The 72,089-nt window shown below is 40.9% G+C and overlaps 2 protein-coding genes across 2 annotated transcripts; both read right to left on the minus strand.

Moving 5' to 3' along the window:
* Positions 1-10,662: 10,662 nt before the first annotated feature.
* LOC106648272 lies at positions 10,663-25,191 on the minus strand. Its single transcript, XM_014365025.2, has 5 exons — positions 23,771-25,191; positions 13,943-14,302; positions 11,928-12,048; positions 11,674-11,846; positions 10,663-11,106 (listed from the first exon to the last, which is right to left on the minus strand). Exons 1-5 carry the CDS (start codon positions 23,871-23,873, stop codon positions 11,039-11,041), a joined length of 825 nt encoding a protein of 274 aa, XP_014220511.1. The 5' UTR covers positions 23,874-25,191; the 3' UTR covers positions 10,663-11,038.
* Positions 25,192-26,018: 827 nt separating this feature from the next.
* LOC106648122 lies at positions 26,019-43,464 on the minus strand. Its single transcript, XM_023458324.1, has 7 exons — positions 43,458-43,464; positions 42,478-42,837; positions 39,372-39,498; positions 39,077-39,264; positions 37,744-37,857; positions 27,158-27,264; positions 26,019-27,060 (listed from the first exon to the last, which is right to left on the minus strand). Exons 1-6 carry the CDS (start codon positions 43,462-43,464, stop codon positions 27,188-27,190), a joined length of 873 nt encoding a protein of 290 aa, XP_023314092.1. The 3' UTR covers positions 26,019-27,060; positions 27,158-27,187.
* Between the last annotated feature and the right edge of the window lie 28,625 nt (positions 43,465-72,089).

Below are 72,089 nucleotides of genomic sequence, written 5' to 3' on the forward strand. Positions count from 1 at the left end.
TAAGTTCGAACGAAGCACTTTGCTGGACTAGGAACGCGCGCACACATGCAAAAGGGCATTCTTTACCGTAGAATAACTTGGTTGAGATAAAAAAAGTTGGTAAACTTGTTCATAAAATGCTATCATATCAATGCTTTATTCCAGCGCCAAGGGTGATAAGTCGACGCTGAGGTTAAGAATATTACGTTACGTTTGCGGCTTACGATATTGTTCTCGACTATTCGTTTACGGTGTAATTAAAACACAAAAGTTATAATTTTTTTTTGAATTTTAATTTTACACAGAGCGCATAGATTCGTTACGTATAAATTACAATGATTTGCTGAAACACCTACTCGAAAGAAAGTGCAAATATAATCGATTGACAAAAGTCACCACGAGTAGTAAGCAGCGTCGGAACGGTAAAGCAAGAAAAGCTCGAGCAATGGCGATCGGAGCAACAGATATTATGCAGCCGTCTAATTTAATTGAGATTTGCGAGCGAGGATATTTAATACGGTCGTATTATCGTATCAGATGTAGCTACCGTATAATGCGCCGCTACGTACGCGCGTGCACCTGTGCTGTATGTGTGCGTTGTGTGTTGTTGTGTCTGTGCCCAACTTGCCGGTGAAAGTGTACAACGCACACAGACGCGGAATATACAGCATTACTGCGCGCTGCAGGTTCTTTAGCAGATGCCTCGGGGGCTTGCTTTATGATAGACGTATATTTATATACAGAGGCGCTCGCTCGCGGACGAATACGACGAAAAGCTGCTGTTGCGCCGCGCCTCCCGGCTGGGAAGAAACAAAATCGAAAGTGTGCGTCGGCTCCGAGCCGTATACGCTTGCAATGATAATCGCTCGATCTGCCGGTATACGCGCTCCGACTATTTTTCCTTTGACACCTTTTAACGTTTTGCTCAAAAAGTCGACAAAACTTGGGGTAACTTTCCACGCTGCCTCGGGGCCCAGCACACGTACCTATATGTACGTAAACATTAAAAGTCCTGCGTGACGAATATCATTGCATGATAAGCGGGCTACGGGGGAAAAACTGTTTTTTGCCCGATGCGGGCGAAAGGCGTTGCCCGAGACTGCACGAGTTTCGAGATATGTACGTGTCCACAGGTGCACTCGAGAATTGGATAAGCGGCAAGAGGTGAGCGATAATATTTCGAAAGAATTCAGATCTATTACGTCGCTAATTTCAGGGAATTAGCCAGCCTTCGAGCAATAACCATTGATAATTCCGATCTAATTATTACTTAGCCTTAAGAGTGCAATTTCCTTCATTCCTAAGTATATTTATTTAGTTAAGAATAGATTATTTTAAATGACACATTCACAATGGTAGTGTTCTAATGATTCATAAAAATCAAATTTCTGGTCAACATGTAGCAAGAAAGCCGACTTGGAAAAGAATAATTCAAACGAGGAAAAGCTCAGCAACGAGCCGTGCGTAGTTTAAATATTGCATAATAATATACATCTTGAATTACTTGGTTGTAGCTCCGAGCTTACGATAAACGAATCTTTTGGTTTCATGTTTCGGGGAACTATAGGTATTTCCTCGACGAATACTTTACGTATTTCCTGAATATACAGATTCTTTATCTATGCTTCTGATACGTTCACCCAAGTAGGTCGTTTTGGCTGCGTCCACGGGCCCGAGGTGTTGAAAAAAGTTTTCAGTGCGCAAAACTTGTCGTCGTCGGCATTGTCGTCACTGCGCTGAAGTCACTTTCTCGACGAACAGCGACTACGACTACGACGACAGATTTTGCCTTTTACTCGTTCGCACCGCTGCTCGCACACGCGTGCATACATATATACAATATACACACATGTGGGGATGACGCGTTGAACGTCCTACATGCACACGTGTCCTTGTGCAAGCTATTAAGAAGTTAGAAACGTATCCAGGCTTACTGCCGTACGTAATTTAATTGTAAAGTGTCAGTGTGTACGCGCAACTTGCTCCTGTCGAATTTCCATTGTAATACTGACCTCAACTGCGCGGCACGAGTGTATGTAAGTGCGGATGTATAGTCCTGTGTGGCTAGCTTCCAGATGGGAATTTTCCTGATTCCATGTGCAAATTCCACTTTTCCACAGCTGCCGCTGTACTGCTGCTCCACTCTCGCGACGGCTAAAGCAGTTTGCGATACTTTTATATTCAGCAGCCAAAAACGAAACTTTTGCGCGTGTATTTTCGCGAAAGTTTTCGAAGCGATCCGATCCACTGATATACGGAAAACAATAAAGCGCGCCGAGCGATACGCGATAAATAGATCGACTTTAAACTGTAAACATATCGGACAGATGGGTGCAAGTTGGGGGGAAAAAAACTGCACGGAAACGACAGTGTATTTACAACGTATAGACATCCAATTAACGATTTATATATCGCCATTCGAACGACGTCGCCTCACAAGTATCTCATTCTGACCCGGAGATGTGTGTGCGGCGCGTATCACTCTCCATTGGTCGAGTTATCTGAAAAAGGACACGTAATAATGTGTATATTGGCAACGACAGTGGTAAACAACATCGTATGTGTCCAGTGCATACAACTGCATAGATCGAAGAGAGGGAAAAAGACGAAAAAAAATAGAAAAAAAGCTGCGGGGAAAACGTCAAACGCCCGATGTAGGATTGAGTTGTTCTTCGAGGAGAGCATCACCTATGGGCAACCGTCTCGTTTTCTAGCTCTCTCTCTCTCTCTCTCTCTCTTGCTAGGCGCTTCTGCTAAAACAGCTACAGTTGTACTTCTCGAGCAAGTCGCGAGGCGAGCACGCCGGTACACTACAGCAGCAGCTAGCTCGCATAAGTGGAGCGGTGAAAAGATAAATTCCGGAGTTTCTAAGAAATCAAACGAGAGAGCAGCTCGCTCCGAAGCCAGCCTGCCTACAGCACAACACAGGCGAGTTTGCAACTATATTGCCTCGGGCAACTCGTCGTTGTTTGTCGTTGCTTTGGTCTCGGCGCGCGCAAGCGTTTGGCACGGCCCGCTTGTCGCCAGATATTATTTTTACGTGAACTTGTGGGCTCGGAAATTGATAACAAGGATCGATCTGTTAAACAATGACTCGACGACATTTCTCAAATATTCCCGTCGAGTTGTTCATCGTGCTCGAGTCGTCGTACCGCAGATTCGTTTTTAAGAATGCAGAACATTTTCAGGAATTTTCGCTGCGCTGCGTGTAGCGGTACTTATATCCAGCTAAATTCATATTAAATGTAGCGTAAAATATTTGCTGTCGTTAAAACTGCGCGCGAAGATAGACCGAGATATAATAATATATACTCAGAAATAATGAGTATCAGCACGAGGTATTTATATACGTGTATATATATATAGATGTATAATACACGAGCATAAAAGTAAAACTAAGAGACTCGAAGCTCTTAAACTATATATTCTTGATATTAGAGAAGTTCATTTGTATAACGTTCACGGGCGAACTTTCTCTCTTGTAACTTCGAAAATGAAGTGCACTGTTATTATTATACATTACCAGCGAAGTCTTGGAAATATCTTTCAAGTGTATATATTTCCTTGAATTAGTACTGCAACAGAAACCGCGATGCACAAGGAATTGTAGGCGCGTATTACGTCACGGCGACTCGGTCTCGTTTTGCAATTAATCACGTGCAAACGTTTCGACTTTTCTACTTTGTGATCGCGGCTTGGAAAAGAGAAAAACGAATGAAAAGGGCGTATACAGAGGCGCGGCACAAGCGAATTATCGATAATTCGCAAGTTTTCTTGAGTCTCTCGCTGCACGCGCGCGCGCGTCCCAAGCTCTTTTGATCAACGATATAAGCGGAAATTAAATTTTTCAAGTTTTCCGATAAACAACTTACGCTAACCTTAGCTTCAAGTTCAAAACTCGAAAATGAACTCTCGTTTTCTCTCTCTCAGGCACAGACTGTGCGAGGGGGTGTATATAATGTGAGCATATTAGCGAGCGTAGCCTGCATCGTAGCAAGCAGCCAAAGTTTATCAGCCCGCACACCCACACACATACACGCTTGCACGCATGCACGCACGCACACAACCACACGCAAGCGCATAATATAGTAACAACGGCAGTGGTGAATTTAATAAACCAAAATATATGTACATGTATACAGGAGAGAATATATATGTAAAGTGAAGGGAGCGAGCGATTATTTCCGAAGCAGCTCGGCGTGTTTCTAATAAAACGTCTCGGAGGCATGTACGCACTTAGCTGCAGCAGCGCCAGCTCGAGCTTTCAAAAGCTCGGATAAAAGTGCTGTAGGCGTGAAAAGTTATTCTCTTTCTGTCGCGCCCGTTGTAGTTTAGTTTGTCGCCTTGATGACGCGGCCACCACCACACTCGAATAAAGCCAAGTTTTAGCCAGGCGGACGCTCGCGAATACCACTCTTATTCTCACTTTTAGCCAAGTCCACCTGGGCGTGCTAGAGCCACGGGGCGTGTTTGTGTACACACGTACACACATACACTGTCGCGAACGCAAGACACAACAAACGGCATAGTACTACTTTCTCACACCCCATTGCCATGCAACGTCGTATTTTCTCATCATTTTCTTATTCTTCCTGTTCTTCTTTTCTTTTTTCTTTTAGCCCGGCTCTTTGTTTTTCTCTTGGCCTGTTAGCAAAGTGCACCCGTTGCCTTTTTTGCCTTCTTCTGTTTCTTCCTACGCTTTCGCGCTTCATTTTTTCTTCTTTCTCTCTCTCTTTCTCTGTACACTTTTGCAGGGCAAGAAAGGCGTTAAATTCGACAGAAAATTACGTGGAACTGCGAGCGTAAGTCAAATTGAAGTGGTAAGATCAACTAGTATAGCGAGCTTTTGTTTACTTTTTTTCCAACTCTCTCGTTGCAGCGTACTACTTTGCTCTTCTATGCATATCTGCTTTTAAGATTAAAATTTTTATTATAACTTTTTTACGTTTATGTGTATTTTCGTACGTGACAATTTGTTTTATTGAGCGTGAAAATTGGTCGAAAAAAGTACGCGCTCACGCACGATGAAAGGCCAGAGATAGGAATCGCCTTGACTGCTGTGATAATGTCACAGCTAAGGGGTGTGCATCAATAGTTCACAGTATCACGCGCTTACAGCAAGGAGTCGCCTAAAATCTGTATCGGCGACCATAAATCTTAAAGACGTACTTTGCAACACGGTGTCACGTCTATGCGCAAGGATGAATCGTTACTTTAGGGAGTTAGTAGCAGGTTCACTAACAGCCTGCCTCGCACACACAGGCGTGGAAGGCGGCATCGCAAGTTCGTGAGTTGCACGAAGCAGCTGTGCTTTCTCGCGTCTTCGCAGCTCGTAACATCCATAATCTTACGTGCGAAACATTTTCATCTTTACAAACGCAGTCACATACACACATACACGCGCAGATTCTATAAATGCCGTATACGTATATACGTATACACGTAGTAGTCACGCGGAGCTTTTGTCGAGTCTGCTTAAGCGCGAGAGATGCGAAGGATGAGAAAAGGAAGCGTCAGGGGCGTCTGCTCGGGGAGTCAGGGGTGCAAGCCAATAGTCGCTGAAAGCTGTTTCGTGTTAGAGCAAAGCCGTACGCTAGCTGCTTCTGATACTGCTGTTGCTGCTATTCGCTATCTTATACACCTACAGCTTATAGTTTTGAACTGAAAACTTTTTTGCTGCAGTACGCGAGCGAACGTACACCGGTTAGCTGTTTCTCTCTTTTTCTCGCTCAATCTTTCTCTCCCTCTCTCTCTCTCTCTCTCTCTTTCTCTCTTTCTTTGAAGCGGAAAATTAAATAAAGCAACTTTCGATTTTCCTATACATCCATACTCGCAAATACTCGTTTGTGTCTTGTGTTTATACATACATACAAAATACACGTTCGCATCAAGACGTAAACGCGTGACCTAGTTTTGGGATGCTCTCCGCGGAATGAGTATATGTGCATGCGAGCATTCACGATACATATTGTACTCGTCGGCAACTCGTGTTTTTCATACACGTGCGCGCAAATACATACTAACCTTGCCTTTTCTTTTCAATCGGCGTTTTATATGCACGTTTAACTTGAAGCATTGCTCCTGCTTCTTTCCTTTCAATATCGCATATACATTTGCGAGTCTGCGCTTCTATTAAAAATACCTCGGCTAAGAATTCAATTTTCCTATATCATTCGAAATTGCACTTTTAAACGCATCGCACGAAAATAAGTTTCAATTTATGGTATACAGTCGATCGCAAGATCTTAATTAGCAGGCTTTGCATCTAGATTGCTTTTCTTCGCTCGATACAATTCATTAGAAACTTTAACCATTAATAAAGCGAGTCTGTAAGCGTGATTGGAGTAAACATAAACATATTGGAGTAAAGTAAAAGCCACAAGTGTCAATAAGTGATGGCCAGGTCTCTGGTCTATTTACACAGTCAGCCCTCCCCCATCTTGAGCAATTTTACGTTCGATTCGCTGGCAGTAGGATGAAAATCAATTTCCTGCTCAGGCTGTAGTCACGGCCTGTTTTTCGTCGACTGATAAGCATTCGCGGGCCACGCCTCCAGTGCGCTATAGAGTTTCACCTCATCGCATTAACGCAATGCATCAAAAGGATCAAAGCCGCGATGTGCGTGTGTATAGATGCGCGTATGTGTGCGGGGGCCGATGTATGTATATGCGCTACACATGCATCATCGAACGGGTTAAGGGACACATATACAGTTCTATATGCACATGCAGGTACGATGGAAGGGAAAGGCAGAGAGAGAGAGAGAGAGAGAGAGAGAGAGAGAAAAGCAGATAAAGCGAGGCGCGCAGTTTATATAGTCGAAGCGACGGTAGTGGTGCAGTGTCGCGATGTCTATCGCGCCGTATAGCATTAATTCCGTCGCGCTCCCGTTTCGCTATCTCGCGCCTTTGGCAAGCACCCCTCGAACTGCGCCACACACACACACACACACACATACATGCACACGGGTCGCACGTACACCGTTGCACGGCCACACATGCACGTACGCGGGTTAAACATTGACTGTTCCAGCTCTGCGCAGCTTATACCGCACGCGGACGTAAATTAATTTGCGCTCGACGACTATGTGTACGCACGCGGGCACACATACACGCGTCGCAGCTTCATACGTGTATATAAAATATGTGCGGCCGTGAGTGCAGCCTCGGGTATCGAGCTCGAAGACCAAGTCGCCACGAGCGCGTCAGCGTCACCGCGTGTATACGCAGCCCTGCAGGGACGATGCAAAGAGCACACACACACACGCGCACGAGTGCTATACACATTATAACGCGCAAACGGAATCGAAACAAGCTCGCAGCAGCGCACGTACATACCTATACGCTTTGCCAAGCTCGTATTATGTATGGCAATGCACCGACCGATGCACAATTCCGCGTTGTACATATCGTATACGCGGAGAGACTACGTATGCGACGTCGGCCGGCGGAATCGTTTGCTCGTCGCGTGAGCGGAAAGTTTGCCGTTTGTTGTTGCTGTTGTTGTTGCATCGTCCGGGTCTAAGAGATGTATGTCGCTTCGCAGCTCGAGTACACGTATCTCTGACACTGTTATATATATTATATTAATGCTTCACTTCCTCGGATAATCATTTTAAAATGCTATTGTCGAGTACAGCTCCAACTCCTTTCAGCAATGACTAACTCGTTATTCGTTTCACGATGCACCTCTGGTACTTTTCAACTTTATGCTCGTACTTGTTACATTTCAATTCATTCGCAACTTTTTTAAACATTCCGATAAATATGAATTTTTGGAATATTTAAGCCGAAAAGTACTGACTTTGCGCAGAACTGTAGCAATCATTTATAAATTATTTGCCCAATTTTTAAACGTACATCTGCGAAAGTTACTTTCAGTTCAGACCTGCTCGCATGATAATTCTCAAGCCAGAAAGCCGTCCCTCGATAGTAAAAAAACTTGGCTATATTAATCTCGAATCTGTGCGTTGCTGCACAAGGGAAAGTAGTTCTCATCATAAAGGTCATTATAAAATCATCGAGCTTTTTAAAAAGAAAATTGTGTATACGTGTCTTTTCTCCTGTTCGATAGACAAGCCAGTTGTATTTCGCGTAGTAATTGATTCTAATGTGACCGAGCACGCTTGCACCGAGCCGCAATTATATTCGCGATCGAACGCACTGAAATAGCGATCGAGTAAAATACGTACTTCGAAATTAAATTGTATTTTCAATCAGAGGGCAAAAAAGAAACTAAAATAATTAAGTCAAGTTTTGTTCATCAATTCTGTACAATTGAGTATTAAAAGACAGTTATATTCCACACCTCGCAATTATATAGGTGTGCGCGCATTTGTTCGTAATCAACGGGAGGTATACGCCTTGGAGCATTACTTTCAAACCCTCCGGGCTTGCGTAAGCGATGGCAAAAGCCATGAGCGCGAGAAGTATTGTGACAAGGAGAATTTTCGAGACTTACATTCGAGCTTAGATTCGCAAGTAACTTATGTTAGGAATAAAAATTCAAGTGGCTGATTTACCACTAAATTCGTATGTGAATTTCAACTAATGCATTCTTTGGTGAAAAATAATTTTTTCTATAATTAATACCTTGCTTGAACTGTAATATACGTTTCTCAAAGGCATTTTTATTTATTGAGCCTTTAGATAGCTGACGCAATAAAATTGATTTTAAGAGTAAACGTCAAGGTGTCATTTGTCACAAATCGAAGACACATTTTGTCATCATCTGAATAAAGCAACGAAAAAAATTCTGGCATGCACTACGAACGAGTTTTATTACTTTTAGAAAGTGATTGATTTATTGTTATAAAATACGAGAATATTGCATAGCAGCGAGAGCTGGGATTAAAATCAAAATCGTTCATTGAATAATTTATCATAACTTGCAGTAGAATAGAGTCTCAGTAATAAAATTAGATTCGAGCCACATAAGCATATTATTTGCTCAGCTGAAATACGAATTTTTTGAGAGCGAATATTTTGCGCTTCAAAGCTTTTTCCTCTCGTATTAATCTTTGTTTAATAACATTACGAAATCAAATATAAAAAATAAATTAAATTTTGAATTTTAGATATATTAAAACTACTATGTTATTTTCATAAAAGTATCATTGAGTCCCATTAAACTAACATTTTTGAGCTAAAGGCCTAATGATATTTTTACTTTCTTTTAAGGATTCACAAATCAGTTCATTTATTATATTTTATCTACTGTGTTTAATGCGATCCCTCTAAAAATATGATGGTATGATATTACAAAATCTTCAAGTGCCAAAACTAAGCAACAGTTGAGATAAAAAATAAGTAACAAATATTTTTTTTGCATATCGTACCATCCTGATCCATTTTTAGGCGTGGAACCTTGATTTGATTTAATTTCTAGTGCCAAAAAGCCGATCAAGATTTGTAAAATTATAAAAATTAGTGGAAAACCTTATAATTATATGAAATAAGTGATTTCGACTTATAAAAAACATCATTTTTGCTCTACAATCACTCGAGGAAAATGAACCATTTAGACTTCATAAATGATGCATTAAATTATAAACTACAGTTGAAGTAGAGTAAACAATAGTTTTGATTACTTCGCCCAAATTAGAGACTTAACTTTTGATGACAGAAAGAATTGTGTAAAAACTGAGTACTTTTTCTGTATTGACTCGCCGTGAATCTTACGACGAATGGAAATGTTGTGGAACAACATGAATCTCCAAAAAACGTAACAGAAAAAAACCATGAAACTTCAAAATATACAGAAAAACTTAACAAACAGTTGAATCACAGTGAAAAATCAAAGTTTTTGAGTATTGAAAATTGTAATGGAGAAATGGAGAAAGAATTTTAAAAAAAAATTGAATAATGTTTCAAAAAACTTTAACCAAAGAGTATGTTTTGTACCTATAAGATATAAGAATTAAACATCATAGAAGTCTATATTAATAAATATAGTGTTTTAAAATAAATTACGCAGAATTTAAAAAAAGGTTTGAAAATAATCCAAGTAATAATGAAAACAGCAAAATATTTTGTAAGAAATGAATATGTACTTGTAGTTCAATAAACAATTTTTAAATTTCAAATAAACAAAATAAATCTAAAAGGAAACAAATTTTCTTGAGAATGAAATTAAAATTGATTCCATGCTATTTTTTATTTTAAAAAATAAAGAAATTAAAAATTGTATATATTCTCACCAAAACTTTGTGTTGTTTCCCCTGAAGACATGATGTATCTCTTTACAGAGCTGCATGATTGTTGCATACAATCAGACTCATGCTTCTTCCATCTCGAAATAAATAGACTTCTCTGGGCAAATGATTATTATTATACGTCAGAATTGATAAGGGACAGTAATAAAAAAAAAATTTATAAGACATTTATATTTGAAATGGATTTTTCAATAAAAAAAGGATTTCATGTTACGTGATAAATTTATTTTAACTCTGATAAAATGATTTTTTGTAAATATACATACATCTTTTTTTAATAAAAATTCATTAAGTTATTTTCAATTATTTTTTTAATAACAAAATTATTATTTTAAATTATAAAAGAATTAGTATCATCATCAAACAACAACTAATGTCATACTCAAACAAAAAACTTTATATTTACAGTAGTTTACAATAAAAATGTATGACTGTTGAATCAACTTTTCAACTCATATTAAAGTTGCTTGTTCGACGTTTGTAAATTAAATAACGTAATGTCATATACTGGTTTTAAAACAATCACTTATATACAACGTATTATACACAGACTCGTATCGCGAGTATTAATTACCTAAACTTTTTTTATAAAACATTTACACACATATTATACGTTCTCCATTTAGACCTTAATTAACATTTATTAAAAACACAAGTTGGCAACAGCTTGAACTTGTATAACTCGTATTTTTTTTAATCGATTTATTTTACCTGTCCTTATGAACAATAATAAAAGTTCTGTTTCATTTCTGTATCATTTTTAGGTTTCGTCCACATACACATATATATTTATATTCTCCTCGGTTAGGCACTTGGACATATTGTTGTAAAGTATTCTTGTCCCCACTAGTACTTTTTGAATGCGAGGAAATTCATAGCAAGAATTAGTAATGAAAATTGGGGAACGTTGCTGCCTGTAATAATTAAGTAAATTATTATTTTCTTTTTCAAAAATTTAATTCTTGAAATATATATATATTTCAATTATGTACACAGTTAAAAATGTGCAACGTTAACTCTCAAAATTAGGGTATGAAAACTTTTGGCTTTCTCGACTTTTGTCTTCGGCAGGGATAGAACACACGGAGAATCCTAATTTCCCCAGGGCTACTGTATCGTCATTGTGGTTAATGGTGTGTTGGATGGGCTTACATTTTGAAGGTAAGCCTGGTGGTATAACATGCCATTTCGCGCAAAATGTGAAACTTTTTTCAAAGGCTACTCTAATTAATTAGTGCGTGTTATATGACGCAAAAACTTCAAAACTTTCCTTCGAGCTCACTCGTAAAGCTTAATTTTTTACGTTTATACCGAACAACTTTTGGGCGTTTTCAAAGTCGGTAGAAAAAAAGAGATGATAAAAAAATTTAACTAGACCAGAGTTGGCACAACAAAATTTTTTACGAAAGCAAAACAAATATTGGGTAGATGACAACCTCTTCCCGCGATGTGTTTCAAAATAATATTGATTTTTTAATTACCGTTATAAACGTATTCTTGAAAAGACGTATAATTAGCCTCGGGTATTGATACTTCACATCGAAAAAGGGCCGGTAGCTTGACTTTGTCAGCTTCCAGAACGCCGACAGCTTCTGCACTGTACCGACCATCTGTTTTATTTTTATATCTTTGCTCTTGGTACTTTATTGGTTTCCTACGGTTGTAAAAAATACGTTCATTTAGTTTACACCACGTCGCGTATAATAAAAGTGGACGAAAAAAAATAAAAGCTTACCTGTTCCAATAAATAATGATTCTGGGTTTTGGGAACAGATCTTCGGCGCTACAACTAACTATGAGTCGATTTGTCGTCTCGTTCATCATAGGTTGATGTATCCTCAAAACTTTTTCAGGTGCTGGAAAAAAATTAAACATTTCAATTTTCTTAATCTCTTTCTGGCTTCTCTCTTGCAGAAGTTTAGTTCATAATGAATTTTGCAAAATTAGGCGCAATGAGTCAGAAAAACGTGTATCAACAGAGCTATTCTTTGTGAGCTGCACTGCTCACGAAGCTTTTCGTCGTAGCGGCACAGCAATATTCATGTGATACTTAAGATTCGCAGCCTATACACAAATTGAAAATCTCGTGTTCGCGTTTCGGAGATTTTCCCCCCGAAAGCTAGGCGCATAAACGTGAGTCTCGCTGCTTTTATACAGTTGTTAAGTACACTATATTTCTCCGTGTACGTATACTTTCAAGTGATTTATTCATGAGCATGCGCGCGTATTTTCTCGTGCTTTGCCTTATATACGTACGTGTATTTCATACGTTTACGTGAGCTTTATGGAATTATTTCTGCAAGTTTCGTATTTTCATTCATCGTGAAACGCGACATTTTTTTCTTTTCCGATGAACAAAAAAGGCAAGTTATTCAAGCCTGACAATGCTTAGGCACTATATCATTGTGTGTTTTATATATTTGTTTGGTATTGCGCGGTCTGAAAGCGATGGATGAGTTAATTTTTTGTTGTCTTTGCAGCTCGGACTCGACCACACAATCTGTCAGCTGCGGTCGGAGCTATTATACACGTTGTATTCGCGCTTGCATCGCACGAACGCGGTCGGTTCGCAAAAGGAGCGGCCATACATACAAGCCGCGCGCAGCCACGCACGCATTCGATCCTATAATAGAATTTGAGTTCCATTATTATGACCAATGTGTGAATAGAATTCGCTAACAAGAAAATGCTCCCATATACTCTCCTGTGCGATGTACACAGGAGTGTGTATAGCTAGAGGAGCGCAAGCTCAGATTGATCGATACACTATTAAAACGCGTAAAAGGGATTCGGAATAGCATTTTTATCTCCGCTTTGTTTCGCTTTTTTCCATGATAATAGGCATTTTAAATTTCTACTCAACTTGCAAATTAACTTCATTTTTAGAAAGCTCGTACTACGTCTCGGCTCCATACATAATGGCTACTCGCTCGGGCATATTTTTTTTTGTTCGGTGATGCAAATTTTTTTTTTTAATTAACTTGTCACCCGTCTTATTTAATGGGGAATATCGAGCTAGTTTTTTCATCTTGATTGTCACTCTCGAGCCTCTGGCTGACAAAAAAAACTCAATTACATTTATAGAAGCTTTGCAACTGACTTTGCGTCACGTAAACTACGCGCTACAGTGTTTCGAATTTAATTAGTTCACCGCGTTTTTATACAATGTAAACATGAATAAAAATCATTAGCTCTAGCAGTATAATGAGCATCACGTATCGATTTTAAGCAAATAGCAGAGTTTGAAGTCGAGTCAGTCCAGCACGAGCAGCTAAAACGTTGATGAAATTAGTGCTGCGGACCTCCACCACTTGTATATTCGTACATGCGGGCAAACTTCTCGGAGCTTCGCGCGTAAGACGATATTCCGTATATATGCGAAGGTGTAGACATAAACACGCACGGGTCGCACGAAGACTCGCACGACTCTATACGCGCTGCGTCGAGCCAACGATCGATACGACAAATAATCCAATCAAGATTGTTCAAGTATATATAACGCCGGCATAGCACACGTGTACGTTGTATATACACCACTGCAGTGCATATATGCAGTGCGCGTGTATCGGAGCTAAGCGCATTAATTCGAGGTAAACGCTCGCGAAACACAACAAGCGGCTACGCGCCAAAGAAGTTAATTTGCATACAAGAGAGAATTCGACGTTGCATAATGCGCAGAAAACGTTTCGAATTGTTAAATCGGACACAGCTTGCAACACAACGAGTAGAATACGTATGCATATGACTTACAATAAACGAGCATCTTCCTGACGGCTTCGACCTCGTCGAAAATCGTTGATATGATGCACTTGATGTTGCCGCTGAGCTCGTGGCCGGGTCTGACCAGCTTCACGGCACGGTACTCGCTGCGCGTGTCGTTGCTCGCCCGGTACGAGGCGTCGATGTACTTCTGAAACTCGTCCGAGCCCGCAGGATTTTTGCCGTGTATCCACTGGTAGAGAACGTCTTGATTGACGAACCACTTGATCACGAGGCCCTGAGTCTTGGAATTGCCCAAATCGTAATTGCAGTCGAGCACGACCGGATCGGGGCTGCCCGCCCTCACCACGTACGGTATGTCCACCTTTGTTATACTGATGGATATGACTTCTGCAATACAAAACAGTCAACAACGGACGGCATGAGCAAAGCATCGAGTTAAGCGAAACTATACTTGCTGCGAGCATATATTGCCAGTATGCATGTATGTATAAGTGAGTGTGGAAGTTGTACGTACTCAGGGAGTATTATATATTATGAAAGTTTTAGATCCGGACTATACACGCCAAGGGAAACGCTTCGATGAGGGATGAGTTGCGCAGCAAGGAGCTAAGGACTTTGTTGTCGTCTGTACGTGTGTATGCGCGCGCTCGCATGAATAAGGGGATATGTATGTAAATATAGGGCACGGCCACCGTGAGAACGCTCGAGTCGTGCTAGGTCGATTAATCCTGCAGTGCGGTGCGTGGCCCGAACCACTGCTGCAGGCCTCATTTGATTTGCAGATGCGAGAAATCCATTTGAATGCATTATTTGTAGCATATTGCACCCGATGGACTTTGCCCTATCGTATAATCGATGTATTAGCTGCGTACGAATGCATAGAATCTACGTGCTTAACGGCGGAATTCGAAGGAATAATGTAATTTTTTCAATTCACGTTAGCGTGAGTTTTTCGGAAACTCGGCTGCCATCTGTAATTACCAAAGCTTTTATCGATGCGGATCAGGCGTAAGGAGAAGCTGTGTAGGGGAAGAGCGATGCAGCCGTATAATGTATTTAAACTACTCGGTGATGGATGAACACGATAATGAATCTCATTTTCCATTCAGTTATCGAGCAATCGATCATCGTACGTACACACTCGCGCATACGCGTAGGCACACAAACACGTAGAATCGAGAATTTCCAATTCAGCACCTTCGCCGTAGTCGTCGTTGGAGACGTCGCGTAGCGAGTTATAACTCAAGCTCGCGCCATAAAGTAATTCGACGGAGCAGCGAGAAACGATCGATTATCAGAATATACAGTCTTTTATATACTTTTCTACGCCATGCAAATCAAGCCTTACAACTAGCTCCATCGCTGCTGCCGGGAGCTTTTCTTGCAGAAAAAAAAGAAGTATGTATGCAGTATGCAGAGCACCTATACTAGCACGTGGCCAGTTTAGCGATATAATAATGAAGTCGAAGTGAGTATGTGTGTGTGTATGTGTGTATGTGTAGTTTCATACAATATAGCGACAAATAAAAGACTCACGCTAGACACGCGAAACGTTTATATTCATATAAGACTGAGAAAAAGGGAGGGAGAAAGAGAGGAGAGACGAATATATATAGTTGTGTTGGATGCAAGTCGACCTTAATAAGCGTGGTGAACGCTGAAGGCAGCTTTACGATCGCGCGATGGCGTGTGCGTCAGAGCCTGTACACTTAAAAACCCCGCACACACGCTAGACGCACCGGTGAGCGTAGTCGAAGGGATAAGGTATATACGAGTCCATTGCACTGCCAGTGCTAAGCTGTGAGAGGAAAGAGAAAGAGGCAAGAGAGGGCGAGGTGACGATCAATAATCCTCCAAATGAAGCTATTAAAAAGCTTCCCTATACATCGAGCTGGGCTGCCACTGCTGCTGCTACTGCTGCCACTGCCGCCTGTAGTGGTCTCGTACGTGAATCAGCATTACGGTTAAGCTTCTCGCGTTCTTGTTTTTTACCTTTTGTCCAAGTTGCACACGCCTCTTTTCCAGAGCTTTTTTCATTTTGCGTCCCTCTTCCTCACTTTTTCTTTTTTTCAACACAATTGCACATCGAGGACCTCCATATACTATCGCTCGTGGCATGCACCACTTAAATAATTTTATTTTTTGAAATTATCAAGAGCAACAGTAGTGATCAGTAGAGTTTCACTACATGAATGCCGATGGGTTTAAGCAATACACCTTTATTTTTTCGACTTTTGTGCAGAGTTTCACTATATGAATGCCGATGGGTTTGAGTAATACACCTTCATACTTCTGACCCTTATGCATTGAACTTGTTTGTTCTGATTATGGTGTGAGTATGGGATTTTAACATATTCCAGAGCAAATGAGAGATGGAAAAAAACAAATGCAAATGCGTGGGCAAATAAACAATTTTGTTTTTGTATACTCCTGTGGCAAATATGCCGAATCACAGTCAAGCAGTTAGCATAGGGGTAAAAGAAAAATGTGTAAACTACTACGTGAATGAATTTATGTAGCACATTTTTGTATATCAACAACTAAGACTATTTGCCCGCTGCTATCACCATATCATATTTCACTCGATAAATTATAATGGAAAAAAACTATTGATAGGAAAAAGTTTCAAGTTAGGAAAAAAGCATCATAACGAGTATGTACCGGGCCAGTGGCTGATGCATAAGCTTTTTCACTACTCAAGAGGCTCGGTTGTCGGTGCGTGCTCGGACTTGAAGGAAGGTAAGAGAGCTAAACGCACTTACAAGAGACTCTACAATGAACTTAATGATGCGCTCCGTGCGCACGTCTTGGTTTCATCATGCAACGATTCTACTCTCTCATTCTCTCTTTCCCTTTGCTGGAGCAACGCCGCCCGCTCGCGTGCGTGTGTGTATATGATGTGCCAAGTACCTTCCCCAACTCCGACGCTTTTGAGTCTCTCGCTCTCTTTCATTGTCGGTAAAACTTCAAGGCCCAGACCGAGAGAGAGAGAGAGAGAGAGAAAGAGAGAGAGAGAGAGAGAGGGGAAGAAAGAAAAAGAGAAAAGAAGGGTGCAAAAATTTCAGAGGTAAAAGATAGGAGCACGAGAGTTTTGCCTGGAATACACCTACGAGATCCTTGAAAAGTCGCCGCCGTCACCGTCATCGTATACACTAAACTTATACGTGCCCACCTCCTGCCCGCAGCCTCTTCATCGCTCGTAGCTGTGCATGTAGTGCACGTAGCTCCCGAACGCGTTGATACGGCTGCAGACATACGTACACACTGCATGCATACACACACGGTATACAGAGAAACTCACGAGTCTCGCGCGCTGCAAGCTCGCGCGCGGCTGCTGCACAGCGTGCAAAGGTAGAAAAGCTCGCTGTAGAAAAAGAAAATGTGTATAAGAGGGTGAGAGACGCAAATGCACGAAGTCTCTCTACTGCTACGGCTGTACTACTGAACCCTTAGAATAAAATATATACAGCAAAAGAGAACTTTTGTTACACCTCGAGGGCGTGTGAAAAATGTCACGAATGCGCTCTCGCGCTCTTTTTCGCTCTCTTTCTCTCTCTCTCTCTCTCTCTTTCTGTATAGGCCGACGCCTGCTCGTCTTTGAACTCGTATGCAATAGAGGCTTGTAGCGCCTTTTTTTCTAACACTATATACACCGTCTGTATTATAAGAAGAGTGCACAAGTTCTATAAGGCAGAGCAAGACGAGAGAGCGAACTGGAATGTACGTAACGGAAATTTTAACAAACTGCATGGAATATACGTTTTTTATGATACACAAACTCAAGGCTGCGTGACTGAACAGTTTCAACGAGTAGCAAATAACCGAACGTTATATTCTGGCAGCTATCGTTGCGCTACAATCACGTGCTGCAAGTGCTCGAATACTTTGGTAATTTTTCGTTTTTTTTCGGAAACGAAGATATCGTTCCAGTAAATTCGTCCAATTGTATAGTGTTCGTGTTTTATTCCCCGGAAAAATGCGTTCCTTGCGATGATTGTACTGCATAACCAAAATGATGTTCAAGGCAAAAAATGATATTTTACATTTAATAGATTTTCTACAAAAAATTGCACGGGGAAAAATGTGTAAATAAATTCGTAGCTTCTCGAATGAAACTTCATTTCATTTTTTTTCAGAAAATTTCGCTTTATTTTGAAGAACTTTTCGAAGAACATTTTATCATTTTTTGACACAAGGTGACAAATAAAATTTTAATCCATTGTACTGTTACAAATCTTGGACTTGTTTAACTTGGCAAAAAATAAAAGAGTAATGCTAGAGGCGCTAAAGAGTATTTTTCAAGGTATTTTCATGAAGGTGTTCAAAGTGACCCGATGCTATGGAATAATGGAAAGTCTCACTGGTAAACGCGCATTTCTGAGCGCTCGAAGCGCGCAAGAAAACGATTCAAGTCACTGTGTAAAGCGCGATGTCCGAAGAAAAAGCGACAGAAAGAGAGAGAAGCATTTTACACAGCCCCCATGGCAAGTGGTATTCATGTAACTGGCAAGCCTCTCTCTTTCAAGCCTTGTCACGTTGTCGTTTTTTCAACCCTCTGTAGTCTCATTCCTCCTTTCGTTTTCTTCGCTTCTTTCTCTGTCACTCTCATACTTTCTTTGTCTTTCTATACTAAGGTGCATGGGTGGTGTTGGCGGTAAGACTTTGTATGCCGTTCTCAGTGTCGAGAGGCTGTTTGATTACTAAATGCTTACAGGATCAAAGACATTTCACGTGTACCTATTCTCCCTCTCTCTCTATATACATATGTATAATATCTTTTTCCCGATTCCTCTGTACTAATGTCGGCAAATGCCTTGTTATGCGTTCTATTTGACGTAGCCTGGCACATGAGTATACTTGAGTATATTAAAACATAAACCAAGAACAGTAATAAAGTTTGCAAAAGTGAATATTTTTGAATTTAAAAAAGGAAATACGATTCAGAGAGATTAATGAAGTTAAGTCAACGTAATTGACGAACTAAACCATGCACAAATCTCAGTTCATAAACCTTAATCAAATGAAAATAAATATGAACGCAAGCTGGAAAAGTTTGAAATTGGAAGCCTCTCGAGCGAAATAGTAGCACCTTTCGTTCTTTTAAATCCATTCTTAGTGGGCGCGACCTATTGCTCTCTCTCTCTCTCTCTCTCTCTCTTTCTTCTTATACATACAACACAAGTATATAAAAAGTCGATCCACTTTGGGTTATAAGGCGCAATTTGTAACCGCGTATAAGATTTGCTACTCGAAACCGCAAAAACTTTTCTTTTCTCCCTTTACCTCTCTCTTCTCTCTCTGTCCCTCTCTTCCTTTCTCTCTCTCTCTCTCTCTCTCTCTCTCTCTCGTGATCTATCTCGCTTTATCTCGAAAGAGGACTTAGTAAGCCGAGAGAGGGTAGGAGAGCCCAGTACATTAAAAGCAGATATATAGTGGAATGCGAGCGTGTACCGAGGCACCTCTATATATGGAGAGAATCACGATAGATGCTTCAGGGCGTAGAGTGGTTGTAACACGAGAGCACGCATTTTTCAAAACGTTATACGTATCTCATATTAGTCTCAAAATGAAAATGATCTATCGAAAAAGACTCATTTTCCTCAGCTTTTTGGCGACGAGGTCAGAATGACAAAAATTTGCCTTCATAACCTTGGAATTCCAAGTTTGAGATATAACACGCTATATATTGTATGATTCTAGAGCTTTTCTAAAATTTGGCCTAAATCGAAAGATCTGGTGTTTTTACACAAAAAATAATACGAAAATATGGAAATTTTTTCGATATGGCTAGTGGTAAAGAGAAAAAGAGAGCGCGGTCGACTGTTTTCGAGCGTTGCACAGGAATATCCATCGTGATTCTCCCCATATACAGGTATACGGCGGCAGCAGCAGCATGTATATGCGAAGAATGAGGCGCGCCAGCAATGGCGGCATCAGGGCGGGTGTGTACGGCAATAAGATTGGGCTGCTTATCTAGATTAACTCGGATATTCCAGTGCTGCTTTTGCTGCCATCGAGCGGGTATAAAGTATATGTATATATCTACATAGATGTATACATGAAAATCTGCGTGCGGCGATGTTGCTGGGTTAATGCTTTTGTAGCGAGGAAAATTTCTCTCCAACAGTCTTACATCATTGTATACACATACATACACACCCGTACAGGCGAAGAAGCTCTCTTTGTTTACCTATTGCTTTTTCTTATTCGTATCCCTCAACTCACCCCATCCACGCGGATTCGATCTAAATATATACGTATATGCGTTGTAATGTGCACGAAGGCACGCGCACACGAAGCTCGTCGGATCGGAGCGCAAAAGCTCTTTCACACTCGTGTAATGGAAAAGCTATACATGTATAAAACGCGCACTCATACACTTACGCACTCGCACACATTGCTAATGAAGATTCGTGGCTATGGCGAACATTCGCCAAACAAAGATCTACGACGTAGGCACTAAGTTTCACTCAGTTTCAGCGGCAGCACCTCAGCTGAATATACACGCGTGAGAAAACAAATGAAAATTACATAGCGCACTCTTATTCCCCGGATTATCATCATTATTATCTTTGCTATTGTATATTTTCCACATACGAGAGAGCTTGCGGTTTTTTTGACCTCGTATGTTTTTATGTTTATTTTCTGTCCGTGAAAAGACTCGAGTCTACACGAGGGCAGCGGCGCAGCGTGTCCCTTCCATGTTCTTGACGCTCATTTATCAACGTCAATTTACAAGCGTGCGTTATACCCACATACGTGTGTGCTCGCTCCCTGCGAGTGAAGGCTGAAAAAACACGTGTTCGAAGATACAATAGGTCTATAGGTGTAGGCGTTAGTGTCACATGACATCGTAAATTCAAAAATTAATGTAGAGTTCATTTTCTACATTATTTTTCCTCGCCAGTCAATCTAGCATTCGTACGTGGCTTATTTTTAATTAACTCGGATACCGCCGGCATTTATCATTCAAGAGCCGCTGCTTTGCGTTTCATTTGAAGCTTATTTGTATGAAAACACAGCTCGGTATATTTTTTCAGGAGCTTTCTACGTGCCACGAGCGTTACCTCAAACTTCCGATGATACGAGCGCCGGTCCGTGGCTGTGCTACATGCGTCGCCGGGGAATCCCGTGTGACACGAGACTATCAGTTTAAACGCGCGTGACCATAGAAATTTATAATTCTCCCGTGTGCCAGCTGCGGGAGCATGTATAGCTATTCATGTATTCATGGCTTCTCGGTTGTTCCCGGCTACCTATATGTATATGTGCGTGTATGAATTTATAAGGGACGTGCGCGACTGTCAAAAGCGAGATGGCAATATGTAGTAGCAAAGCCGCTTTCGACACAACGTTTCCTTCGAATATAATATGCAGCAGCATAGAGTGGAAGGAGGTTTATGAGAACTTTACCTGAGTGATGAATACGCCTTATATCTGTGCCACGCGTATATTACAGTATGAACGATATGCACATCCATGTGTACCGATGTAACTTACTACATATACATATATTTATATCTATGCTCGGAAAGATATTTTTCCATTGATACTCTGACGAGTTTATGGCAAAAATTAAGTTACCTATAAAGAATTTGACGATTTTGTTCGTTTTATATAGCTTATGGAAATATCTAATTATCAAATTTGTACTACTATAAAACATCTATTGATTAAAACCGAAACGAGAAACGGTACTCCTAAACGGGAGCTTGTGCGAAGTAATTTAATATTTGACAAATCTTCGCAATATACGTGAAAAATGTTTCCATTATTTCATTAAAACAATCCTAAAAAAACAGGAGAATATTTTATTGACCTAAATCAATGGACGATTAAAACATAATTTGGAAACCTTATAAAACTAAATGAAACATTAAAATTATACGAACGAACTTAGTTGCAGTAATGCACAAACAAGTTTTATTTTTCAACCCCATTGAATGAAAATATTAGGGGAATTACTTGTAATCAGAGCTGTAACATATATAATGGTGCACGAACCAGCAGCGTCGTAATTATATTTTGACGGGAGCTTACAGCTCGAATCTCTTTAGGCAAAACGTCTATTCACTAAGTAAGTGTTGTACTCTTGGTATGTATGTATATAGAGAGAGAAAGCTGATGGGCTGGTAGAAGAGTCTAGCAGCGTAACGGAGTGAACCGTTGGGGTCGGGGGTTTCACGATCATCAGTGCACGACTATAACGCATGTATACATGCACAACAGTGTATACGTAGCCTATATACATAAATACAAGCCATTTTGTGCACAAGTTGCAAGCACACACAGGCGAAGGAGGCGGCGGTGGTAGCAATATGCGATACAAGCTAGTACACCACATCGCTAGAGACTTGGCGAAGCAGCTCTCAGGTAAACGCGATTACTTGCTGCGATGCTCGATGCGCTCACCAATGCATACTCCCTCTCTCTCTATATATTATATGACCTACATAAGTATGCGTGCAGAGCTTTGTTACCGGCGTTGTTGTTGTTGCTGCTGCTGCTACTGCTACTGCACCGAGCTTCGGATTTGCACAGCGCCTACAGCAGCGAGACTTTAATAGTTCAAACTGATGCCCAAGTGGCTCCGATACATTTGATTATAGCCGAGTGTGTGTGCACAACAACAACATTTCTCAAGACTTTGATCCCTCAGGAGAAGAAGAAGAAGACACGACCTGACAGAGCAGATCAGTGAGAATGGTACGTTCGGATCGGCGTGCAAATGGCTCCTCGCTGCTCCGAGCTGCCGAGCAAGGAGACAGAGTAGACTCATCGCCTCGTGCAAGCTTGTGTCTTTAAGTACACGTCCCCTCGGGATCTTTAAGCTTTTGCCTCTCTCTTCCACCCTTTGCTTCTCTCTCTTCTCTATTTCTTTCTCGCGCTAGCTCGTTCTCTCTCGATCTTTAAGTATAACAGTGCGATGCTTATTGTCATGGGAGTACTTGCAATTGTACATGTGATAAGTGCCATAGCTTCAAAAGCTGCCTTTTTTCGTATGTAACACGTGCAAAGTCTTTCGATCGAACGTCACTTGTACACGAAGACAACTTTATGTCTTTTAACGAAATCGGCCTATCGTTGCCAATTCCTCAATTATTTTTGGAGTCTACAGATTTGATTCGTTCAGTTCTTCCTGACAATGCGATGGCAAACTTGATCGCAAGTATTTAGCCCTCATTACTTTATGATAATTACAGCGACGATAACGATGCTCTCTGAACTACTACTGTAGCATGTGCATAAGTACATTAATATTCAAGGGAGCGATCGAGTGAACGCGGCAAGGAAAATCACGAAAAGTTATTTTGCACGCATAGCTTTGCAGCTTAAACGAAAGAGAATTATACATCAAAAGGAATAGCTAAAGGCGATTATATGACTAAAACTCTGTTAGAAAACTTATTTCTCAAAGTCTAGCTGTCCATTCATCGTTGCACCATGTGGCAAAGCATCGTGTGTGGACACGCAATATTTAATGATTGTTGGATCGGTATTACTTGATGGAACGCAAAATTCATTCGAATCATCCAGAGTGGTTGACCCGCTTTGGCTGACCTATAGATTCGAATCAAATCTCGACGCGGATCGATACCAACATTTTCCTTCTTACTGAATTTTTTAAACCTCGAGTCCAGTGATCATTTATTACACGCTGTTGTGCGCGTGCACATAATCTCGATCGAGCTTGTGAGGTCAACATAACATAAACGCCGCCAAGACATTATATTGCGGCAGTAGCGGCAAAGGCGCTGATAGCGAGGGAAGGAAGGGGGAAGTATTCTTGGGGGCCGCGCGTGTGTGTATGTGTTGATTTTGACAGAAAATATGTATACCGCTTGGGTCACTTACCCGAGATGAGAAGCAGCGTAAGCAGGAACACTCTGCATAATAGCGCTGAATCATTGAAAAGTCTATGCATATTGACTGTTCGATGCGGGGCTGTCCTTTTCATGGCCTGGATGCTCGTTCCTCTGTCTCTCGCGCACAGCACTGCGAGCAAGCTTAGAGGTATATAAAGACTTTTTCGCTCAAACAAACAACAACACCACTAGCGACTGCTGCGGATGCCGATGGCTTTCGACCTCGCAATCGTCATCGTAGCGCACAGTTATTTTATATTCATCTCGTTCCACTTTTTTTTACGCGGGTAGCTCGGCTTTTTGTGTGCTTTTTATTTTTATGGCTCAACGCCGCACGTGCTCTCTCGCTCAATCTCTCCCTCTCTCTCTCTCTCTCCTTTCTCTTGCTCTTGACTAAAAACAAAATTCTTATTATCTCGACTCGTTGCGTCAGCGAATATTTATTTTCACTATATTCCGTGATCAAACGATAGTTATTTTTATTCGATACGAATGTTATTTAACATCCAAGTGTGCACGTGAAATGCTAAAACAGCATCCCAAAAAGAAAATATTAAAACAGTTTTTTATTTATTTATCGGATACTATGCCGGATAGCTCGGATATTTTAAGGGACACGCCGTGCATCTGATTTCAGTTGATTTATGCTGCTTTCGAACAATCAGTCGAAACGAGTAAGCAGAGAGTGTAAACACGCATTGATAGAAATAAGCCTTTCAAGAACGGAAACTATATATCTGCCAAGCGTATAACGGCCCGGCTGAATGGCCGCAATGAAAGACTGCTCAATTAATTGATTGATTTGGTAAAAGAAGCGTTTTATATCTAATTCAGATCTTTTACATGCAGTTCTATGCACATGACACCGCTCGAATAATTCACTTTTGATCACTCTTAATTTTGATGAGAATAGTTTTGTCGATAAATTTTTGCCGGCTTTACATTTCACAAACACTGAATAATTTCGGAAAAATTACTTGTCAAAATTGTAGTATCGACCGATGGCTCTCACACAAAAGTGAATTGTTGCACTGAAAAATTATTCACCCAGCTATCGCGTTAATTTTACATCGTACGCGATCATCAAGTAGGTTGCGGTTTGTGAACTAAGTCAATTAACTCGTCCGAATACTGCACATTCCATGGCACGAGCTTACTTGACGAATGACTTTGTAATGACCTTTTTTTCTCGTGACAAGCTCCCTCGTTATTTGGGGTTTGAAGAAACTCGAAGATTCGTGTAGTCGAATATGGCACCCGCGCTAAATGTACTATACTATAATGTCAACTATCCCGATTACGCTTGTGCTACAAGAACGCAACAGCTTGATAATGCGACATATCACACGTAGCGCACAGACAGGAAGCGGTGCTTCAACGACGAATGTTCGGAGTCGGCCGAGCAGTGCCGCGCGCGCCTCCTCGGCGAGCACTGAGGCCAAAAGCTCGCCACGATCTCTACGGCGGCTGCTAAAGCGCCACCGCTTTCAGCCCTCTCCACTCGCGCTTGCAACCCCGTGCGCCTCATTTCCGAGCTTGCGCAAAGCGACGGCGCGGCTCACTCTCACCTGGACCGCCGCGGCTCGTACACCGTTCACTCTGCTCTCTGCGTCGAGGCTAGCGAACTATGCTTATGATGCTTGTGCTTCTCGTGGCTAAGAGAAAACAAACCGATTTTATTTTGAGTACTCGTACGAGGTTGTATTAATGGGCTCGCGCTTCATGTAAGCTACTCATAATTCATGTAATACGGTGCCGTTTGTTTAATTAGTAGCTGCAATTCAAAGTATAAAAAATTGATATGTTTGTTTTTTTTAGCAAAATTTACTTGGTCAAGTATAGAAAGAGGAATAGTTCTTACAGGGATATAACAAAAAAAAATAATTCAAGCGTTATTGTAGTTTTAATAATATTTTATAAGTTTAGTTCACGTTTGACCGACTCTCAAGGCGAACAATGCGTACACGACCAAGTGCTGCGAATCTTTTTTCAATTCGGATAAATTATATGTAATACGCATGAATTCGAAGTAAAGCTAGTCATGTTGCACACAATAGGTAATTGCTCATAAATCTTTAGACGGATGGCAATTTAATTTATAATGAAACTAAAAATCATTAACGTTTAACTAATAATGGAAACATAAAATTTATATTATAAAACGTTTCAAATTATATGATAGAATAAAATAAGTGTAAAATTAGCTGAAACAAATTAATTTGTGATCATGAGGCTTTTTTAATTTTACGCTTATTATACATCGAAGTTTGTATGATGATTTACAGACAATAACATTCATTAAAAATTATTTTACATAAATCTTCATTTTTTATATTATGATTTTTCCAACTTTCATTTATCTAAATGGTAATTCTATTCATTATCTTTACTCAATTAAATATTTTCTATACAAATGTCAGTATTTACAAATATAATAAAATGTTTCTAATTATTACAATTCATACAATTTATACAGTGATTGACTTACACGATCTCGTGCTTTTGATAAAATTTCGACCTGTATCATTTACTTATAACTAGTTCATTTGGTTTATAAAAATCGGTTATTAAATGTGAAAAATCACTTAAATTATTTTCTGATAAATAGTTTGGAACATTATTTGGTTTAGTATACTGAATTTTAGGATATAAGACTAGGCTTTAATACAAGCTAGCGATTAAATAAAAACGTGATTTCTTAAGAGTAAACTTCAAGTGTTTTTGATAAAATCCACACTTTATCGAATTTCACTAATTATTAATTTAATAGTATTATAAAGCAGTATTTCAAAATTCTATCGGTCGAAAATTTTGATTTAGTTTACTGTACAAAACTGTAAAAACTACGTTATATACAATAACTAGGTATTTTTCTAAATAAATTTAGAAGGTCGAGGAGTTTCGATACATTGTGCAACAATTATGAAACGAGAGTCTAATTTTAGTGATTTCATCAATTTGCATGGACTAGTTTTTCCCAACCATTCAATAGTCTGAATTACTATTGAATTTAATTAACTGAAATATTACATTGTCTACACAAAAATAAGTATATGCTTGACGTGTGCACTAATTTTTTAAAGGTACAGAATGCTCTTTATCCAGTTGAGATTTCATCATTTAAATTATTGCCAATCTATTTTTACTCATTTTATTACATATTCACAAGCGCCTTTGACTTTATTTACAAACTACTCGACTTGGTTTGGATTTGTACTAGATACTTCGATTATCTTTGAATTCGTACTGTTCATCGCTTTGTTTCTCTTGTTGGATACTCTGAAACAGTGTATGAAAAATACTTATAGATATGAAGTAAACAGACATAATAGTTTATTAAAAATAATTTGGACTAAACATTTTGAAAGGTACTTACAGGTACAAAAATGCTTACATATCTGCGAGCTTAAATTCCAAACAGCATAAGACCAGTTGTCATCAAAATTGTTAGAAATGCATCTTTTACATGGTTCGCCGAATTGCCTGAGAAAAAAGTTCAAAAATGTAGAGTTTAGCGTTGCATAAATATAAAAAATTTAACTTAAATTTAAACTAAAAATGTCTACTAAAATTGCTATAAGCTTTCCCATAAAAATCACTAAATTAAGGTTTACATCTAAACAAGAAAAAATATAAATCATCCGAGTTTCATAAGCAGGTCAGAATCGATATATTTGCAAAAGAAAGAGAGAGAGAGAGAGAGAGAGAGAGAGAGAGAGAGGTTGAGTTCAAACATTGGGAGTGAGGAAGCAATTTCAGTTTTGCAGAAGAAGCAATAACGAAGTGCATTCCAATATTGGCTCGGAGAGCATATGTGCTAGAATAAAGAGTAAAGCAGTAGCTAAAAAAATTGCTACGAAATTTTCGTTTCAGAGCCAATATTATGCTGCTTGATAAAATTTAGAACTTCATATGTTATTGTGAAAATACTTGTTCATGGAACTCTTCATCTTTTTTATGATATTTCACGATTAATACAAGTTTTACTTTAGACATCTGTAACTCTTATTCGTACGCTATCTTTCAATCACGTATATTTTGGTACGTCTAAGCTAAAATAATCAATCAGCAATAGGTTGCATTATTCGATTTATTTGCAGTAAATTTTTATGTGATAGAAGCTGGCGCATTCTCTTTTACCAGAGCAAATCAAACGTCACATTCGAGCTTCTCTATCAAGTACTGGAAATGTTTCGCATCAAAAATGCATTACTCGACGGTGACTCGTGCTTCCTTATAATGGTCAGATGCAAGATGGACTGCTTCAATATTTTATTTTACGCTTGACTTTATACATCAAGCGGCGAAGCGTCTAGACTCGATCTTTTTATTTTTTTATGTCGTGTAAAAATTCCGAAATATGTTTAAAATTCCAAAAAATGAAATTATTCAGCAGTCAGTATGAAAGCTTAAAAGGTAATCGCACGTACATATCTTTGCTAATGGTATAGGTTGAGTCGAGGTGCAAGATTCGAAGCGCTCAAAACGCCAGGCTTGCATCGCACAGTGGCGCTGTAGCGATGGAGCGAGTGGCAGCTTACCATTTCACTTCCTTATTCCATGAATTTTCAAGGTTTCCGCTTCTTCGGAAGCGGGAATGCGCATTAGAATCGGCAACGGGCGTGTGTACGTGTACATATATATATATATGAGAGAAAAAGTGCAGCTCTATTCACGTGCGAAAAGCTCGCGCCGGAGTACAAAAACGTCTTGCGTGCCTGGCACTACTCCGCCCCTATCTCTCTCTCTCTCTTTCTCTCTCTACCACCCTCCTCCCTCCCCCATATACAAAAAAGTTGAGTGATTGAGAGACGGGAAAAAAGGCAAAAAATACGCTTGGGTGGGAAATACGACGAGCATAAAAAAGCGAGTAGTCCATGAAAGTGCAGTGATGGCAGGCTACACAGTGTATATGCCATCAGAGTGGTGAGATGCACTTAAGACGACATTTAAATTTTCAGTGGTCTAAGATGCAGATGGCAATGTCTTAGGTGTCATTTTTTATTTTTATCGCTAACATCAGCTCGTGTTTTCTACTATTACAAGTGCTGTTTACAACCACTGAAAAATATGTTGAGATACCAAGTACTCGTCAAGAGATCCTGCTAGTAAGAGGTAGAGAGCAAAAGAGAGAATGAGTACGAGTAATATATAGTGTGGGCGCAAGCATCTCTACATATACAGAGCAGATAAGAAATTCCTCATCATAGTTGTTGCGAGGACGATAGCTCGTATAGTCAACGACATTTTTTTCATCTATCTAGAAGCAAGAGGCGCTCCTACTTTTCGACTCTGAGAAAACTGCAATCTTACAAGAAGTTTCTTTGAATTTTCAGTCTAATAACGACGCATCAGCTTTGCACCAGGCGATGGGTTTTAACATTTTTCATGTTAATAAAGTGACGCAGCTCCTGAAGCCATGCATTTTCAAAGATTGCATTACTTTGTAGTAAAAAAAGAGATCCTCGAAGCTTTTATTTTTTTGTTCCACCCTCGCAAAAAGTCAGCTCAAATAAGAACAATGAAAATTGAAAATTTCAGAGCAACTATTACTAAAGGTTTACACTCCTACTCGCCGGCGTCCACATATATACACATTTACAGACATACGATTGAGACGAATGTCGTCGGTGTTTTCCAATTTTACTCTATACCCTCGTGTACTCGTCTACACATGCTGCGGAGGATCTCGATGTAAATGGATAAATCTCGTTTTCTTAAACCAACATTAATCCCGACGGTCCCACATTCATTCGCTACAAGCGCGCACACGTATTCGCAGGGCATCTGGAGAATGGCTTACGGTTCGCCCAGCTTTATGCCGTCGCATTTTTTATATTATTCTTTAGAAAGAAAAAAAGTAACAAACAGCTAAAGAAATCTTTTTTCTCCATACGTTTTTGTTTATTTACCAACCCTTGCTTCACATGCATGTGTATAATTTATTACTCATATGTTATTCATTCTTTGTTTGTGGGTCAATTTCTTAGCTTCTCCTCTTTTCAAGTATGTTAGACATTTTATTATCATGAAGTTTATTTAATTCGTTTCTATGCTCACAAACTCAATTTTGGTTTCCTGAATTATTTAAAGTTGACGTTAATTGTAAAGACGTTTGAGTGAAATGCAGCTTGAAAAAGGATACAATAGAGTCGATTTTCCATTTGCGTTCGGATAATATATGACAAATCAGTTAAAGAACGTGATAGCGCATTATAAGTAAGGGCCGTATAACAAATCTGCCTCGACATTTTTCAAAAAAAAACGTTCCAGTCTTTTCTACCTTTTTTTGTCGAGCATCTCTCTCACTCTCTTTTCTCGCGTGTCCTTGCGGAATCTTGAGAGAAACTCCTAAATTTATAACCGCCTTTCTCGCGAATATAATACTCCAAAGCGAAAGGCGCGGGTCGACGTCTTTTTCCTTTGCAGCTCTTTCGCTCGCTCGCGCGACCACAGTAGCAGCAGTGGCAGCACAATGTGTGCTCAATGGGAAAAGCAGTCCCAGTGGTATCTTGTTTAAATGTGTGATATGAAAACCAAATTTCCCAGTTCGGTTTATTTTCAAGAGTGTGTTTTTCTTCTCAAAATAGCGATACGCAGTCCATCTTATGTACAGCTTCTCTTCTCTCCCTCTCTCGCGCGTCTGTCTGCCTCTCTCTCTCTCTTCTCTCTATCTTCTTTTCTGCACCGTCCTTGTATTATTACTATCTTTCTCTCTCCCTGGTGTACTTTTTCCAAGTCATCCTTTCTCATAGAATGCACGAAGTATATATAAAAGCAATACTTGTATATGTGCGTCTGTGTAAGAACGTGTATGTATGTATGTGGAAAAAAGTAAAAGAGAGGCTCTCGTTGCTATCAACAACGTGAGATAGAGCTGGTATTGCGCGTGTTGTCCCTCAAGAGGGAAGTAAAGAACGCCATGTACCGCGAGCTATACCCGGCTTCGGGTCCCTTTCCATATACTCCTATGGTACACCTCCTCCCTTCGCGCCCACCGCCAGTCGTATACTCTATTATCGCTATCTTCTAACTTCTGCTTTATTTTTCCCAGACACATACCGAAGCGATGGATATCGTCTATATAGCAGCAGAACCCGAATAATGTTTAGTCTTCCAGCCACTTGCTGCATATACTACTACAACTACTACTGGCACACGATGTTGTCGCGTTGTCGCGCGCGTTACCTTCGCAACTAGTTACACGCGCCTGCGAAACACGACTTTTGACTGTTTGCACAGTGAATCTTATTCGATCGACAAAGTTTATTTAGCGCTTGCACGCGAGAATCGTGTGGCTTAATTTCATTAAAGTCAACGATGCTCTCGGAACATCACTTTCATTTTATTATAAATTAAATCTGCTATGTCATTATTTAGGGGGTTGAATAAAAAAGTTTTAACTTTTTGTATTCTTTACGACAATATTAAGCATAAAAGTATTATATTGTAAAAGTAGTCTTTCCATATCGTCTCATATGTACTTGTGAAAGTTCGAGCAAATCCCAAGTATCAATTGAAATTGATCATTTTGCAAGTTCATATTTAAAGACAAAGAAAATTAACCTATCGAATGACTGAATCAGGCACCACAAGTTTTAATGAAATGTTTCCAATTCATTAACTATTTATCGTTTAAAAAAGCTCTGCACTCTTTGGTCGTTACTTTTACATGTTATAAAAGAGAACGGCGACCACGGCATGTCGCTGCTACAGTCAGAATCGACTGCTCCTCACTTGTTAACCTAAATTTCTGACTTGGGTTATTAACTGAGGACGAGCCATATTTGGATCAATTAGAGTTGTTTAGAAGAGGAATGAACAACGGTCGTTTATGGAATTGTGTAAAAAAACCCTTCACAACCGTTGTCTGTGATTTATTTGAAATAATGGGGTGATTCTGGTAAACAGGAATTGTTAGTGGATGTTGTTTGTATCACTATTTGTTGAGTTTTTCTGTCATCTAAAACATCGAATTTTATATACTTGTACACGTTTCAATTTCTGCTCCAGCACAGATTTAATCGACGCATTCTGCACATAAAAAGCTAAATTTTTAGAGCATACGATCATCTCCTTTTCCTCAAAAAGGACAACAACCACCTCGATAGAATCGGTTGCTTTCATTGGGATACGTTTTTTCGATTCAGTTTGATAATTGCGTGAATTCATTCTTATAAACAACTTTGAAAACTATGAGAATTGAAACTTGAACAAAGGACTATAATTAAAAAAAAAAAAAATATCAAACGGCTTTTCAAAAAAGACTGAAAAAAGAGCGAAGAAAAAATGTTCAAAACTTCGTCTAAGTAAATTGTTACGTATAATAAAACGGTCAAACACATCAGGGGTGGGCACGGTAAGAAAAACGTGATTACATTTTTCACCACTCTCCGAGATTTTCCGGCATTTTCTTGCTCTTTTCTATCCAGATGCGTAAAAGAGAAGGCAAAGAAAAAGTCGTAGTCGTACGAATAGGCTCTATAACAGGCCGGTCAATTTTGTGCCAAAGTTAAAAGCTCCTGCATATAATGTCGGTGTGGCGGTGGCTAGTCATTTTTTAAGACAGCTCAGTATTAAGCCGCGTGACTACGTCAGCCCCGCTGGTCTCCTCGCGTATATTTTACTGTATAATGCCGTCCACTTCTTCCTCTCATTCCCCTTTTACTCTCGTTTTTTTCTCTCGTATATTATATACATACGCACTGCTATACATATAGATTCGCTTACAAAACGAGCTAGTTGAAAAAAATACGAATAAAGATTGGGCCAAAGATAGAAAGTTTGAGTCGGATGTGCGGCTCATAACAGCTATTTTATCAATAACTATATTTCACATTCGGTTTAGAGAGGATTTAACGATATTTTTCGTGCGAAATATATTCTCCTCGATTCATTTTTAAAATTTGACACATTTTTATTTTCAAATATTTTTAAAGATTAAAATGATAAAAATTCAAATGGATTTTTGAAATAGTCGAGTCTGTGTATTGGCAGATAAGTAGTGCATGCATAAAATTAGCATTAAATTGCTCCGTCCATGGTGTTTTGCGATTTTTCTGGCTGCTGGGCGTCGCGGCCCTTTATGTCTACTTCGCATTTCGTTTCGCTCGAATTAGAAGCTACCGTTCGTTCAAATATATCTTTTTTATTTCTCAATAATTATAGCTTGCAATGCCGCAACGATAATCAAGCTCTTAAAAGCTGCACTTGCGAGTTAATATTAAATTCGCCGTCGCATTTTCAACGCGACGATTATCCATTTAATTACTCGCAGAAGCGCGTCAAAGTCGACACACACTAGCACGAAAAGGGGAAATTCACTGCGTGTGTCTTTTGTCGTTCAACTTCGTTTCCCTCTCTCTTTCTCGAGATGGCTTGGTTCGTTTCGCGAAATGTCTCAAAGATGCCTGAAGTGTTTGTGCGACTGCTCTCGCTACGTATGCATCGCGTATGTGTGCATGCGGAAATGACGCTCATTTATGCAACAGTTTACGCAGATGAACTTTTGCCACTTTCCACTGAGAGACGATGTGGCTAAGTGAAAATTTTCATATTCTAATTAAAACGATTCACCTTATACTATTTGACTTTCATATTTCGCCTTTTTATTACCGTTTAGGAAAAAGGAAATAAAAAAACGGAGTGCACAGAGTAACAACTACAACGATAATAATTATTACTGACGGTGCCTTTTTTTTTATAAAAAGTAGGAAAAAGAGGTATTTTCTATTCGTTCGCCCCGGCGCTCGACAAAAATATTTGCATATGCATAATTCACGATGGCGGCATTAGTGAAGAGCGTCAAAGCAACGAGTTTGCGCGCGCGTCTTTACGAAAAGAAAGAGTGTACGTGTAAAGCGAGAAAAAGAAAGCTTGAGAAGTCGGGCGCGTGTGCAGACGTCGAACGGTTAAAAAATCGCAGCATATATGAATAGGACCGAAGGGAGTGAGAGGGGGGTTGGAAGAGGAGGAGGAGGAGTGCTACAGTGGGTGAGGTTTGCGCTTGAAGGGCTTCAGCAGCAACGACTGTGCTGACAAAAGAATCGCGATGTTGGCAAAACGAGAAAGAGCTAGCGAGCGAGAGCAAGAGACGACGCTGCCATCTCTCTCGAACTCCTTCGCCTGCACTGTGTGTGTGTGTCTCGCATTATATATGCATTCATATAGCTGGCACGTATGTGCGCATATACACATATCCGCATATATTTACGCATATGATGCACAAACACATCCGCACGGGGGTTAGCTTTGTGCATTGTAAACACACTTCGCCACTCCTTTGATGCTTGTTAGTCAACGACTTATACGTATATCATCGCCGCATAGCTCGGTCTCTGTGCGCCGCATGGCACAGCGCACGCACACGCGCCTGCACCAGCGATATATATATATGTGTGCACTGTAAATACGCGTCCAAATGTTTGTTTTCTTTTTCATGCCATTCTTCATTATCATGATTTACTTATTACGTGACTGCCGACTGCGATAGATGGTAACGCTCGCATACGCACACGTCAGATGTGCGAGTGTAATTTTTCTTCTTTTTTTTTCAAAATAGAAAATGACGAATAGAAACGGCGTAAATAATTAATAGCAGGCAGCCGGGGGAGAAAAACGCACGAATAGAAGCAGTTCCGCGAACGTGCGGCATTACCACACGAACGTATCATCACGAGGCAAGCACGGGGACGGGAAAAGAGACTCTAAAGAAACATTGATTTTTCTATCTCGACGCAGTCGATTACATCGATATTGCAGCGCTGGCTAGAGAAAGCGAGAAGCCGAGCCGAGCTAAGCGCGCGCAGTCACAGTCGAGCCAAGAAAAGCACCTTGCGGTATTACATTTGCGGATAATGCTTTTTCTTATATACGTCAAGCTTTCTCCTGGTGGCGCATTGTCTGTATATACAGCTTGCGAGCGTCAACGGCTATGGCAGCGCCTCGCGCATCGTCTCTTCTTTTTTCTTTCTTAGCCTTCTGTATTCTGTATCTGGCTCGGCTGAGTATACATACGCCAGTGAGAAAACATTAACAGTTTGTTTTATTCATAAAATTCAGTCGACGTTGAATTCTCGTTTTGGTCAAAATCGTCGGTCGAAAGACGTTCCAAAGCAGAAGTATTTACCGCTTTAGACATAGAGAGGTACAAAACTTTAAAAGTAATTATTAAAATGGGTGGAGATAGAGTAAAACGGCAGTTTCATTGGCTAGTGTATAAACTGAACTTGAATGACTACCGCTTGCTGCTTAAATTGACTTCACTTCATTTCACAATTCTCGCGCCTTCTCCCTTTTCCAAGAAAAATTTATTGTAGGGCATTTTTGCAAATATTCTCTCGCTTTTTCTGTTTTGTTTCATTTCTCAACGGTATCTCCTCCGATGCTCTTTCTCTTTTCATATACATACATTTATCTTTCTACTCGTATCTTCCTTTCTCTCTCTTTTTCATACTTATCTTTTTCTCTCACCGCAACTTTTTTGAGCGTGAAGTAAAAAGATGGAGAAATGTAGAGAAAACTTTTACATATTATGCATGACTTGATGCATTCACGCGCGCATTGCCTCTTTGCGCCGAGAAAAACAAGAAGCGGATAAGGATGCTCGCCAACGTAGGTGTACCTATACGTCGTTTCGCATGAAGCGTCTGCGTCTAAAAAGCCTCGGCGTATTGCGAGCAAGTGTGCACGAGCTCAGTAGTAGCACATGTATACGCCAAGAGACTCGAGATCGAGCGCGATAGGGAGAAGTAAAAGCCAAAAACATAAGTGCATTCAAAGATGACAAAATATTATTTGATTATGATATGGCGATGAAAAAGAACTATTAATTATTGCAGTATGGCATATCATACGGTCTTTCGTCACTTTTGTGCATTGTTGTGTGACATTATCACAAGTGTGGTCTTTATTTTTATTATTGCTTGCCGCGTCTGTCAACTTTCTTAATGATGTTCGCTGTTTGTTGTGAACATGCATCCATCAAATCCCTCGAGTCTTTTATATCTCTTGATTTATGATTCTTCCAAAGTTCCATACTTTTTTCACACTTATTCGACAGGCAGACTGAGAGTCAATAATAACACGAAATCATCGCTGGCAATAAACGCTTACTTGGATTTGATTGAAGCCGCAGCTCGTCACGCACAACCGAGCGCATATACATTATTATGTACGACCTTCCAGTCTGACTCGACGCTACTACATAAAGTAGAGCGAGAGAGACGGAGAGAAATCAATCCATGTAGATTTCTGGAATTAGGTCATCGGGGTATAAAGTCAGAGCGTCACCGAGAGCAGTAATCCTACCATTCGTTTATTATTATCATCGAGAAGGAAAGTACTTTCATGTATAGCATAGGAGCCCGACGGTAAAGCTCATTTCCTGTCTTTTCGATCAGTGATTTAAGATGTGCAGCATCGCGCCGAGCTCCGGCACTCTATATATATATAGATAGTTTTAGCCGGTGCTCAGGCAACATGTCTTAAAGGCTTTTTGCATCAGCGAGCTATGCACGTTTAGCCTTTACGGCCCGCTTTCTTTCCCTCGTAGCTTGTGCGCGGCAAAGAGCCCATTTCTCGATCCCTTGGGTTTCGAATCTCTCTCACTCTCTCTCTCGCTTCGAATTGAACAAGCCATGCCAGAATGCTTTATCGCCAGAGACTCGTTTCCCTTCCTATACCTTATACATACATCTATAGAGTGCACATGAAGCGCAACGATTTAGATGCATGGTGTATACGCCAGTGCGGCAGGCACGGCTGACGTAAGCTCGACCATTACTACTCGGCAGTGTATACCACGTGCTCTAGCTGCTGCCAGCGCACAATGTGGCGCGTCCCGGCGTATTTAATGACCAGTGCTCGACGATTCTGCTCGAGCTTCTGCGCGCTACTATCTTTATTCGGAGCTTCGTGCAGAGGACGAGCTCATCCGTCTCGGTCAGGTGTTTGTGTGCGTGCGAGGCTTTGTCACGCGCGTCTCGGCAAACGACGCCGCCGCCGCCGCCGCCGCGTGCCTTAATGAAATGTTGCTGCCACGCACTGCATGCGACGGACGAGAGTTTCGAATTCGCCGTCGATGCGTAATACTCGTTGCGCTCGTTCGACTCTGGCTATACGAGCCGCCTCTGACTGCCAAAGCTTGCGGTTACTCTCTCCGACTTGGGCTCGCAGCTCACGCATTGAGTTATCTGATTGACTTTACTATGTGTTTCCGAGTAAAAATAGAGCTCATCTCTGGCTAAACGTAATGACACACGCGTACGCATTCACTAGCTTTACATAAAGGCCCCGATAGAAGCGGAAAGCGGCATTGATAACTGACGCGAGGCATCGATTTACCGTCAATGCCAGCGATCCGAATTCAGTTTGATAAGCTATCAATGCCAAAACGCGCGCTACTCTGTCCTTTAAATGAATCTGCGTATGCCCGACGATGTAGTTCCTCGTATGCCGAATGGATGCATGCGAATACCCATCTATCGCTATCTACTCATGGGTGCAGTGCAGATTTCTTATTCGTAAACGTACGTGTGACATTGCACATGCGCGACGCATTGCTTGCAAAAAAATCTCTATTCCTCGGATTCAAATTGATGGATTTCCGCCATCAACCAGCGATTTCAAAAGCATTATTGGCTAATTCTAATAGACAATAATATAGCGAGTCCTTTAGAGCATAAATTATTTTCATTACCGACGCAAGCTTCGAAAATACCATTAGAGTGTGGTTGGTTCGCAGCCACAATCTATAATGAGTGTTAGTCACAGCTGTAAGCGTTATTGCGTGGGCAAGCGGTGAATGAAAAAAAAATCAAACATATATACATCTAGTACTCGGGAAAGTGACAACTACTGCAGAGTCAGCATTTAAATATTATGTTAAATGATAGTGCGTGAATATACATCGAGGAGGTGGATAGAGAAAATATACAGCCATAAGAGTTTTTTAGCTCTTACCACCACCACTGCTAGCGTCGGCTTGCGAATTGTCTAATGCCTGGATTTCCATTTGCCGGAGTAATTTCGTCGTGTCACTCACGGTTACTATGGTGGCGGCGGTAGTGGGCCTTCCTGCGTAAACAAACGTACACCACATACACCGCGTGTCCATTAAGCAAACCGTATATATGGATGTATGAATAGTATAATATGTCCGACTTTCTATCAAATCGAGTGACCCAAAAATTTGTTTTCAGCTCACAAAATATAAATGTTGTTTGTCACGACCCAATTGATTCTGAGTATCGAAATTTTTCATGTCTAAAAATGTCTAAAAATTTTCAGTAAATTTAAATTAATTTTGGACATGACAAATAACAAATTAATTATGTCAGCAGAAAAAACGATTGTGGGGCATTAATTGTGACAGAAATTATATCATACATACGGGATGTATCGAATCAAAACTAAAAGCTAAGTATCGGCTGACTACATAATCTTGCAGAATATAAAAAATTTAATGTTCTTAATATTCAAGACCCATAGTCACATCCACGTAGACTTAAAAAAGCTCAATGTTGCATTTTAAAGTTTAAAATGCTATTTTAGTTCTATATTCTTAATTGTTTCAGCTAATTTGAAATTTTATTTTTTATTTTCCCCACTGACCAGGTAGGACTAGATTAATATTTAGAATAATTAAGGTCCACTTTGAGCTACTGAAGGATCCACGAGATTGTGAATATAGAGAGCCCCTTAAATTTACGTTTTCATCATAGTTGATTCGATACAACCAATACGTATGAATTAAGATTTCAATTTAAATATAATAAACTTTTTTAAACAAATCAATCTTTTAATTTAAAATTTGTGTTCCAAATCTTAATGTAGGTGCGTATTTTTGTGCCTTACCACGAGCGCGAATAAACATACCGTTAATAATTGGTAAACCGTATTCCAAAATATAATTTAACAATTCGTATACTCAATTAAAATAAGTTAAAAAAAATTGTTTAAGGCTGCAAAAGCTTTAAATTCCATGAATTCATATTGTTGCAGAGATTAAAGCGTGGAGCGCGCGAGGCACACCGCATATTAGACTCTTTATCTCTATATGTACATGTGTATTAATTATTTTAACATTAATATGCAATGTAACACGTGAGGTGAATGTTAAAATTCGTGAGAAACAAAATTATAAGAAACAAGAAACGTGCATGCGGTTACGCATGTTGATTATATCATATCCCGTAGCCAACGGATAGAATTTAAAAAGTTTAGTAATGAGCTTATCATTTCAATCCATAGATATAATTATTCTATTAACAAATTGACAGATAATTTAACTTACCTTGCGGATAATGAATTATTTTTCTCGTTGCTGTATAATTGACATTCGGTATTCTTAGAATGCAAGTGACAAACACTGAATCTGGAAGCTCATCGTCTTTTTCGAATGTCAAATACGAAACTATATTAAAGTACCCATCATTTGATTCAGTAATGATAGGCTTATTTGATTGTAATTCCGGATGACCCCTAAAATATTAAAATTTAAATCAAGTATTAATCTGTTTCAATGGAGTCATTTTTTCGAGAAATTTTCAATGCTCTCGAAAAAATTTTATAAAATTTGTTAAACTTACTCGACGAGAATGTCAAGAGTTGGTTTCGGATAAAGTCCAAGTGCTTGACACGTAACTTCTTTTCCATCGTCATCTTCACCATTGGTTTTTGTATGCCACAATTTAAATTCATCCTCTTGGCCCGTAGCTGTAATGAAAATGTCAGAGTTTGAGTTATTTTAATTAATTTTGACATGATGTGTTGTAGAATGTGAATTTTCTCTAACCAAGGTCGCTTTATGAAATTAGTAAAAGAGCGATATAAAACAATTAATCGGCAAAATTGGTTTCAACCAATTAATAATTTGGTCTTTATAATATTCAACTCAGCCTTTTATCTATTATGATAGTATTAAAATTAAATATTCTTTCGTCAAGACTTCAGATTTCGAGACATTCAATTACTTTTTTCGTCTGATGGCATCTTTTTCTCTGCTACATGTGCATCATTTATCCTACTTTCACGCAAATAAATTATAAAACTGTACCTGTGGTCCTTACTACTGCCATCATCGTTATTTGCTGTAGAGAAAGACGAAGAGAAAATTAAAGTTCATTGACCACGAAATTAAACACTATGGTTATTGCTCTGCATGAAATTTATCTAGCTTTTTTTAATTCTGTATGTTACTAACATTTGAAAAAATGTTGTAAAAAAAAACTTTTGATGAACTCGATCACTATTAGTACTTTAGCTCACACAACAAACTAAGAAACTTATGGATTGAAAATGATCGAGAAGTGATTGTTTCTTAATGAGTACAGTGCATTGTGTGTCTATATTTGAAAATATATTATCTTTTTTTGTTTAAACCGATATAAACATATATTTTTGTTCTATTTTACCTTCCTTTTGACGAAAAAAATAATTGATTTTCAAAGTAAGCTCGTACATGTAATTCCAACAAAAAGCAAATTCGAGAAAAATATGGCATCAAATGCTTTACGAACTATAACTGATAAATCACTCGTCGCTACTTTCACGTACTGCTTCTGCTAACACAGTACTCAGCAATGCTCGCAAGCTGAACCTTTAGCTCCACTGGCACAGAACTTTCACTCAGCGGTTGTAAACAGTGGATGCAGCTTCGCATTACCACCACCTCATGTACTTATATAGAATACATACGCGAGACTTTGAGGCTCCTATACAAGAATATTACGCTTTGAAAACTTTTGATTATGCAGCGTTTCTTGAGTTTCACCCGTCTCGACTTAAACATACCTTTTCAGTCCGCGTAATGATCAATCGAGTACAGATAATTTTTTTTTTCATTTTCGAAAACTAATTAATCACTGGAGTAATAAACGCGTGACAGCGTAGCCCCGTCAAGCGTAAAAAAGCTCGAGTGGGGAAACTCGCCGCAGTGTTCGCTCATGTTTACGTGCGAACGAATAATTATTATCGCGAGTTGATTTATCATCATTGGGCGCGCGCAACTCGTTCGCCATGCATAGTATCCCGCGCGGCCATAATGCAACTATACGCAAAGCAGACTAATAGATATTACCTGAAAAGCTCGTCGCCCGGGAATCTAAATATTGCGCACATTTGTGACCACATCATTATTTACGGAAATCGATAACGCGTGGCTGCTCTCGCGAGCCCGAACTCTATGCCTGGAAAACGTGCACATTCACATGCATCCACGTATATACTAATACATGCATCCCATAGTAGCTTCGTTTCTTCTCTTCCTCGTGCCCAATTAATTTTCAAACGATGAAGAAAAATTGGAGCTGTGGTGTGTGTGTGCTGCCACCATTCCTGTATGCATCGTGTATACATGTTGCATTCACACGTATTTGCACTCCTATGCCCACCCATGGCAGCTCACGTACACTCTCGCGCGCGCGCGCACATACACGATGCACACACAGTCACACGCGAACGCACACAATCACGTGGGTGCGGCCAAAGCGCGTCGTTATCGCGAGCTTCCAGCCTACTATAGCGAGGGCTGTACACGAACGCGTCAAAGCAGAGCATCAGAATCGAAAAAGACAAAAAAAGTTTTCGTGTTTTTTTTTTATCTTTCGATGTTCTTTTGATCTTTTTTTTCGCTTGCCTGCATCGATTCCCCCTTCTCGCGCGCTCTCGCTACCTCTCGCTCGCGTTAGTCATACTTTTCTCGGACTATTTAATCTTTTGCTAGCCGCTTCAACCTCGACAGCTCTTCTTATACGGATTATTCTTATGACCCTAGGGCTTGAGCTAACTTTTTCTTCTCCTTTAGTTTTTCCCCATACTTTCTCTCTTTATCTTCAGCTTCTTTAGCTTTTATCCGAGTCATTATTTTTCTTTAAACTTCTTTTTGTCAGCGTCAATTTTTACCCTTAATCACTCGACCAGTGTTCTCGCGCGCGCGCGTGAGAAGATCTTTTCCCTGCGTATTTCTGCGTCGAAATCGTTAATACTGCTGTCTCATTTATAGGTACATAGAGTTGAGACAATCAAGGTTGTTAAACTCAAGAACTAACTCGAAAATAGTGATCTGGGAATTGTCTCCTACCTTTTGCCATTGGTTCAATCAATAAGTGAGGAATATAGTACCATTTTTCTGATAACACTTAACTACAAGCGAAATGTTTATTTAGTAAAATAAATTGTTTTACAAAATTACTTTGTATAACCTACAAATCTGAAGTTTCAGAAAATACTGATAAATTGTTATTTTAAGATGTTCCAAGCTTGGTCGAGATTGTTTCGCGTATAAATATTCAAAATCGGTGCGTTTTGCGGCTTCATTAACAATCAAAGTACGTTTAGCGTTGTGAAAATATCAGTCACGCACGCTGCGACATGTCGCAGTAAACTCACGTGTATATGCTTGTACGTACTCATCCGGTCACCCCTACGTTAGTGCAATAACGCAGAGCATTGTACAGTCACAAGCTCACTACAGTCACAATTAATAATTGACCCGAGGCTTTCTTCCACGAAGTGCTTACACGTGCGCTGTCTGTGCACAACGCAACATAGACGCGAGCTTAATCTCGCTGTAATTCTCATCGCCATCATCGTTGACGTTTTATTTTTTAACATTTAGCGCAGGCTGGAGTTGTTTGTAGCAAAAGATAACGAAAAAAAAAAAAAAAAATTATATGTACGTAAATGTATACTCACAGTAAACGATCATGGAGGCAGTTTGAGTAACTTCGTGCTGCCAGGTCGATATCTGACAGGTATAATTGCCCGTCAGCTCGATGCTCGGCCTAACGAACTTCATGGCTCGGTACATGGTGTTGTTGTCCGAGCTAGCTTTGTAATCCAGGTCGATGTACTTCATGATGAGATCGCTGGCCTGTGGCAGTATGCCGTAAATCCATTGGTAGACGAGCTCGTAATTGTTCAAATACCATTTGACCACGAGGCCTTTCGGCGACGTGCCCGCCAAATCGTAGTCGCAATCCAGTATTACGTACTCGTCACCGCTCTCCACTGTCGCTGGTATGTTTACCTTCTTTATCACAATTTGCAGCGAGCCTGTAACACAAACGTTCATTCGTTTAGTTCGTTTGAGTTCGCCGGTACAGAAACGTCAGAGAAGAGGGGCTTTACGCAATTTACCCCTCCACGTTATTCTTGCGCAATTTTTGGGGTTAAATTGCACCGTATTAGCCGAAAAACAAAGCTGCTCTCGCAGTCGGGTGAATGTGACTAGCCGCGTGATTGGTAAACTAGTCCATATCGTTTGAAGACTCCTCGAGCAGTGCGCGAGCTTTCGAGACGAGAGAGAATTTAATAAAACTTAACAGCTTTCGAGTGTAGTTGCGCGCTAGCGGCACACTGCGCTTTCAAGCTCCTTCCCCCATGCCTTGCATTAAACACTTAGCTCTCTTTCTCAGTAGCTTCTATTTGCCAACCATTTGGCCTCAGCTCACCTTGTATTCTCTTTCACTCGCTCACTTTCTTTTGCCGACGTTCTTCAACATCCCTTGCAACGCGAGTAATAACATTTTCGAATATTTATCGTGCCAAGCTTAGTGTAGCACGCGGCTACTACGAAAGTTGCTTGCGGAAAACAGATTTTCTCTCGCTTTGCTTCCGTCTTAGCCAAACTCTTTGGAGCTCGCCGAAGCTATATTACAATAGGAAAAAAATACCGGGCATCGGTAGAAATTTATGAAGCCAGCTCGAAACGGTAATTTAATATTCGCGGCGCGTACAGGCGTGCAAAAATGAAACGACGCCCCTCCCCCCCCGTCAATGCATATTCCGCGATGCATTCATGAATCATTGAATGAATTTTCGGATAAACGAGCACGCCTATGGAACGTGAGCATTGTCATGTTATAACGCAATAATTGATAGCTGATAATTTAATTTGCTTGCTCATACCTACGCCATTATTATTTATAATCATGGGCAAATCGAGCAAGCGCTGTTTCGGATTATTTCGGGTCAGACGAACTGTGTAAAATCATTGTCAAGCTCCTACCTCGACCAAAGTGGATGTATAGCCTTGGAAAACTCAGTTTTGTACATACTACAGGATTCCTTTATTAATTTTTTTTCTTTGCTACCCTTTGATTTCTATATTCATATTCATAAAAAATACTTTTCAATAACATTCATTCGCAATTAGCTTCCTTTTAAAAATAATATTTTTTTTTTAAATCAAAAAAATTTTCTTTTTGAAAATTGAAATTGATTTAGTTAATCATCAAAATCGTTGAAATGATAATCATATTTATATAATTTTTAGATTCAATCAAAGCTGCTTATTAAATACTTTAAAAAACTCAAAGAAAAGTTTAAAAACTTCTTTTGATTGAAGAACGCTTTAAAACAATCGACAAAAGAAATAGAGAGAGAAAGTTTATCGCTTTTCCGACTACGTGTATGCACTTTGCACTGCAGCCGTACAGGCGCACACGTATCATACCTATATGCTCCGATGTATGGTAGCCAAGTTGAAAAGAGAGTGAGTAAGAGACAGAGAGCTAGAAAAAGAGAAAAGGAGAGTAATTGTGTGCTTTTCTGTTTTCGACAGATTTTAACATGCTCTATATGAGCGCGTCCAGCATAAGTCGGCCACCCCGCGCGATTACGGCATTTTTGGCCGAAAGTGTCGTATGTTTAGCTCGCTCGGAAACGTTTACCAAGAGTCAGAAAAAAAATCCAAACACATAGATCGATAGATTTTTTCCTCCTCTTTCTAGTGGTGTAACTCAAAAAATTCTTAAAAATTGATTTTGAGGTTAAAACTCGACTCGAATGTTTAAGTCAATTTTCCCAAAAAATGTATCCTCCGATTGCAAAATAAACTGCACCAATCGAAAGAGGAGGCAAAAATCTATCGAAAACAATGTTTTCCAGGATGGAGAAATGATAAGAACTATTAAAGATATCGAGATGAATAGCTCGGGTCAGCGCGCGCGGGCCTGTTTTCCGTGCGTCAGCGGCGGCACACGCGCGGCGCCGTGTCTTTGTCTTTTCGACTCGCTCGTAATCGCTTAAAAAATGCTGAAAAAATAATGTTAACACGTAATTCGATGGATTTTTCTCTCCTCTTTCTGATGGTGTTATTGAAAAAATTCCCAAAAATTTTTTTCATAGTCAAAACTTGATTCTAGTATTTCTATCTTCTAGTATTTCAATTTTGACCTCAAAATTAACATTACCAATCGAAAGAAGAGGAAAAAATCTATCGATTTACGTGTTTAAATTATTTTTTTATCATTGTTTTAGCGAGTTGAAAAGACATAGGCAGGAAAAAAGGTCCGCGCGCGCCGTCCCACACTATACATCTCGATATCTTTAATAGTTGTTATCATTTCTCCATCCTGGAAAACATCGTTTTCGATAGATTTTTGCCTCCTCTTTCGATTGGTGCAGTTTATTTTGCAATCGGAGGATACATTTTTTGGGAAAATTGACTTAAACATTCGAGTCGAGTTTTAACCTCAAAATCAATTTTTAAGAATTTTTTGAGTTACACCACTAGAAAGAGGAGGAAAAAATCTATCGATCTATGTGTTTGGATTTTTTTTCTGACTCTTGGTAAACGTTTCCGAGCGAGCTAAACATACGACACTTTCGGCCAAAAATGCCGTAATCGCGCGGGGTGGCCGACTTATGCTGGACGCGCTCATATATGGACGATTCTCGTTGAAATCAAAAGTCTAAAAAAAAATGTTTCCTGCTAACATGAAAAACTTGTTTTGGATGTCATAAAACTATCTGTATTCCCAAATTCTGTTCGTATTTTTGGGATCCTCTATCGTCCTAAAAGTCCCAAGTTGGAATTTTTCTGAAATTCATGCTTTTTGCGAATAACTTTGGTAAGGCTTACTGAACAAGTGAAAATAAGACTGGCGTGATCTACGAGTTAAATACATTAGTTTTGAATTATGATGCTTTGATGAGAATATGAGCGCCTGAATTACATGGACGACCATGTCAATAACAAGAAATTATTGCATCTCTAAAATGTTGTATGTTTATTCGTAGAAACGGAGCGTTGCCAAATCAAAATGATGCGAGAAAGACAAAAAGAAAAGGCGAGAGTAGAAGCGAAACGCAGCAACTGTGAAGAAACGTCAAGGGAACGAAGTTTGCTCACTATGCAAGCTGAATCGATAATGAGTCTTTTTCAATTATCGTGAAGTTTCGTATAGAGAGTAATGCAGCCGTATGTATGTTCGAAGCAACGGAGTCGAAGATGCACGAATTGGGTCGAACCAGACCTCTATTTTCCTTTACGATTTTTTCTCTTTCAATCTCTCTCTTTCCCTCTCTCTCTTTGAGCATCGCCAAGTCGAAAATGTCAAAACGAAAAAAAAACCAGTCACGCACGTCACTTATATACTGCAATTCTGCGTCGCTTCACTGCGTCATCGACGTCGTCGGCGTTGTCGACATCGTACGTCGCGTACTAGTCGTGTATGCATATGTGCTGGCAAAGCTCGAATTGAGTTTTCACGATCTAATTACAGCAACGTTTTCGCAAATATACCGCTTAATTGGTACACACACACATACATACACTCACATAGCAATACAACATACATTCATCGTACAGACAGCGTCCAAGCGTACGCGAGACTTGAACGAGTTCACGTGCACACTCCAACGTCCCTCTCCAGACATATGAAACAACAGACTCGATGTTGTGCTTCCAATAGCGTGGCGTCAAAGCGTGAAAAATATATAGGGCTTCGTGCGTCTATTCGCTTTTTCTCTCTCTCTCTCTCTCTCGCATATAACGTCTTAAATAGCCTTGCCGGGCCGGTGCAGCGCATTGCCATTAGCACAGGTGTCGGCGCTGATTAAGTTGACCGGGCATGCAAATCGAGTATTTCAACCGGCTCGTCGGCCACGCAAGCCACCCCGGTGTATATTTCAAGCACAAAAGCAAGAGAAAGAGAGAGACTCGCAGCGCAGATAAAGCCCTGTTTGCCTGGCTGCGCGTATGCAGTGTAGGCGTAAGCGATGGCCGCTAACCACGCGCTCAACCGTCCGCCCACCTGACGCTAGATTTGACTAGCTTGTTGCGAGCTTCGTACAATATATATATATATACGTATATGTACGAAGAATCCACCGCTGATTCCGCCCCAAACGTCTAATTAGAGGCGATTTATCATAATTGAGCGCCAGGCTGCTATCGAGATTGCAATCTATAGCTCATATGCGAGCTGTACCTCCCTCGATTCCACCCTCTCAGCACCTGCCTCTTTTGAAGCTTCAAGATTGTGATTTTTGTGCATACGTTAGCCATTGCAGTCTGAAAAAGTATCGAAAGGATAACTGTCCGAGATTTCGAATAGCTTTCATAATAGTTACCCTTTAATTATAATGATGTGATTTGGACACACGCGGGCGACACTATTTGATATTAGCAAGCATTCAAAAAATGATAACTCAACTCCATCTCATGAGAAGCATAGATTTATAAATAAATTTTAATTGGAATTTTACAATTTCCCCTTATGATCAATGTGCATCTATGATATATTCGACATTCCAAATCGTTCGACAGCTAAGCATCAATCACATGAATACGTTTGACATTGAATTTGTGATTGCTCGTCGGTGCTGTTGCTAAGAAATCCAAATGTCATGGATCCGTCAACGGTTTCCTGCATGCCACTCATTAAAAGATACAAGCACACATACGGCATCGACCAAAACGGAAATGCGCGCACACGAGTAGGCCTACGTACGACGAGTGTAATATCTTCGCTACTTTTGTGGCCACCAAGACCTCTTGGTTTTTTCTTCGCTTTCCTTTGCACGCCTAGCTGTCATTGTCTTTTCTCGTATGTATTGCTTGCGTGCGCCTGACGTACTCTTCCTTACCGCGCGCTCGCATTTTACTCGATGGCGCTTCAATATACGCGCGCGTTAAACTGCAACGGTGAATTATCGGAATTTCGTCAATGTCACAAGTAACTACACGTATGAAGATTTTTCAACGTACGAACATTGACGTGCGAAAAGAGCTCGGGCGCGATTATTGTACTTCTTTTTCTGCGGCGGTGCTAGCAAGTGACGAAGAAGTCAATAAAAGCATAAAAAAACGCCAACATTTCCGATACACGCGCGCGAGAGAGCTGGACAGTATTCACGTTGCCCAGTAAAACATCGAGGAGTATTACGACGACGCGCAATCGAGCGTTAAAAAATGAGAAACAGACGCTAAAACTCCGGCTCGCTCGGCTCGAATTCCTCGACTGAAGCTGCAAGACCCGTACGACACCATGCAGCTTTATAGAGCCAAATTCTTTTTGTTTCGTTCGAGCTTCGTCTCACGAGCTCACATATGGTCAATTCTCACTCAAAACAAGTATCTCAAAAAATGTTGTAAGTGATAGCACGTGTTGATGTCGCAAATTTCTATTCATTTCATTACAATCTTCCTTTGACAGATATAAATCTGTCAAGCGCTTTGGGCAGATTGCAACATTTTTCAGCATCGACCGACTTTTCGTAACAGTTCGTTCAAATGAAGTAATAATTTTTTCAGCATACGAGCCCGTTTGAGGCTGATTTCGCGCTGAGCGTGCTCAGTGAGTAAGGCATTCGTATACAGTCGAGGAGAGCAGCGCGCTATGTGGCGACAATTCACACTTCTCCTCGTACTGAAATCAATTGAATACAGGTCGAGGAGCCCTGATTACAGTCGAGGAGCCCTGATTACAGTCGAGGAGAAGTGTGAATTGTCGCCACGTAGCGCGCTGCTCTCCTCGACTGTATGCGATCCCGCAGACTCGAGCCGAGACGACTCGCTCAGCTCGCGTGCGTGTAGCCTGTGCTGTCTGCTACATGTCAAAGTGGCAGGCCAACTCGCGCTGCCTTTAACCTCTCTTTCTTGAATACAAACATATCTACACGAGATAGAAATGTCATTTTTAATTCATGTTTGTGTTCGCACTAAACACGATGACTGTAAAAATGAAGCAGTAGAAACTGAATAATGGAAAGAAATGCAGCGTGACCGATGTTATACCGACTCTACTCATCAAGACACTAGGAAAATCAGTGTAATGAGATTCAAGTTGGCACAACCAGTGCTTTATGCAACCTCTCGTTTTTCAGAAAAAACATATCCACACAAGTTGCATGTACAGTATTTTACACGAGACATACGCATATACAGTATGTAGACGAGAGCCGAAAACTAGCGGCCAAGTTACAGTTTTTAGTTTAGAGTGCTATAAAGAAATTAAATGGAACATAACAATTATGCATGATATAGTTCTCAAAACGAGCTCTTATGCAGAAAAATTGTTAACACATCAATGGCTGTTAGCGGTGTGGATACGTCTCAGCGTGTTTGCAGCGTTGCGGACGCTGTAGTGCCTCGGCTGCTTCGCTTCGCTACGCAGCCTCGGCGACTACAGCGCCCCAACGCTGCAAACACACCTCGACTGTATCCACACCGCATACAGCCCTTGATGTGTAAATAACTATTTCGAATTTTCAAAGTTTCTTCAAAATGACCATTTTTAGAGCTTTGAAAGGAATTAAAAAGCTTCAAAATTCGAATGAAATTCAGAGTCAACGATGAAATAAAAACATCATATTCATTTTGTATCCTAAAGCTTGTGTTGAAGCGATCGATTTGACAGAGAACCGTTCATATACACGGGTAGAACTTGTATGCGGGAAAAAATTGCGAATTACGCCGCTCGCACCGCCGCTGTTTTGTCGAGCTTTTGAATAAATCAGACGTTACTCGTATATCGTCGTCATTTTTAACGATAAGTTATATATACGCGTCGAGCAAAAATGTGGATGTGTATATACGCAATATCGATAATGCAAGACACGCCTGCCAATTCCGCATCGTCCGCTCGCTGGCATTGTGTTATTATATAGCGAGCGTGTGTGGGCGCCTACATGCCATGCCGCTATATAGCTCGTCCGTGCAAGCTGTGTGAGTGTATGTTACGCGGGGCAGCATCGGACTTATATCGCGCGTGGCAAATTGCGTTATACGAGCTCGAGCGAACATCAGTGGCATGGATGAGGCGTCGTATGTACCGCGTGTGTAACAACCTTTCCTATATCTCACAAATGGCACCGTGTCGGGTTATAACTCGAAAAATATTGTTCGGAGCGTACTGTGCGTGCATCGCCTGCACCCGCCATGCCCATATAGCTGGCGAGCTTGAAAAAGCTTAAAAGCTCGAGGTCGTTGCGCCGTGACGCTTGGCATTTTGGGATCACTGGCGAGCATTTTCCTCTTGCTTTACCTACATCGTTCGCGCAAGACGACTTATTTACGATCTCGTTCTCAACAACAACTAGCTCGAATATTCTAATTAATAATAAAGTTTCTAATGCATATTTCTTTCCGTCGTTTGCGTCGTCGCACAAAGAACTGATTTCGAGTACCGGATTCAATTTATTATTGGAAAACGATTATAAACCACGAGCTTGGGCGCGTATGTATGTGCGCGTATTGGAAAGTGAGAGCTCGGTAAAGAGTGAAAGAGGCAATATGAGAGACGCGGAAGATATGGAAAAAATGAAGGGCTATAGAGTGCGAGTACGAGCAAAATAAGTAAATAAATGAAAAAACAGTGAAAGCAGCAGGCACGGCCGGTAGCCTGCAGAAGAGAGGTAGGAAAAACGAAAAGAAAAAGGAAATTCGAAAGAGTGAATAATCGAGCGAGTGGTGTGTACGGTCTAGCCTCGCCTGACGCTGCTACGTTACTACGTTCTTGCTCCTGTACCTGTATCTCTCTATACTTATATATAAGTATAGGCAGTGCTACCACAGATGAATTCTGATCACCCAGCGTGTACGCGGATAAATCAGCAGCAGCAGCCGCAGGACGCGTCTTGAATAGCGTATGCGCAGCATAATACCCAACGCCGCGTCAATTTGTTATCTCGCGCAGGATCGTTTCTTCCTCTACTTTCTTTTTCCTCTGCCTCTTCCCCGATATACATTGTATTTCACGCGCATATATATATATACTGAAGCAACAAATTAGCCTCCGAATGGTGGATTATTCGTGCACGAATTGAAAAAGAACATGCGAAGGTTCGATAACCCCCGCGTCTTGCTGTTGCGTGGAAACTTCGTTTCTTCGTGCAGCAAAGTTTATTTGGACTTGAGTATATAACTCGCTTCTGCTGTTTTTCCTATCTGCGCGTTTGCACTGATTTTCTCAATGTATTTTTAGTTTATTTTCTAATTTTCTAGCTCAAGGATAAAGAGGTGCCGAGAAAACGAGGCAATATGCGATCGAAACTATCGTCGTGTCACTTTTGACACGCACCAACTCAGAAGCAAATATAGAATGGAAAATCTGGTTTGCTTATAATAAATATATTTTTGGACAACTCTGAGAGGCTTGACTTAACTAAAAGTCTCATCAAAAAATTTTTTTTCTAAAATTTCACTTCGTAAGATGAGCTTATGTAAGGGTTCTATAATTGTGAGCATTTTGCAATTTATCTTCTCATAATTTTTTACTGGAAGGAAATGTATTTAATAAAGCTGTTTTTGCGTACGTATCTATAATATATTCAGTATATACATGTATGATATGCTCACACATAAGATATATATCACTTCTACCCGCACTTTGGAAACTGATTTCTCAGTAAGTTTCTTCAATCTCAATTTCTCAGTACGACTGTTCATAAGGAACTCAAACCCCTCAGCTAATTCAAGAGTAAATAGTTGCATTAATTGATAGATAAACAAGCAATGTAGCAAAAAAGCCCAATTTTGGATTGGAAAAATGGATGCGGGCTCAAAAAATGATGATGAAACCAAAACGAGAATTGAACTTTCAGCTCAGTTCAACCAGTTTTAAATGTTTAATGTTAAATAATAAATTGATCTTTTAGTTGAACAACTCTGCGTAAATTGAATTGATGAAAATTTAGTAAAATAGAGTATATATATTATACGGATACATGAACGTCCTAGTTTGGGTTTAAAAAGTAATTTACGATTACAGACTCGAGCTTAAAAAAGCGGGTAGAGCTAAAGAGCCGTCCCGAACGATCAATTTCACAAATCAAGTTGATCGGTCTTGAACACGCGTGCACAGGCCAAGCGGCTTTTTGCTACTTAGGCTCTTGGGATCAAGTCGCGCGCATACACGTACATTATATAGCCGAGCCAAAGTCATCTCCGCTGCCTGGCAACTAGTGGAGTTTAATGCGCCCCATTTCGAAATATATAACACAGCTGCCGCGCCGATACGTATATGCACAGGAGAATGATTGCGCGCGGCCAAAACGTAACACTGCCTCGGCGCCCGAAACTGGATTATTCGACACGTGGCCCTGGCAAAATCTTTCGGGTCTTCGTTTATACACCCTTATAACATTCATTCTGCTCGTATGTATGTGCAGAGCCGTAGCCGAGGCCAACGTTATCACGAGAGCGGAGCGAACGTCTCGCAGCGCGCAGAGGTAATTGAGTTGCGTGCCTCGTTCCTTCGCCCACGCACAGATGCAAACGCGTAGGTAGTAGGTATACCTACTCCCCCAGCAGTGGCTGGAAATGTGTGCTCTATCGAGCGTATTCCTCTAGCTGCGGTATGAAATGTCTTTCGCCTCTCCCATAAGGACAATGGACACGCGCGCGCGCGCGCACCAGGAAGCCGAGCGAGGTGGGCTTTATCGCATATCTTCATGAGCGCGCAGCGGAGAAGAGACTCGCGAGAAAGAGACTGAGCGACTTTTTTCCATAGAGCCATGGCGAATTTTCATGAAAATTCACGATAAGTGGCCTATAGATACGTGCGCTCGGCATGGCGCAGATACAGCTATAAGGAAAAAGTATGTATAATGGTCGATTACACGCATTCTCCGAGACTTCGATACTTTACAATATCAGCTTGTGGATGTCGTATACGCGCAAACTCACGCGCTAGTCGCCTGGGACTTTCCATCTATACGCGCGCTCGCACCGGAAAAAAATACGTTGAGCAACAATGCTCATGGAGAAAGATGAAGCCTCGATGCTATACTCGATACACCATGGGCCATACATTACGCGACCTAGCACTATTGCATTATTATACAAGTGCGATAACACGTTGTTATTATAGAACACAAGTTGAGTAGAAACGGCTTCGTTTCGAGTATAACGTCTTACTGTGTCTGCCCGTATGTATTTATTTTATAGCGATGCGCAACGTTTTTTGCAGCATTTTCTGTAAATGCGCGTGGTAGCATTATTTTCGCATTTTTATTACAATGGATATTTGCATCTCGTAGCTTTGCATTTCAGCATCTACCTGCCCAACAAAATTGAGCCTGAGTAAAGCGCAAACGTCGAGCTCCATGTGTTAATGCTAGATCAGTTAATTTCAGACATAATCTAGGGTTTGTGCATATATTTGGGTGGGCGCACGTCGACGAAACATACAAACGTTCTCGAGCGGCATGGATTATGTGCCTGCAAAATCTCGCGCTCTCGGTCTTTATGGGCCAACGTGGCGCTTATATATAACGTTTAACAAACTGTCTAGCGCTGCTGCTGCTGCTGCTGCTGCGCCGCCAGCCAGCGAGGGAGGCCCAGAGGGTGGGTACCGAGTCTGTCTTTTCACTTTCTTACCCTCCTTATCGCGGTCATTATTTTAATAAATGTCGCTAACTTGCGCCGCTCCGCTATATACATACTTGTAGGTAAAACCAAGCATAAGTGTAGCTGTATGTGTGCATAATACTTCCGAAAGCCATTAACCGCTGGTGCTTGTGAAGACTACACGTACTGCACAGTTCCAAAAACCAAGAAGAACTACTACCTCGTGCCTCTGTTGATTTACCGTGCTAAGTAAAGGTTTTAGCATTTCACCAATGCCACAGGGGAGTGCAGACGAAGAAAGAACAAATAAGCCACCACTTATCATATTGCCAATTGAAAGTTTCCTTAAAATAATTGAGATACTTTTCGAGTTAGCATTTGCGCGCGTATCTCGCACTCCTGCCCACGCCCGTGTATTTTAACAACGAACTTAAGCTCGCAAGATGCGCTTGCGGTATAAGACGGTATCAAGTTGATTATGCATCCTTTCCATAATTGTATCTCTGAGTTCAATCACAGGTCAGGAAGAGAAGATACCAAGAAACTTTTTTGTACCTAACTAGAGAGCAGCGCGGCATATTTTCACTTTTATCAAGGCAATGAATTTTACCAAGCATAAGTTGATATTTTCCAGTGCAGGACAGAGGGAAGAGAAAAGATTATAATAGCAATCACGATGGTATGTAAAACGAAAGAAAGAGAGAGAGGAGAGAGAGAGAGAGAGAGAGAGAGAGAGATAGTTGAAGCGCAAAACGCTCGCACGCGCACGCCTTGCGTGAAAAACTAGAAAAGGCAAAAAAAAGAATGGGAAAAATTGCACCTTGTTAGCGAGTTACAGGAACTTCCTTATACTCTTCTCGCCTTTCCGGAACGAGATAGAAAAAGGGAGAGAGGGAGAGAGGAACTCCAGCGCACAGGATCCAAGTGCCTTGACTCGTTTTCCGGCAACGAAGTATTTCCATAGAGCTTATATACTCGTTCTACGTTATTTTTCTTCAAATTCGCTTCGCAAGAGGCCCTCTCTCTCTCTCTTCGCTCTCTCCGCGCGCTCTCTCCCCCTCTCTTTCCTTCTCTTTCTCTCTCAGCTATTGGTTAGTCCACTTTAACCTTACGAAAAAAAATTTTTTTTACTTCTGTTCTGCTCTTTATTACTATATCATAAAAAGCAGAGCAGAAAGAAAGAGTAAACCATAAAACTTGAGTTGCTATATGTACATTTAAAGTCGTAATACATACATATATACTCTGCGGACACCCACATACATATAGTCTTGGCTGCTCTCGAACTCAACTTTGAGTTTAAGCTTATCTTAATGACTAGTGTTTGAAAAGCTTGTTTATTTTTTCAACAAGTTTTTTTTTATTGCTCTTGTATTACTCTACTTATTTTATGTTAACTTGACATCAAAGAATTAAACATTTGTAAAATTTTGAATTTTATGCTTCAATTAAAATATCGATTCTTAATTTGTTACTTTTACCTTTAAATATTTTTTCATTATATTTTTTAATTAGTACTTGGCGATTCTCGTGCAATAGAGGACATTTTTTCGCTGTTCTCGAGCCATAAAGTGATACTTACGGCACTTGTATCGAAACAATACTTTTTGTTTAGAGTGCTATGAATTACTTATAATTCAAATAAAATCCAATGAAAAATAACTCGATCATTTAATTGATATGATTCAAATATTAAGTTTTTTTAGTGAATATGTTAGAAAAAATTCGGAAGTAGCATATAAAAATGCACGCTTCACTTTCATCATGAATTTAATAATGAACTCCGCATCGATCTGCATCCTATAGGAAATTATACCGGAAAAAATATTTTTTACTGGAACAATATAAACGCTTGAAGCAATCAATCGAAGACATTTGATATCGAATGAATACCTTGAGCAACTCATTCGTGGAAATTGATATTTTTACTGGGCTTCATAGGGAATATTTTTATCAAATTTTTGCCGCTTCTAAGCTCGTCAGTGAAAATTAATCAAGGGGGCCTGGCACTGGGCGTTCGTTCAACATCTGCAGCAGCCCTACCTCTGGAAAGCGACTCGATAATACGCCGCATGCTCTCTTTACTTTTCTCTACTTAACGCTCGATCGCTGCTTGAATCGCAGACTTTATAAGCTCTTTAAAGCTATGTGGTCAGTGGCCATGCTTCCTTTTTCATTTTCAGCATAGCGATCGAGGTGAATAATTCGCTGGCTAACTTGCCTCAGTAGTCCCTTTCTTTTTCTCGTTTACATCTATACTTAGGCGTGCTTATACCGCGGGCGCATTATATGCAGTGACGGCCAAGTCGATGCTTTCGCACGCAAAAGAAAAAAGCTAGAAAGAGTAACAGGCTGATCTAACACAAGTCGACCGAGAGCTTTCAGTCACGTATAAGCCATAAAGTAGATCCCTCACTTGACAGTGTGTAGGAGAATGCATAGATATGGACTTATTGGTTATACAAACTATATGATCACAATAATCGTAGGAGGCTTCATTGTTAAAGACTAGGACATATCAAAAAATGTTGGCAATGAACTGTGACCCGTGGTTCAAATAGACTGCTGGTAAGCTATTTTTAGGCTACAAATGCCTCACATTTAGAGTACCATTATCATTTTGCTGATCTTCCTCTCTTCCTTTTGTTTCTTGCAGGTTACGAAATGTTTGTCATTCGTTTATTAAACTACCCGGCTTTTAGTTTACTCGTAGGCTACTAGTAGGCTTTTAGCTCTACTCAAAAAGTAAAAATAGATTTTCTAATGTTGTAAGAATATATGAAATGTCTGATTTCGTAATTAGAAAATGACTTCATTGATTCTTGGGACAAATTATGTTTTAAACGCATTTCTGTAAATTATCAAGACTTTATAATAAACTCATTGTAAAATAATAAGCTAGGTATAGTAGTTCCCACTCTCCTGTACACGCCAGCTCGTAAGCAGAGAGAAACAAGTAAGCTTGCACAAACTAACCTTCTGTATTTAACTCTTGCGTGCTTTTTTTCTTTTTTATTTTTGTCCTTTTCCCTCTCTCTCTTTTTCTCTCTCTCCCTCTTCCGTTTTCTCTTACTCACTGCTCTCTTCGTTCATAAGTACGTGTGTGTATGTTCTCCATGCGCTCAAGCGCCACGCCACGAAGTTAGCGTTCATAATGAAGAAAGTAAATTCACTTCATAGAGGACGCACGAAAATCTTGATAACGAGAGAAAAATACGATTACCAAGGTCTCAAAAAAGTTCCATTTTCTCACTACGGCAGCTACCTACATCTCTAGCTCGAATTTTTGTTCGTATTACGAGAGAAGCAAAATGACCTCACGTTTTCGAAAACGTAAGATACAAAATCTCCCCATGTATTTCTAAGGTTGCACACTTTTTGAAAAAATGTTATCGGTCATCTCACTATCAATATGCTTCGATAAAAAATGTTTTTTTCGCAAATTCTAACAACCAATCAGTTAAAGTGTTATTTATCTTAGGAAAAGTGAATCGGATTAAATAAAAGTGACGTATCAGTAGACATAAATAAAAAGCCGGTTCACTTTTCTCACATTTATACCAACCTTTCAGTTAAGTACCCCAATTGAAATTTATCGAATCAATCAATGGAGGATATAGTGGTGTGCACTGTGCAGTATAGCTGGGCAATTGGCAAAGTTGTTTTCTCGCGCTGCTCGTGCAACAAACAGATTCATATAATGAGATCTCTCTGAAGTTTGGAAAACTTTTGTGCGCGACATTATAGATGCTGCTACGCTGCGTGCATCATTAATCCCGCGAATTATTATGCCAATCGTAAATCAACATCTTTGGAGTGCGCTTTTTTGCAAGCTCAGTGCGCTGTTTATATGCATATAGATAGAAGATAACGGGAGTAATGAAACTCAATTGGAAAGTACTTGAGTCGCGACGGTCGTAACGCAATAGCCTTGCAGTGGAAATAGTATAAGAACTAGCGACAATAGTAGCAGTAGTAAGGCTTAGTTTTAATCATACATATAAAGTCTAGAACTAATTAAAACTTGATTATTACCGTTTAAGAAATGTTTCCGGTCTATTCAACCCTCGGCTACGTCCACGCTATTACCCGAACTTGGAAGTCGCTCGCGTAGCTTTCTCATACTGCTCAAAAGTATAAAGCCCGGATCAATTCTTTATTGGCAATATCTTGCTTTTTCATCTTTGCACGATAGCCTTGTGCCGCTCCAGCTCGGAAACTTTTCATATTTTTTTTGTTTACAAGTTCTCGTACGTTTAAGTACGTGCGGATAGATGATAACGAGTTGGCTTTGCGTACAAGTAAATGAAATCCGATTTGCGTCCATTATGTCGGAGATTCAATTAAAATCCGCCTGTACTTATGATATAGCTCCATTACTCGTTGATGAAAGCCCGCGAATCGGAGGTGAAAAAATGTTTGCTGTTATATAAGTTAGGATCAAATTTCAAGAGATCGATTTTTTACTTGAAAAATGTAAAGAAAGTTTTAATTGAATCGTGTTACGTGAATAGTCGGTAATACAATTTTCTACATCGAAAATACAAAATTATAATGATAGCAAAAGTGGCAAAAAATCGTAGTAATGATGCTTCACCTTTTTCCGGATCACGATCCAGAAATTTTTTGCATATCCGAGTAAATAAGCAATTACAATAAATATGCCATTATGTCTAAGAAAATGGAAATACTCATTGGCGCTAGTGGTGGTCGTAATAGAGAATGGGGCAGAAAGCAGCGAGGGAGACTAATGCGCATGGCAAGCGGAGCTGCAGCGGCACACAAAAGCAAGTTATCGGCGAGAGTCTATTTCAGCAGCGCCGCCGGTGAAAGATTAAATTCGAAGCCAACATTGATCTGTATCCGATGCACAACGAACAATCAAACCACTCATAAGGACATGGTGGGGAAAACTACCAGTGTACACGTATGTGGATCTGTACGTACATCGAGAACGAGTGGAAGGTATAGAGAGAAGAAACGACAATGGAACATACGACTAATGGAGCGAATTGGCACTTGTGCAATTAAAGCGGCAGTAGTTCCTATATGCGTTTCATCCTGGGGATTTGCGAGCTTTGCCGTCCGTAGCTTCCTTTGACCCCTCCTTCCAGTGCATAAAACGGATATGTACGTGTACAGCTGAATAGATTCTTGGTATTTTGGCAAGGTTTTCATCCGGAACTGCATATACTGCGAGGCGGTACTTACGTTTCCTTCCTCGGATATTCTTCATTCAGGAAAAGGCCACCTATACGTTGATCGATGGATCCATTTTTTGTTTTTTTAACATGCAAACAAAATCGAAAGTCGAAAGGGCTTACACGAGGTTTGAAATCGAAAAAAATTGTATTCTATCATGGGACAGGATTTTTCTTTCTTTTTCAAATGCATATATTTAAATTCCAACAGCTTTATTCATCACTGACATACTGTTATTTCCGTAAAGACATTTTTCGTACACATTATATATAAAATTCTCCTTCGATGAAAACGTTTATGATGTATATGACAAAAAACATAAATTTATATTAAGTTCAAGGGTTTTGCAAAGCAACCTATGTTGTTCGATCACTTCGTCTGGGGCAGCAACTGCAAAGATTAACGTTAAGAAAAAGTCGCATCTCCAAGACGTTGTAGCGTAAGTAATTCGCTCTAATTATAAGGAAAGAACGTAGAACATCAGAAAATGAGACAGCAGAAAATGTTCATATGTTAAATATACAAAAAAAGATAGGAAAATGTATGTATCTCAGTGATAAATCGAAATTTTTAAATTTTTAAAAAATGCACTGCTGTTACCCGTAAAGAGAAGAAAAATCCTTTCAAAAAATTGAATAAAAGTTTTTTCGATTTCAAACCTTTTGTAAGCTCTTAAGCTGCTCACGGTACAAAATAATGTACGCTTCCAAAAGTTATACAAACATCCCTAAATGTCAACCTAAAAAATCTAAACTACTAGACCCATCCAACGCACTTTACGTGATTAAAACTTACTGGTCCAAATATAAGGAGAGTGATTTTCATGATCAAACTTATCATAGTATAGCTGTATAAACACTTGCGCAATACATCTTTACTTCGATTCATGTATCTGAGAATGTTTATTATTTTTAATTAAAAAATATTTAAGTCACACCTAAAACGTTAGTATAAAATAATCAACTTTTATAATTACATCCATTGTACCCACTTATTCTACAACTAACATCGTAACTTATGATTAGCGACTAATTTAAAGTAAAGGTGTCTACGGAAAACTACCCATCAATGTTTTAAGAGAAGAGAGTTTACTTTTTACGTTTTATATTTTTAAAGTCCATAAAAACATTCTAGGTTCATCATTATATTCAAAGTCACAAATTATAAACTGCCAGTGTCCGTCCAGTATAATGTATTGCCAAACGGCGCGCGAAATGCGCTACTCGATGTTGGGAAGAGCGATGTACTATGCGAGTCTGTTCCTCGTCCGAGCAAAATAGCGATGAGAATCAGCGTCGATTTTTCCTGCCCCTCACGCGCCCATAAAAAGGAGCGTAAGCACAAGTCAAATTGATCGGCAGCGTACAAATTACAAGATTAAAAGTGCCGGGAAAAGAGGGTTATCCGATAGCGATTTTTTCCGGATGAAACCGCAGTTGGGGCAGTCGGATCAGAGTCGATACCGTTGCAAACAAAAAGCTGCTGCACGAGTCAGTTCTAGTAGAGCCACCACAAGAGAAGGCGAGAAAAAGTACTGGACCACGGAAAAAGTGCCACTCACCAATCACGCAGCAAAAGGGAGGTGGGGGTGAGGGGAGTATGGAAGGGAAAGAGAGATGCAAGCTGTGCGAGAGGCGAACTTCACTATATTTTCTGGCATCTCCCGACATTGGAATCTCGGAAAATGGTGGTTTGGGTTCGAACTATCTTTCTACGGCAGCATCAGCAGCAGCAGCGGCAGCCGCTCACCTCTCCAGAGATATCAGAGAAGCGTTTGCCTTTTAGTGGCCGATAAATTCGATTTAGCTAAACGCTTGCGGTCGACGCAAATGCGATTCACCTGAATACGACGTGCTGCTTTTCTCTCTGGCCTCAGCCTCGCTGCGGTTTTGCCAAATGCATTTGAGTGAAAATTATACTAGACCAGAGAGGGAGCGAGAGCTAGCCAGCCAGTGGCAGAACTGAATTTCTCGATTTCGGACTTCCTCCTATAGGAATTACACTATAAATGTGTGTATATGCAAGCATATACGTTGCCATTTTCGCGAGCGCGTGCTCAATGCCCGTATTCGTATACCCTCCCGCAGATAGGCTAATGATTGTATTCTAACAGCCGAATTCACTGACGTACGCTTGGGAATGTAACTTATACTTGATTTTAAATACGAATTTTTATGACAAAAACTGAATTGGTAGATTTGTTTTTAAATTGACATGTCAAACACTTTAGCTTACATAACTGCGATACTTTAATTGCTTCAAAAAAGTAACATTTTCATTCGTAGTTAAAAAAATCTCATTTTATTGTGACCTGATACTTCAGTATTAAGATTGTACGAATAAATTAAAAATTAGATAGTAAAAGCTTTCCAGAAAGAATCGTTCATGCATGCATAAATACATTGTACTTCGATTTGTATCATCGCAATCGGTGTTATGCACGTACACGCAATTTCGAAACATGCTTATACAAAACTCATCGACAAAATAATATCGAAATAATTCAACGATTTTAGGGCTTTATTCAGAGACGTCTGGACTGTTTGTGCAGCCTTACGAGACCTCTACGATCAAAGGAAGAGGAGAGCGGGCAATTATTTATCAACTGCAGCTCAAGTCAGCGCGTCATCGAGTGCCGCTGTCCTGCGGTGTATACAAGCCAGCAGCAGCGAACGGTCTTGAATCAGGAATGAGCTGTCGGATCGCAGTGCGAGACGAGTCGAGCGACAGCTGCTCTTCTCCTTGCCTCCCTCTCTTTTGTCTTTTCACAGCTAGCTCGCACGTACTTGGCATAAATCGCATTCTGTATACAGAGAGGGCAACGTACCACCGCAGCTAAGATGATAAAGCCATTTGCTACTGCCGACGCCACTCTATGCGAGCCGGCCTTTCACGAGGATGAAAGCAGCTTCTTGCATAGTATATATCGCCGAGCACCGCCGTACGCTAGTGGTATCGAGGCATGTATATGCCTGCAACTGGTGCATCCAATGACCTCACTAAATCACCGGGCCAGCCGAGAGCCCGAGGAAAGAGGGCTGCGCACGAGACTTTACAAGTTTTGCGCACTATAGCCAGCTAGAATTGCGAAGCATCCATTTCCATTTTCAATAAATGATCACTGCAAGAGGGGCCTTTAACACACTTGGTTGGTGCTCGACTGCGCGTGTGTGTGTGCGGTTGCAGCTAGGGAATGTGCCAGGCTGCAAATGCGAAATATGTATAGTCGCTGGGTGCTCCAAGATATCGAACAACTGTAAAAGCCAAAGGAGCTGCACACAAGCCATTTCCGGAAAAGTTTTCAGATTGTGAAATGATTCCAAGTAGATATGGCTTTCAGCGTCTCTTTCTCTTTTTCAGTCTCGTGCGACTTTCTCTGGATTTTTCCGCACCAATCTAACACAAATCGAAGCTTGCTACACTCGAAACTACGCGTAGCTTTTTATGCTCAATCATCAAACATTTTACTGAACAAAAAGTATCCGCTCGAGTATGGAATGTGTAGCTCGTCAAAACAAGCATAAATACTGCATAATTGATTAGCTTGGGCGTATATGAATTTGCCCAATGCATTAATACGTTAAGCTCAATTTATGTTACGCCTGCGTTTATAGTAGAGTTAATTATATAACGGCTGGATATTAGCGCAAATCGAATAAAGCGCGTCGATTCGCAGGATTATATATTATATATACGTAGATTGGCGTTGGTGCGCGACCTCGGCATACATGCGAGAGCCAAATAAACGAGCTTGCGAGAGTTCGCGAGTATAGTAGTGTAGCCCGTAAATACAAAGGCTAATCCATCAAAGGGCAAATTACATGAACGCAGACAGACAGACGGACGGACAGACAGATAGACACGGGGAGGAAGGGCAGCAGCGGATATATCGTGAGATGGAATGTGTACAAGATACATAACGACGTTGATTCGTTTGCAACGCAGGACCAAATTTTGCCGGGGCGCGCGCTCGGCCTCTTCAGAGAGCGAGACATGGAAGAAGAGCGAAGAGAAGCTGTTGCGCTTTCGGGCGAAATTGAGGCCTCGCGAAAAATTATTTTCTCTTCGTTGTGACTAAATAACGCACAAAGCTCGCAATTCGTAGAGCCGTGGCACTACAATAATAAGAGTCACCAGGCCTGTTCAGTAGGTGCACGCATGTATCTTTGTATCCGCACTCTCCGACTAAATATTATTTTATACACGTTATATACGAGTTTGTCTGCTCTTCTCGTAAACTAAATCCACGAGTGTGCAAAAGAGAGAGAGAGAGAGAGAGCAGAAACTCGTCACGCTCTGTTGGCAATGAGAGTCGTTCCACTGGCACCGCTGTATGTGTGAACGCAACTCTACGTACACATGGTTTTACACCCTCTCTTGAAGTTTCGTTACCTCTCTGTTAGTCGCGCTGCTCCACCTACTCAACAGTCGTTGTTTTCCAAATATATGCACGTGGCTATATTATATTATGTACACCCACGGCGAGTTCCTGCTGATACATATATACACAAAGTATATAGTTCAAAGCCCGATTAGCTTTGAAATATCAGTAGCAGTTGGAGGCGTTTATTTTCATTCGCGAACCGGCCTCGCTCAATTTCGAGCGCTTTGGCGTTGATTCAGTGAACTCAGGATTTTTCCGCAACTGCCTTTGTATAAGCTAACAAAAAGCATCCTTGGCACCCTGTGAAAGCTCGTCGTTTTTTTTTTTTTTTTTTTTTAACAAAAAAAAAGCTCCGCACGCGTGTCTACGACATTTTTTCAACATAAAAAACTATTGTTTTTACACCATTTGAGCTTCAACGAAATCTCTATTTCTCCCTTTATGAAAGTTTCTAAAAAAAGTGCAAGTAGTACAGCATATCGTATTCATTTTACGCAATAAAATTACCAACTGTACTACCGTTTGTACGGGCTCGCTGGAGAGCTTTAAACTTTCACGGGTGCAGTGTCTGTGCATGAATATAGCGCATGCAAGCTCCGAGCCATCGATCGTTAATAATGAGTCGAGAGCATAAAAGCAGCTCTTAGTGCCCGTAGACGCGTGCATTATAATACACACACACACACACACTTGCCATCAACACGTATTTATTTAATTCGATCGGTGTACTCGCTGTAGATGCGAGTCGAGCTCCGTATCGTTCTCTGCATTTCGCAGAGACACCGGCGCACGTAACCCGAAGTACGCTTGCGCCCGAGTCGCATGCCGACCACCCACTTATAATTGAAGCCATTGGCACGGAGCGGCGAAAAATGATATCCGTCTCTCGTGCCGTGGCACGTGCCGATGCACGCGTGACTATTTGCGAGAAGCCGGTACATCAGGGGGCGGCCGGGCTACACCTTGAATACAAAAAAAATACCGACGCTCCGAGCTGCTGCTTCCTCCTCTTTGGCCAGCAGCATCGACCGCGCCGCAGCTCCACCAATACGTATATATATGCGGATGTATAAGCTGGGCTGCAAGCTTGTGCCACGCTCGATTGAGCATGAAACGACATTCATCCAGCCGATGTAATATTCAAGTGATATAGCTAGTTCGATTTATCAAGAGCTCGGGCCGCCGGCGCGTTTGCCTATTCTTGGCTGCCTTTTTTTTCCTCGTACTTATAATTTTACACTCGGCTGTTATGATATAGTTGCAGGGTAAGCCGCAGCAAGTGGCTGCAACTTTTAAAAATGCACGAGCGCGACAAACTTTTTGCAGCATTACGAAAAAGTATAATGCGTGCGAGGCTTCGGAGTAAAAGTTCGTAATCAACGTACGTATTTTGAACGACGCATTGCTTATGTGATCATATAGGCTATAGATCACATGTGTATAGCATTCGTGTATGTCGAGGTTGTATTTACGCGCTGCACGTATGCATATACGCACGCGGCTCGTAATTGGCGATCGCAAAGTAAAAAAAAAAGGCTGCATTGCATAGATGAGACTTTCTTAGGGCGTACGTGTGCGTGGCCGTGTATGTATAAGGTAGCAGTGGTATTCCGAGCTGGCAACTCGTTTATTCTCGTAATTAAAACGACGCGCGTCTGTGAATGTGTGCATACACGGCGTCCGTCGAGGCTCGTGCCAGCGCAGCAACAGAGCCAGGCAACGACGGTCACCCTTAGCTGAACGCGATAATCGCCTGCGATAGCAAGTACGTAGGTATACATATTACGCTCGTTGCGAGCTGGCATATACACACACTAACATACGCAGTAGGCCCCAAGACTTTAAACACGGGGATCTTCTTCCTCTTCTGCTCCTTCTTCGTTGGGGAGCACGATGGCTTGAATTAAAATTTTTACCTTCTGAGCATTTATATATTTCAAATACTGTTAGAAATTCTCTATTTTTCTCTTTTCTTTGCATTCGCTAGATATGCCACACAATCATGTATAAATTCATAAAAACAACGTCGTGCGGGCAAGAAAAGTCGTCTGCTGCCAAAAGTGTCTGGCATGAAAACATGGCTAGCGCGCGTGCTCACGGGTATCGTGTTCGCGTGCGGTACGCGTCCATTCGTGCATCGACATTGTTACATAAAAAAGAAGTTAACGACCCTACTCATTGTGCCTTCTCTCTCTCTTCCTTTGCTCCGTATTATAGGAACGAGCGAAATAGAGCAGGATTGATTGATTTGACAAATTTCTCGGGCTCGCCGACTTTCTCAACAATGAGCGTAATTGTGCTTCTGTGCATTAGAACAGGTCACTCGTAGCCGACTCGCTATCCAAAGTGAAATCTCGCCGGTAAGAGTAAAAATTTCCTCCGAATGCAGTTGCGAGCCGATATATTGGGCGTTCGAATGAGCAACAATACATCAGATGTGGGCCGGCACACAAGTTGGAGCTCGATCTCGATATGTTTATATGTAAGCAATATATAACAACGGCGAACGGGGAAGAGAGAAAGAGAGAAATCAGTCGGTAGCAATTTCCGGAAGCCCGAGCGGCCAACCCTTGTTCGGGGCCGGGCTCACCTTTTCGAATGTACATAGCTATTTTGAGTCTGCGAATTCTAGTCTCGACGCACACGGACGCATACACACACATACGAACACAAGTGAGTTTATGCCGTACATTTATAGGTATATGTACACACGTAGCTACTGCGAGGAGAAAAAGGAAGCCAATGCTAGCTTCGAGCCATTATCTCGGCCGGAAACGGAAGCGCACTCTACTGCTCACCCACCTGGTTATACGGCAGCGCGTATATATGTATGTGCGCATATACGTATACCTATATGTGCTGTACGTTTGTGCACGATGTCGGGCTGGCGAGGCCCCCCTCGCGCCTGCCACTGCATGTGTATACACACACACACACACGTACGCAATCACGTGTGAGTATTATGTCGCTGTATATAATGCAGAAGAATACGGCGGCGATGTCACGTGCGCGCTAAAGTCGGATGGTATGCGTGCGGGGCAAAAAATAACGAAAAAAAGAGAGAAAAAAAACTATACGAATGGATAATTGTTTGGAATTCGGGCGTGGCCGTCAATTTTCGCTCACGCACGCACGTTATACCATGCACGCAGGCACGTCAAAGTCCTTCGTCAACCGCCGCCTTCGCACGAGGGCTCTCGATTATCGGCTCGACAGGCTGTATCGTTGTCCCGTTTTTTTTCGAATTCACGACGCGGCATGACTGCCGATATACTTCCGTAATAATTATCAGCCGCCGCAGCAGTGATTCAGCTCGATTGCATTTCCAAACTTGCCTCGAGTAATTAATTCAAGGGGCGCAAATGCAGTCAAAGTTGTCCTTACCTATGTAAACTCGTCTGGATGAAAAATGTGGAAATCGATATCCATAGCGCGCGGCTCCGAGTATCTGCGCAGTTGTATTTGCTCGAGGCACATTACTTTCATTCCCCACACCCTTCGGCCCCCGCGCGCTCAATGACTCACTGGTTTTGAGGTAAAACTTTAAGCCAAAGGGCAGCTCTTGATTATATATAGAATATATACCCTCGGCCCAGCCCCTACACGTGCGCATGGCCATATGCATGCCCCGGTATTTAGGGATATGAGTTTAGAACTCGGTAAGTACACGACAAGTATTTCGTCGAGCATAACGCGACGCTCTCTCGAATGAAGACGCGCGCCAAGTATGAGTTGCATCGCTAATGTATCGCTGGTTCTGGAATATCGATGCGCCTCTGCATTATACAACGATCGGCACACGTATAAACGTATGTGTGCTCAGCGCCGAGAGTTGAAACTTGCAGAATGGAAATCTAAAGGCTGCGAGTCGCAAGTTTCCAGCAAGTTTCATACGTGCGGGATAAGCAACCGCTAGAGTTTTATTCTCTGCGAGATCATTCGAAGTCTCGCGCCATTTCAACTCGCAGAGAAAGAGATGACTTGATATATTATTTTGCAGAAAAAAAGAGGAAAAAAAAGGAAAGTCTCGACGAGCGACGGTCACTTAATTTAAGCGCGCGGAGCTGCGTCGGGAGAACGAATAGCCTCGTCGGCTCCGCGCGATGCTGCGCTGATGAAAAAGAGAATAAAAGAGCTCGATGTCAGGTGGCTGCGTGAGCCAACGCCGGCGTGCGCGCGGGGGTCAAATATAACGAAGAAGAGAGAGAGAAAGTGAGCGAAAGCGAGATAGTTGAAAGGCGAGAATCCAGGGAGGTCGGATCACGCGACTGCACTATGCCGACAAGATCCACGCGCGGCGCGTGCAGCGGTAGCGCAGTCCTCGCGCATGAGCACACCCAAGTGTGAAAATTACATGGGCTGCAAACACATACGCACACAGGCCAGCGAGCAATGCTTATACCTATATAGGCAAACCTAGTTGTGTTTGTGAGTGTGTGTGTATGCCAGTGTGTGTGGAGGAGCATCAGAAAAGAGGGTGTGAAACGCCCGAGGTGTCAGTCGGTGTTATCACGACTAACGCAGACCTGCGCTGCCGCTGCTTCCACTGATGCACACACACACACTGTCGCACGCACATGCGTCTGTATGAGTGTGAAATCAAGTAGGAAAGTGGATAAAGTCGACTGGCTGGCTGAAAAGATGAGCGAGAAGGGTTGAAAGTCTCGACAAGAATATGTGTGTGTGTGCTTGTGTGCTTGTAGCTGCATATATAGATATAGGGCGTGTGCGTGTGCGGCTTCGCACGGCGCTGCATGACACGTCTCTGTCAGCAGCGGAAGCAGAAACCCGCGAAATTCTCTCCCTTTGCTGCGCTCGGGATAAAACGCGCTCACCTATATGTACATGCCACGCGTGTGTGCGTGCGTCAAATGTGTTGCGATTATGTGTGCGAGGGCACAAAGCTTAGTATATCTCAGCTTTTCTGCCCGCGCGTATGTGTACAGAAAACTATTTCAATTTAATTAAAAATTTTTGTGAAAAGTACAGTGGGAAAAAGGAGCGTCCCTTCGTTATAATCACTCTATGTTGCTTTTTTCATCGTGTATAATTTGGCCTTGTTAATTCCTACTGAAAAATTATTATATGCAAGTCTTGGAAAACTCAAAATTCACAATTATAATGTGTTTTGTTATTATTATTATTACTATTATTGTTATTATTATTATTTTCATTTACATTATAACTTTGTGACTTGGGTTGTACGAAAGAGAAGTTATGCGTGTACTTTAATTATTGCTGATAAAGTTTTGATAACATTTTTAAGCAAATAATGTTGCACTCTTTGAAAGTACTAAAAACTCTCCATAATCTTTGAAAAGTTTTCATGCGTCCGAAAGCAGGAAGTTGCGTAAAATTGTTATAAAAATGTTACAAATTACGTCAATGTGGGTCTTGGGAAAGTTGACAGTCGACTGCAGTCGAGTCTCATTTGATCCGTTGAGTCTGTGACACATTTAACCTTTCAAAGTTATTAATTATATTTATGCTACGAAGGCATAAACTGCAGCTAAAGCTAAAACCAAGTTTTTCTCCGGCGACGTGCATTTTTCTCGACATTTTCCAACACTTGGCTTTGATATACATCGAGCTAAGCAAATTTTCCAGTAGCAGGTCGTACGACTTAATTTAGCTGGCAGCTCGAGCAAAAAGTGAACAGTTACAAGTTAGCTCGTCGATACGATTATAAGCTGAAAAGTTTGGCCTAATGCACATAATTGCTTCAAGGGATTTTGGTAATATAATCCTGTGTGGAGAATCGATAGGCGGTATGTGAGTGCGTTCGTATCAAGTCCAACGACATCTGCGTTGTAAACTTCCGGAAGGCTGAACGTTCGGGAGGAACAGCGGTAGCAGTAGCAAAAGTACGTGCGCAAATGGGCTCGTGCCACCTCATAAAAGGCTTAGGCTTACATAATGTAGCGGCCACGCGTCTCGAATCTATAGACGACGCTCAGATTGCTGCCCGAAGCTCCAAAGAGGTTTCGATATCCCTCGTTGTTTTCGTTGCTGTTGTTGTTGTTGTTGTTATTGAAGTCTTGTTCGGTACAGGACGCGCGAGGTATTTGTAGGGTCACCTCCTTCGTCCAGCCGTTCGATGTCCTGCGCGAGTGGACGATCCGCAGATATATACATATCGAAACACATACATTTGCAAGAAGTTGGCTCGGACAAATTAATGGTGCGCAGCAGTCGTAGGAAGCCGTTCGAGTGGAACTAAGAGGATTCACGAGTCACCGACTGGCGCGCGCCTGCAAGCTTCTTGAGTTGCGAGCACAGATACGATACAACTTGTGCGGCTCTCTCTCTCTCTCTCGGCTGCCCAGAAACCCGAAAGTCCTGTATGCCAATTCAGAGAGAGGAGGGCTCGAGCTCCAGCTATTATATAGCAAATAATATGCAGACGTGGCGAGCGTGTAGCTGCACGAGGTGCGCGTTTGCTATGCTGAAATCGAGCCGATGCGCGCTTGAACTCGGACTACGACACGAAAATTTGTCGCCTTTTTAGTACTCGAGACTGATTCTCTTTTCTCCTTCTTTTTACCTCGTTCTTGGCGTATGGACTTCTCGGATTTCCGAGGAAAGGGATACTTTTACGTTTCTTGAGCGACAAAGTTTTTCGTCTTGCCTTACCGACTTGGAAGGTTTGGCGATGTCGTGCGCGCGACACCGCAACGTTTACCTTTCAATTAGCGGCAGCGAAAGCAGAGTTTTTAGCGAAACCCTCGAGCTACTGTATTGTGTGTCGCGTGCATTCGAATTACTGCGATTATTCTCTATTTTTTTCTTTTCGATAGCGGCCAAAATATTGAGCGGTGCTTTGAAAATGCACTTGGGTAATCGATCGTTTACTTTTCGATATCTTTATAACACCATTGGATCCCTAATAGATATTTATACTCAGCCCGAATGAGCTTGGTCGAAGACGTACACTCGGATTTGTTCTATAAAAAAATTGTTTTCCAGACTTTGGCACCTCTCCAAGGTGATGCAGACGCTTTCAATTCTTTGCAAGGCTATATCTGTCTCGGTACTTTGGTTCTTTGCGTTCTTCGCAAGCAGCTGGCCATTAAAGTGATTTTTTCCAGCGATTAATTCGAAAGTAAATTGATCAACGAAGAAGCAATAGCAGCAGCAGCTTTTAGCTGTTGAGATGATTTGTACACATTTAGCGTCGGTTTTCAAATAGAAAAATTAAAGAGTTAGGAAAATTGGGAGGAAAAAATAAAAGCAACGAGGCACACAATGTCTTCCAATCAAATGCGATAGCGAACTTGGAATGTGTGCCTGGCTGTGTGTCGCTCTATAGATCCCCTAACTTTCAAATACATGCAATGATGAAACTTGAAAACCTCCTTACAGCAAAGTTGAGCCGGAGTTCTCCGACAACTAGGAGGACGGCGGCAAGCACACGACTGGGTAAAGGAGGACCCACGGAATAGCTTGGGCGTGTACTGCGTAACTAGCACAAATCCGGCGAGACTCGCTCTCTTCTCTTGGATCATGCACAGCCGCCGCTGTGCCTTTCCTCTGCACACCCTCATACTCCAGTTCACTCGCTCTCGGCGCGTTTCTGCTTTCTTCAAACTCTTCCGTCGTCAGCGTCGTCGTCGTCGTCGTCGTATGCGAGAGCAAAGGAGAATTTGCCCTGGATCCCTCGGGCTGCCGCTACTCGCATAACGATAGAAGTCTTGGATGAAAAGTTTCTCTCACACCGGAGGCTAGGCGGCTACATATGCGAGCTACTGCACACACGCACGCCTAAGCTTCGTCCCATATATATGCGCATTCGTGGCCGCTGGCGAATTCGAAAGAATACTGCGAGATCGTCGTGCAAAGCTTAACCGCTCCACTGCGACTATGTACACACATATCATATACATATCAAGCATGTCTACAAGTATACAATCGAAAAAATTCTTCGTTTCTTCTTTTTAATTATCATCTTGCGGTAGGCAGTTCCACGCTGTAATCGATTTCTGATTCTCCCGATAATTAAAATAGCACATTAGGAATTCATCGATGCGCGTTAGAGATTTTCAATGAATGAATCGATGGAAAAATGAGATCGATGTCGGTCGCAGTCCTAGCTGAATGATAACTTTGCCGCACGCATCGTTTCACAAGGCAGTTTACTGCGAATGCACGTATATAATAATGCGCATTGAACGCTTTACGCTCACGCACTTGATCTGCGGATGCAATCAATTCTGCATAACTAAACAGCCGTTAGTTGTATAATTTATTATATGCACATAAGACCATCTTAAAGTGTGCACGAGTTTCGAAATACATGCGCGACTATAAGCTCGTAGGACTCGCTTCATATGCACAAGTGTATTTTATGCACGCACGCCAATGTGATATGCATAATAACTGCTTTAAATTCAAGCGGACAATCATTACGAGTAAGCACATAAGTAATGGTCGTGATCTTTGTCTTGCCGTAGACACGGTATTATTTATTAAGTAATATATACAATGTGTTTACTCGAAATAAATCAAACTCCGTGAATTGGTAACATTGCGCGCGAGTCGATAACGACTGATAAATTCGTGCGTCGGGGATCTCGTGTGTCGAGCGCAAGACTCCGCAGCGCTATTCGACTTATACACGGAATGCAGTTTAATTATACGCACGCACCAGTTTAGAACGCTCGTGCATAGACTTGATCTATTAATAAACTAGTTCAAGATTATTTTAGTTGTATGAAATTCGGATGAGTCTCTCTCTCTATGACTTTGTGTGTGCCTGCGCATTTCGCGCGCGTCTACTCACTTGTCTTGTTTGCGCATTCGATATTATTTAAAATGACGCATCTGGGATACTCTCCCATGAATTCGCCGCATATTTGCTAAATTAATGCTAACACGCGAAATTCTGCGCTCGCGACCGTACGTAATAATAAACGGTTTTATTTCCCAAACGATTGTTAAAAATATGTACTTGCGCATGTTGTTTCCGCTTCCGACGTAGCACGTTATATCTACGTGCGTACACACATATTACAGCCTTCCGAGTTATAAGGCGCAATACTCGTTACTCGTGCGTGCATACGCTCGAGTTGAGCTCAGCTGACTGGAGCATGCGGCAGTACAGCTCGACATTATCATTATTATTATTATTTTTATTATATGTGT

This window comes from Trichogramma pretiosum, unplaced genomic scaffold (assembly GCF_000599845.2).
Source record: "Trichogramma pretiosum strain Unisexual culture from Peru unplaced genomic scaffold, Tpre_2.0 scaffold48, whole genome shotgun sequence".
NCBI lineage: Eukaryota > Metazoa > Arthropoda > Insecta > Hymenoptera > Trichogrammatidae > Trichogramma > Trichogramma pretiosum.

Excerpts from the sequence above, each read along its gene's own strand:
- LOC106648272 (XM_014365025.2), bottom strand. The coding sequence starts at position 23,873 with ATGAAAAGGACAGCCCCGCATCGAACAGTCAATATGCATAGACTTTTC. Across the intron at positions 14,303-23,770 it reads TACGCTGCTTCTCATCTCGG|AAGTCATATCCATCAGTATA; the intron begins GTAAGTGACCCA and ends TTTGTATTGCAG. Across the intron at positions 12,049-13,942 it reads CAGGAAGATGCTCGTTTATT|CACCTGAAAAAGTTTTGAGG; the intron begins GTAAGTCATATG and ends ATTTTTTTCCAG.
- LOC106648122 (XM_023458324.1), bottom strand. Across the intron at positions 39,499-42,477 it reads TGCCTCCATGATCGTTTACT|CTACGGGCCAAGAGGATGAA; the intron begins GTGAGTATACAT and ends TTTTCATTACAG. Across the intron at positions 39,265-39,371 it reads ACTCTTGACATTCTCGTCGA|GGGTCATCCGGAATTACAAT; the intron begins GTAAGTTTAACA and ends TTAATATTTTAG.